The sequence below is a fragment of the Polypterus senegalus genome, chromosome 10, assembly GCF_016835505.1.
Source record: "Polypterus senegalus isolate Bchr_013 chromosome 10, ASM1683550v1, whole genome shotgun sequence".
Taxonomy (NCBI): domain Eukaryota; kingdom Metazoa; phylum Chordata; class Cladistia; order Polypteriformes; family Polypteridae; genus Polypterus; species Polypterus senegalus.
The window spans coordinates 73,395,954-73,468,042 of NC_053163.1; the positions used below are offsets into that span (position 1 = coordinate 73,395,954).

General features: G+C 38.1%; 1 protein-coding gene and 1 long non-coding RNA gene across 3 annotated transcripts; one reads left to right on the forward strand and one right to left on the reverse strand.

Moving 5' to 3' along the window:
* Positions 1-10,547: 10,547 nt before the first annotated feature.
* LOC120537208 lies at positions 10,548-13,266 on the reverse strand. Of its 2 annotated transcripts, none has more exons than XR_005635280.1 (3): positions 13,193-13,266; positions 11,828-11,929; positions 10,548-10,742 (listed from the first exon to the last, which is right to left on the reverse strand). It is a non-coding gene; the product is annotated as an uncharacterized LOC120537208 (long non-coding RNA). The 2 variants fall into 2 exon arrangements; XR_005635281.1 differs by having other exon boundaries at positions 13,134-13,218.
* An 18-nt stretch (positions 13,267-13,284) lies between these two features.
* LOC120537207 (integral membrane protein 2A-like) lies at positions 13,285-54,394 on the forward strand. The gene is made up of 6 exons (XM_039765968.1): positions 13,285-13,527; positions 40,755-40,889; positions 41,062-41,259; positions 41,664-41,774; positions 46,692-46,836; positions 51,728-54,394. Exons 1-6 carry the CDS (start codon positions 13,450-13,452, stop codon positions 51,814-51,816), a joined length of 756 nt encoding a protein of 251 aa, XP_039621902.1. The 5' UTR covers positions 13,285-13,449; the 3' UTR covers positions 51,817-54,394.
* Positions 54,395-72,089: the final 17,695 nt, after the last annotated feature.

Here is a 72,089-nt window from a genome sequence, read left to right on the forward strand (position 1 = left end):
AAGTCACAATGTATGTTTTTGTCCATAATTAAAAAACAAATTTAATATCTGAGAATATTTGTGTATATTATTGTCAGTCATCAACCAATCCACTGTATCCTAACACAAGGTCACAGGGGTCTGCTGGAGCCAATCCAAGCCAACACAGGAACAAATCCCTGAGCAGGGCACCAGCCCACCACAGGGCACACACACCAAGCACAATTTAGAATTGCCAATGCACCTAACCTGCATGTCTTTGGACTGTGGGAAGAAACCAGAGCACCCAGAGGAAACCCATGCAGACACAGGGAGAATATGCAAACTGGGAAGTGAATCCAGGTCTCCTAATTGCGAGGCAGCAGTGCTACCACTGCGCCACCATACCACCCAGTAGCTTCTTGTTCTTTTCATAAATAATAAAGAATTGAAAATTCAAAAATATGCTTTGGTGCTTTTAGAAGATCAGGCTTTTCAGGCAAACGCAGCTCATCATTTACCCAATGTTGAGAAAATCTCATCAAGCTGAGACTTGAAGTTTGATAAAGAACTGCTATCAGTTTCAGAACTTTATAACTTTTTCCCATTTAACATAAAAACACTCTATGCAATGTTTTTGTAAGGCTGCATGTTTTGTTTAACTCGAAGCAGAAACTCTTAAATGTATAATCTAATACTACTGTAATTCAATTGTGGCAATTGAATGTTCAATGACTTCTTCTTATCAGCAGTAATCACCAAGTCCTGCCTCTGACACATACAGTATGTTAATGAATGTGTGCATTTCCAAAGCCATTTAATCTAAATTTTAGAATGCAGGGAAAGAGCAGCTATCTGAGCAGCACAGGACACAAGACAGAACCAAGATATGGAAGAAGCAGCCGTCCACAGCACGGGGCATTCATTCATGGTCAATCTGATTTTATCAGGTTTTTGATCTTGCTGTGATACTTTAGATCAATTATTTCACAAAAGCTGTCTACATTCAACCAATCTGATTTACATTTGGTCTCTGTTGTCATAAAATGGTGTAAAAATTTGCTTGCCTTAGAAATGATTAATTTTCAGTGATTTTAGTCTTCCAAGCTTTTAGTACTTTACATTAATTTTCATTAATAAACAGTTTTTTTCTTTCACTTTCAGTAGGTTTCTACATTCATACCTTGTACGTTAAAATCAGAGGCAAACTTTAAAGCTAATTCAGGTTAGGTTGGGGAGCATGCATTGGTACAGCATGTTGCAATAATGAGGATCCTGTAAACTGGATCACCCTTGGGGAATCGTGCCACATGGCTGTAGAGCTGTAACTGACACTCTCTCGTAATGCAATGGCCCATTCAACACAAAGTCAAACCAACGGTACCCAAGGAGTCTCTGAAGGGACACAGTACTGAAGGAGTCCAGTCTTCATCTCAGGTCACTGGATAGCGTCCAAGTCTCGCAATCATATAGAAAAACAGGAAGCACCAAGACTCTAAAGACTTGGACTGTTGTCCTTTTGCATAGATATCTCGAACACCACACACCCCTTTCCAAAGGCATCATGACCTCCCATGTCTCAATCCGTCTACTGACTTCATAGGAAGAGTCACCAGAGACATGAATGTCACTGCCAAGATAAGTAAGCCTCTCAACAAGGTTGACATTCTCTCTGCAGATAGACACTGCTGATGGCTGTGCCCAAGAGGTCATTAAAGCTGATTGATTGAAATGTCGATGCAATTTCATGAATAACAGGCATGGGATGAAATCACATCCACCATTCATTCAGACCAAGCTAATTCAGAGTTTGCAACTAATCTGTCTTTTGGATAACATAACCTTTACAAACCTGCTTAATCCAGATAAGACAATTAAAGATTATCTGGGCAACCATGGGTGCAAAGTATGGGTGGATGGATGAGGTAGCAGTCCATTTCATGCTACATTCCTTCACATTTTGTCAATTAAAAGTGTCCTATTAATCAATCTTTGGAATATGGGAGGAAAATGAAAGTGCCAGGAGAAAAGCAACACAGACATAGGGGGAACATGCCAGCTCCATGCATGCTGTGAATAAGCCATGATCTAAGCACTGTCTCCTGGAGTTGTAGTATAGCAGCAGTAACCATTGCTCTGTTATGCTGCTTCTCATATATTATACAATAATATGTATTGTGTGGTGTTAGTATGTAGCAAACTCCTACTTGTAAAAAACAACAGCAGGGTAGTAAAATTTCTTGGTAAACTATATTTGCTGCTTCTGCTGTTTTTTCTAGTTTTTTTTTTGGAGCAACGTCTGCAATCTATAAATTGAATGCAGAAGTTTAATGGTAAAAGAAGTGTGATAAAAAAATGCCCCTAATACAGTGGAGGTGGTTTAAGGCCTTTTAGCTTTCCAAGATATAATACAATACACTTCTTGTGTAACTGCCATCTTTTCTAGGATTGGTTCTTGCCATGTGTCTGATGCTTCAAGAACAGGCTCTTGTGATTGTGATGTATTCATACATAGAACTAGGACAGTAAAATGTGCAAGGCAGCATTCAGATTTAAAGAGCAAATAAAGGGATTTTTGGCTAGCAAAAACCACACATAAAATTGGCTTCATCATCTGACTTCTTGGTTAGGAAGTACAAAAGCAAATAAGAAAACAAATGAAAACAAAGAAATCTGCTCATGCTGATGGTGCTGTCTGTTTAACTGCATAAGCTAACTGCCTGAACTAAATGCTGATAAACAAATACAAGTGGATCCTGCATCTCTGCATGATTTATTCCATCCGGTGGGTACACTGAAAGATGTTAATCTGTTTGGCAGTTTGATGGGTCTCAGCTGTCAAAAAAAGAAACGCTTGTGAAGCCTTTGTACTAACTGTGATTGGCTGGTAGTGGAGGTGGGGGTGGGGGGGCAGAGCTACATCAAGTGTTAGTTTTATTTTTGTTTATTATCAACTTTAATAAATGATGCTTCAGAAAGTTGTAAGAGCAAAACCATGAGGACTGTCAGGATGCTGGGGTGTCAAAACAGTGTCTCTGTTAAAATTAAGTATTTTTTGTGAAACAAAAAGTTTAAAACAAACAAAAATGAAATGACTATTAGCCTAGTAATAAGTAGTTGATGTAGCACTTAAAAGCCATAGTTCTATCCTTGTGGAGATAAGTGTCCAAAATAATCACAGACTCTGTTCAAAATGTTTTCTTCCATTCTTGGGTAAAAAAAGTTAATGGCAGCTAAAGACTGTTCTTCATTTTTTTTCCCCATCTATTTTATCTGACCAAAACCAGTATACAGTATAATAAGACTGAATGGAGAAATAATCCATAATTCATGTTGCCTGCCAAAAAACCTGGAGGATAATTTAAGCGATAGACCACAAACAAAGTATGGGGATATTTTGATATTTTTCCTTACCTTGCTCTATTATTTGGCATGGACAGTGTGACACAGGGAAACTGAAAAAGCATTGAAGCATAGTTATACCTCTGCAGCAGAAGTTCTCCCTTAACTTGCATCTTGCCTGAAGAAGGGCCCTGATTTGCCTTGAAAACATGCATATTGTGATCTTTTTAATTAGCCACTAAAAGGTGTCATTTTGCTTGACTTCTCATTACATTCATAATGGCTAACATGGTACAACACCCTAGTACTGTAAAAGTCAAGTTAAGTTAATGTATTTTACGTAGAGCTATTTACCATATACAATTGAAATATTGTGTGTGTCAGAGAGAGTGAGCGAGAGAGAGAAGGATATAATTAAACACTTAATGAGCAGCACTTAGGAGCTCTCAAGTGAATGGTGTGAGGCAGAGAAAGTGGCATGAAAGTATTGGTAGTGGACACAATGGAGAAAAGATCATCCAGGTCTATTTGAAAGAACTATGAAAGACTGGAGCAGTGGCAGTGGTGTTGAAGATCAACTGATGAAGGAGATGACCTCCAGCAAACCTCTTGTGAGTGATGATAAAATGTCAGTCGAATAATGAAGACTTTTCAAAATAATATTTTGTCATACAGTGCAACTGAAATTGTGTTCACTAGGCAAAATGTTAAATTGTATAATACAATAAGTAATCAACATGATTCATGATAATAATGATGACTACTCCAAAATAGCAAGATGAAGTAGTCCAAAGTGATAAGAATATATTTGGGGTCACTGACTTACCTCCTGAGTGGCAAATAAAATTCCAAAATGATCTCATCTAATGGAATATTCATCAGTGGTAAAAGAAGAAGAGGAAGTACTGAAGTCACTGAGGAATCTACATTAACTGGAACTTAGAACAGAAAACACAAAATTCTTTACTTTCTCTTTCAGGACAGTCTAACAAAAAATGAAGGAGAAAAGCTTGTTCATTTCTATTCTTTTTAATGTAGAGAAAAGCCAAGCAAAATGACACCTTTTATTGGCTAACTAAAAAGATTACAATATGCAAGCTTTCGAGGCAACTCAGGCCCCTTCTTCAGGCAAGGGAAACAGAAAGAGCATCGAAGCATAGTTATACCTCTGCAGCAGAAGTTCTCCCTTAACTTGCATCTTGCCTGAAGAAGGGCCCTGATTTGCCTTGAAAACTTGCATATTATGATCTTTTTAATTAGCCAATAAAAGGTGTCATTTTGCTTGACTTCTCATTACATCCATAATGGCTAACATGGTACAACACCTTAGTACTATATTCTTTTTAAGATAGTCACCTATGCAGTGTGCATGCACTAATTGCAACATCTTTTCTAGTACAGGTGAAGCACTGCCAGTTGTGTGCATTACCCAAATCAACATTTTACTACCCTAAAAATAAATTATTTTTACTATCAAAATCTGGGTTTGCAATAGTAATATTTCCTTCTTGCTGTGTTTGTATCAACAATCTCAATAGCTACTTCCTGTGCATACCTGGAGGAGACATCCTTCTATTGTTCTCTTTTCAACAGAATCAATCATCAGTAAATAAAACTTCCAGAGTGTATGAAGGTTGTGTCACAACTCTACACCGGTGAAGTAGAAGCAATTGCTTCTAACTTAAGGTTATCCTATACGAATTTTGACATTCTTTTCCTGGTTTGACAGTGTACCCTCTTGACAGCCACTCCTCACTAAGAACAACACATAGAAAACCAACAATTGACAGAAATTGTAACTTAATTGAATAAAAAATAATCAGGATCATTACAGGCAGAATGCAAACAGCAAAATAATCAGAAAAGGATAAATAAACCACACCTTACTGTTGCTCTTTATCAATCCAAGCCTCTAAGGCAGATCTATAGTCACATGCTCAATATATGGGACATCATGGTCTCATTTACACTCACCAGCCACTTTATTAGGTAGACTTTGCTATTACCAGGTTGGATCCCCTTTTGCTTTCAGAACTGACATAATTCTTTGTGGCATAGATTCAATAAGGTGCTGGAAACATTCCTCAGTGATTTTTGTCTATATTGATACGATAGCATCACACAGTTTCTGCAGATTTTTTGGCAGCACATCCATGATACAAATCTACCATTCCCCCACATTCCAAAGGTGCACTATTGGACTGAGATCTGTTCAATGTGGAGGTCATTTGAGTAGAGTGAACTCATTGTCATGTTCAAGAAACCAGTTTGTGATGATGTGAGCTTTGTGACAGGGTGCATCATCCTGCTGGAAGTAGCCATTAGAAGCTGGGTACACTGTGGTCATAAAGGGATGGAAATGGTAAGCAACAATACTCAGGTAGCATTTAAATGTTTCTCAGCTGGCACTAAGGGGTCCAAAGTGTGCCAAGAAAATATCCCTACACCATTACAACACCACCACCAGCCTGAACGATTGATACAAGGCAGGATGGATCCATTCTTTCATGTTGTTGACACCAAGTCCTGACCCTTCCATTTGAATGTTGCAGCAGAAATCAAGACTCATCAGACCAGGTAACATTTTTCCAATCTTCTGTTGTTCAATTTTGGTGAGCTCATTTAAATTGTAGCCTCAATTGCCTCTTCTTAGATGACAGGAGTTGTATCCGTGTCTCTCCTGCTTCTGTAGCCCATCTGCTTCAAGGTTTGACGTGTTGTGCATTCAGAAATGCTTTTCTGCATACCACAGTTGTAACGAGTTGATTCTTGAGTTACTATTGCCTTTCAACCAGCCTGAACCAGTCTGGTTGTTCTCCTCTGACCTCTGGAATCAACAAGGCATTTTTGCCCAGACAACTGCTGCTTACTAGATATTTTCCCTGTTTTTTGGACCATCCTTTCCAAATCCTAAAGATGTTTGTGTGCAAAAATCCCAAAAGATCAGCAGTTTCTGAAATACTCAGACCAGCCAGTCTGGCACCAACCACCATACCACGTTCAAAATCATTTAAAATCACCTTTCTGCCCCATTGTGATGCTCAGTTTGAACTTCAGCAGGTCGTCTTGACAATGTCTACATGCCTAAATGAATAGAGTTGCTGACATCTGATTGGTTGATTAAATATTTGCATTAACAAGCAGTTCAACAGGAGTACCTAATAAAGTGGTCAGTGAGTGTATACATACCCTCTGTTGGGTTGGATGTGTTGCCAACTATAATTTCTCTTCCCCAGTGTCATTCATTAGCATCAGGTATTTATGAGAATAGCATGGTTGCCTGCTGCATTGTTTGATTCCACCTAGGCAACAGTTATCTTACTTTATTCTGGTGCATCTACGTTCCTGGGCATAGGGCATTAAGATCACATAAATTATGGGGACTTTTGTCTCCTGCAGGCCCCTGTGCTTCTACATTGACATCCGTAAGATATTTTCTGATGATGCCAATGTTATTCTATCCCTATTATGTGGGCTGCTTCTTTGACATACTCCTGCCCTGTGCCATGCTGGTGGTAATCTTTAAAAACACCCTGACAGCTGTACACTCCTCACACAAGTTAGACAAGTTAGTCAAGTACAGTGTGCACAGCTCATTACAATCAGCACTAGGAGTGAAGGGGTACACCCTTCTTTGCAGGCCTGATGACTCAATTATTTCTGATTCTCTGGGTATATCTTGGGTAATGCAATGGACACTCACTGGGTTGTTTGTGTCTGAAGTGATTTAATGAGGCTTGCAACTGGATCTTCTTTCTCTCTCTGAGGTATTCTGAACCAGTAGATGTCTAACATCTCTTTTTAGAGCTTCATTTGCTACTTGTATTGTTGTTCCTATAAATGATTACTTTTTCTGTTTTCTTTGGTCATTTTATAGATTGAGTTACACTCTCCTTACTCAGGGTGTCAAAGGGCAGGCCACTCACCAACAGAAGGAGGTTCCAATGCAGAATGCATGACATTCCTTGCCCATTTTCATTTTATACAGAGCACTACTGTTTTGCTGTTCCTTTATAATATATACATGCTTTTACCAGTATATGCAAATATTTGGTGGTCCACCTCTTGCATTCATGTCCTGGACAAGAACTCTATCACCAGGTTGAACAATAATATCCTTGATATGGCAGTCATAGTATCTTTATCCTCAGCCAATAGTCTGTTTGCTACAGTCACAAGCAATTGAGTAGGTTTCTCTCATTCATGCAACCCATCTCTTAGCATTGGTGGAATGTGACTCAGGCAGTCGTGGATGGTGTCCAAACATTAAAAAAAATGTCGAGAAGACGGTTGCTTCATGTCTGATACAATTGTATGTATGGACAACATGTTCTATATGTTCTTTTCAATTTTCTTTGTCCTCCAGAGTTTGGAGCATCTAAAGAAGCATTCTGTTGAATTATTTAGCTGGGTTACCCTGAGTGTGGTAAGGAGTTCTCTGGGAATGTTTTTACTTTGGACATATTCTTTAAGGCACTGTATAACTCATCTTCAAACTCTCAACCTTGGTCATGGTGTAATTCGGATGGGTATTCAAATCGAGTGATAAAATCAATGAATATTCTTTTGGCTGTTCTGCCTGACTTGTTTTTTGTAGCATAAACTAGAGCATATCTTGTAAAGTGATCACCAACCACAAAGATACTGTATATTCACAAGCTCCCTTGCTTTGTTGTAAATGGAGGTAGCAGATTGAGAGATGTTCAAGGAATAAACTTGTAGTTATGGTCCCCATTGGGGCTCTTCTTTTGTTATTTGCATTGACATTTATTTGTCATTCTTCAATATCTCTCTTCATGAATGAACAGTAGAAACTATCTCTGACAAGGCTGATAACTCTTTCTCTGCCAATGTGATCCATATTGTCATGAAGACACTTCATTACCATACTTTTGTATAGTAGGGGTAAGTTGTACCCTTTTTAAATATTTAGTTGTTCTAATTCTTTATTGCCTTCATGTGGTTCAAGCAACACAACTGTGTCAGCTGAGACACAAAAAACTTTAATTCTGCACCTAATATGTGTTACTTGGCCAGAACAAATCATAATAACATTGAACCCCAGTTTTACCCAAAGCTGCTCATCACCCTGGGCTTAATGTTTGAATGCAACTTACAATGGTAGTGGCTTGCTCACTGTTTATTTCCATTGCTCCAAAATAGATTCATCAAAGTAATAAGGACACTAGATTCACTTTTCTGTCTCCTGATAAGCTCCTGAATTACAATGAATGTTCTTTCAATGGTCATCTGGCTCACTAGAAAAGGAATCTGAATGGAGAGATCTGGGTCATCATTCCCTGGAAGGTTCACAAAATTACTTCTATCCAACCTACAAATGAAATGATATCTCCATTTACAGCCTGAATATTTATAGCTTTGCTTCCTGTCAGTTCAGCAAGGGGACGTAGCCCAACATGTGACAAGTACTTAGCTTTCCATGAAGGATCAAGTATATTAACTTGTGCCTCTGTGTCAAGTAAAGCTGTAATAGCTAAACCATTCATATAGCACTTAAGTAAGCATTTACTCACAATTTGGGCAACCCTGTCATGAGTAGTTTGACATTTTGCAGTGTACACTGCCTTGGAGTTTATAGGAGCTGAGGTACACTCCTTTATGTCATTTTGGGACCCCTTGTGCTGGCCAGTCACTGCATGTCTCTCAACTGTGTGTTTCCCTGTTGCTCTGACCTCTTTAAACAACCTATAGCTGTATGTCCTTTTTCACCATAAATAAAATAGTGAGCACAATTTAAGCTGCCTTGCTGCAAACATTTAGGACATCCATATTTTTATCTTGTACAGACAGTGGTGTTTTCTTGAGATTGTACAGACAGGCATGTTCAGCTGTTTTGGTCTGCCTCAAGGAGTCAACAACTCTAGCAAGAGCTACTACTTGTGCAAGCAGCTGTTGTATTTTATTTTCACTCTTACATTTTCTTGGTAGGCTGTCTTGGTTTTCCTGTTCAGGTGTTATTTGTGCATTCTGATGAGAATAGCTTCCAAATCTGCGCTCTCATACACTTATAATCACTGGTAGTTTTGATGACTTGTTTGAAAAGGGTTTCATCTGTAAAAGTATTATCAGTTAGCTCCCTCCTCATATCATTGTATTTGATACCTAAGCTCTAACAGATAGAATGAAGAAAAACACTCTGAACTGTTTGTGTCTCATATCTGATCTCTGTGCCAGCCTTCTCAGAGGCAAAAAACACTTTCTGCTTGAGTCCAATCGTCCAATAAAGAAACTGTTGTAAAGTTTCCCTATCATATTGTTTGGCACACATTAAGTCTTGAAAGAGCTCAGTACTGTTTTTTTCACCCAAACGATATCCTTAAACTGCCCAGGTTTAATAATTCCTAAGATACCTTGAATAATTTCAGTTTCACTATAGCTTTCTTTCACTCCTTCCTCAATCTGTTTCTATTAAACTATTGTCCATATATTACTGTATCATATAATTACTAAAATCAGAGATGTGATCCCCTACCAGGTCTCCATGAATCCTGAACTCTCTTTGATGGAGTAAAGGAAGGTCTTTCAGTAGGAGCAGGCTATTAGCCTTTAACACTGGTGTATGTGTATTATGTGGGGTAGGTAAGGCCTTTAAGCTAGTTCAAAAATGTCATCATCAGTTAACTTGTATAGGCCTTTTTTGATTGTCCATACCAGTCTTTTTCTGTGAATGGCCATGATGTATGTTTCAGATGTCTTTTTCTTCAGTGATAAACACTGTCAACTAGGACATGCTTACTCTCTGATGTTTGCCCACTGTCCACTGGAAGTACCTTGCTCTGATCAAATGTTATACTGGCCCCATAATTCAGTAATCACTGAATTAGCACTGTCAGTAGTGTATATGCCAATCCCATGCAAGAACCAAAAATATGTTACAGCTCCAAGTATGAGACACTGCAATCAGAGAGTATATGTCTATAATAAACTGACATGAACAGAAACAATAAACAACAGGAAAACAGTTTATGAACTCACTTCAGGAACAGTTTGAAGAGAAAGTGCCAGAACAACAGTGTAATACGTCCTGAGATGACAAGCTTGCCCTCTAGTGGCAAAAAGCTTTGTGGCTTTTTTTTTGTTTGTTTCTTATATATTAAATAAATATATTTCTTAATATTTTATATATATATATATATATATATATATATATATATATATATATATATATATATATATATATATATATATATTATAAAAGACAAGACAAAGAGAGTGAATTGGTGCATCTTGCGGCTAACCCCCTATAATTATACAACTTTGAGATGAAAAAAAAAGTGTTAAAGATAAAATAAGTTGTGCCAACTTCTGTAACAGGCAGACTGACTAGGATGGTGGCTCTTCCAGTTGTTCTGCATTCTCGAGGGACGAGACAGGTCCAGGTGGCCTAAGATTGACACTAGAGGTGGTGTCAATCTTATTTTCTGCAGAGGAAGGAGAAGAAAGGGTCGTTATTATGTAGAAGCACCTCATGTTATGGCAGAGAATTACCTTCAACCAGCCCTTAAATTGTTTCCCATATATATATATATATATATATATATATATATATATATATATATATATATATATATATATATATATATATATATATATATATATATATATATATATATATATATATATATATATATATATATAAAATTTGGAAGAGAAGGAGAATACTGATCCTAGCAAACTATATACAATATTTATTTATTTCTGTGACCACACTTTTGTCACATGTAGTTTGTCGTTTGATGGGGGTTTTGAGTAGCTTTTTGAGGAACAGAAATTTGTCATAAAAATTACATTTGGTAATTTCTGAGCATTTGTGGGCTAGATGTTAGTCATCATACATATTATGAGATAACATATTATAAATAATATGCACTAAAAAGACTGACCAAATTAAGTTAAAAGCAGAATGTTATTTAGAGACAACAGTAGAAGCTTTTTCCTGCCATTCAAATAAAGTTATTTTGCAATAATTATTATATTATTTCACAATTGTATTATGCTTTTAGAATTGCATTTTAAGAATCTACTGAAAAATACACTTTCAGGGTTTGAAAATGGGTGGATAGGGATAGATTAAATTGTCAGTGTTAGCAGATGACAAGAATAAACACAACACATGAGATATTATTTTACACGAGCATTAAAATGCACATTTAGTGCTACACCCCTTTTCAAGTTCAAATTTATTGTCACATATGTGTAAACAAAGAATAAAAAGACCATTAATTGATTGATGACTACAGCATGACTGATGCTGGTTAGTGATATTGCCTCTCACTTCCATCCCACATTTGTAGGTTCGAATCCTAGCTACATCATTTTTTATTAGAATATTTGCATTTTCTCCCCATATATACTTTTGGTTTTAACAGATTACCGACGGCCAATCTCATGAACCCCACAAACAGACATTTAGGGAATTATAACCAAACTCCATTAAATTTGGTTGCATAATTTTGTTAAAAGGTGAGATTTCTTTACATCATTGGAAATACATAAAAAGGATTACCTGTACCATTGTTGCTATAATGCATTGCGTATATACCATTTATTTTTTCCATGTGCTTCAGTGACGCTTTGGTCTGTGAAACTAAATTCATATTTCAACATACTGAAAAAACAGAAAAAAAAGGCCCAAATTTTAAAAGGCGTAAACTAGTACATTTACATTTTCAAGAGAAAGCTTTGACTGATATTTTTTTCTTTATCATTTAAACGATGAAAAAAAGACTTGGTAGGAAATACAGCAATTAGCTAGCCTAAGGAAAGCACATATTCGACTTGCAAAAGCTTCTTTTCATTATTCTCTGAGGTAAATCATTAGCCTGAAGAGCTGATGCTTGTTCTGTAGCAGTGGGCCAGTGGTATGCAGGGAAAGGCTGGCCACTGACGTGGGCCAATGGCCTGTGATGGGGCTGGATGTGGGGGTGAGGGCACTGGTCCGTGGGAGTCAAACGTAACAATACAGTACTGTACAATTGAAATGTTGAACCCTTGTTGCTGCTCTGTGACTCCACCACTTTGCTAAATGTGAAGACAACTACATTTTCTGTGGTCTGCTCACCTTTACTCAAAAACAAAGTGAAGTCAAGCAAAGTGACACCTTTTACTGGTTAACTAAAACAAAATACAAACTTTCAAGGCAGTTCAGACCCCTTCTTCAGGCAAGATGCAATCAGATTACTTCTTGCCTGAAGAAGGGGCCTGGGCTGCCTCAAAAACTTGCATATCGTAATCATTTTAGCTAGCCAGTAAAAAGTGTAATTTTGCCTGACTTCTCATTGCATCATCAGGCAAAGAAAACGACAGTGTGTCAGCTCGTCAGCAAGCAATCCAGCAATTTTCAACCCTCTTTATTTTTCTTTGGTTGTGTCTTGCGTCCGGTTTAATTGCAAACGTTACGTATTTGGTGTAATGCTGTTGGAATACAAGAGAAAAAAAAGACTCTTATAATGGCATCCGCACTTGCGTATATGACCCCTGGCTATTGTAATGAGCGTGTTTTGCCGTTTGGGTCTCCATAATGCCCCCAAACTTGGGTGTCTTGCGGAGTGTGTGAAGACAGCCTCAGTAGCCTGTAATGCAAGGCAAGCCATTAGCCAGTGGAGCGAGACAATGGTCTGTATGGAGTCGAATGTGAAGGACAAGTTGTTAGACTGAACTCTGTGCCCTGGGGAATTCCTGCACACGCTTCAAAAAATGACAGGTTCTGATGATGCTCCCTTGTAATGAACGGTAGCAGACAATGGATCGATTTTACCAAGATGCCCCTCAATTCAAGATCTCACATAACAACTCTGAGCATCACTTCTTACTTAACGTCAGTTTAATTTTCGAAAGATACAACTATTGTTCATTTGTGAGTAACACCAACCGGGCGCCTATTTGACGTCACTTCCGTGTTTGAAGCCGTACTCTGCAGAGCTTCACTTCCGCCTGAAACTTCGGAGACAGAAGCCGGAAATGAATGAGGAACTTTTCCGGTTTGAAAAAGCGAATACAGTGGCAGGGAAGAGAGAGTGCGTCACTGCAGAGGAAATTCTATTTGAATTAGTAGAATAAAGAGTCACTGTATTTGTTTCTTCCAGAAAATAATATAGTTTCACACAAGGGCGAAAAGATCGAGAAAACATGGTGAAGATTGTTTGCAACACGGCGTTAATGCAGAAGGGCCTCGCGAAAGAAGCGGAAGGCTTGGTGCCTGAAAAGGTTCGTGTTTTTGTTTTGGTTTGTTCTTGTCTGGTAATGGATACCGGTTGCATATTTTAAGCTTTGAAAATTGATTTTAAAGCGATAGGAGTTTACAGTAGTGAGAAGATCGTTGGTGAATCTATAAGCCGATGCCCTAATATTAATGTGTATTGTCACATAGGTCATCGTGAAATTTTTTATTTGCCGTGTACACCGATCTGTAAGTTGTCGCAGGCTTACAATCAGGAAATACCGGAGACGTTTAAAGTTGGGAGCCGCTGTGTTTTACCAGTAGGAGTCTGATCACAATTTGTGACCGCATGAGATCTCTTCTTCTTGTTCTTATTATTATTACTGTATTATGAAGGTGGCGATATGTACCGTCGAAAAGAAGCACTGACCGACTCTTTAAAATACATAGTTTTGCATGAGGTCCAGAGTAATATGAGTTGACATTACACATTCCAGATCACTCCAATAGGCATCTACTTAATGCGAATAAGTACTGAAGAATTAGTGGAATATGCACTAATTGCTAACTCGATGATTGTTTTCCAGGGTTTTTAGGACGGATTCTTTTTCTTTCAACTGGTAAGAAGCATAATAAAAGCTTGCATCTGCATTTTACGATGTACTTAATTGAACAAATAAATAATAAAGCATTTTCACCAGGCGCCTGTTTATTATTCATTCGCTAGGTGACCCCTTTAACTGCAAACGTAAATATTTAACTGCCTTAATGAAAAATGTCCTATATTTAAAAGCTGACTTTGGGCGGCTTTATATCTCTTGAATCACACCGAACCAGTTGCTTCGCCCAGTAATTTATAAGTTATTTATAAGCAATCTGTTTTGATCAGTCTTTAAGATACGATATAAAGAAATTCATTCTAAAAATTCCATTGTGAACAGCATCAAATAGCACTCTTAAGTGAAACGAACAGTAACGTGATAAAATACATCAGTCAATACTTGATAAATTACACTGAAACAAAGGTTTTACAATCTAAATATGTAGACCTGAGAAAGTAGTATTGATTTCTATTATATTGACAATATACAGGAATTTGCCTCAGAACAGTTTTAATGCAGTTTTCAATAAGATAATAGATGGCGAATGTAGAAGATTTAAAATACAGCTAAAAAGGTGCATTTTTTAAGCAATTCCATTGGGGGAGAGTGACAAAACTAATAATTTATCACTCATTGGGTATTTTTAATGGCATTTTCAAAGTTGTCCCATTTCAGCTTGTTTATGTAGTAAGATACAGTTTTGGATCAAAATACAAAGAGTAAAGTATGGCTTGTAGAGTAATTCTGAAGTACAGGAGCTGTATTTTTTTCAGTTTGCCTTATCATGAAATAATAAAAAGACTACTTGAAATTTGTAATTTGTGTTGATGGCAAGCTAAAAAAAAAACTCTACAATATGTACTGTGCATCCGGAAAGTATTCACAGCACATCACTTTTTCCACATTTTGTTATGTTACAGCCTTACTCCAAAATGGATTAAATACATTTTTTCCCTCAGAATTCTACACACAACACCCCATAATGACAACATGAAAAAAGTTTACTTGAGATGTTTGTAAATTTATTATAAGTATTCACAGCCTTTGCCATGAAGCTCAAAATTGAGCTCAGGTGCCTCCTGTTTCCCCTGATCATCCTTGAGATGTTTCTGCAGCTTAATTGGAGTCCACCTGTGGTAAATTCAGTTGATTGGACATGATTTGGAAAGGCACACACCTGTCTATATGAGGTCCCACAGTTGACAGTTCATGTCAGAGCACAAACCAAGCATGAAGTCAAAGGAATTGTCTGTATACCTCCGAGACAAAATTGTCTCGAGGCACAAATCTGGGGAAGGTTACGGAAAAATTTCTGCTGCTTTGAAGGTCCCAATGAGCACAGTGGCCTCCATCATCCGTAAGTGGAAGAAGTTCGAAACCACCAGGACTCTTCCTAGAGCTGGCCAGCCATCTAAACTGAGTGATCAGGGAAGAAGGGCCTTAGTCAGGGAGGTGACCAAGAACCCGATGGTCACTATGTCAGAACTCTAGAGGTCCTCTGTGGAGAGAGGAGAACCTTCCAGAAGGACAACCATCTCTGCAGCAATCCACCAATCAGGCCTGTGTGATAGAGTGGCCAGACGGAAGCCTCTCTTTACTAAAAGGCACATGGCAGCCCATCTAGTGTTTGCCAAAAGGCACCTGAAGGACTCTCAGACCATGAGAAACAAAATTCTCTGGTCTGATGAGACAAAGATTGAACTCTTTGGTGTGAATGCCAGGCGTCATGTTTGGAGGAAACCAGGCACCGCTCATCACCAGGCCAATATCATCCCTACAGTGAAGCATGGTGGTGGCAGCATCATGCTGTGTGGATGTTTTTCAGTGGCAGGAACTGGGAGACTAGTCAGGATAAAGGGAAAGATGACTGCAGCAATGTACAGAGACATCCTGGATGAAAACCTGCTCCAGAGCGCTCTTGACCTCAGACGGGGGCAACGGTTCATCTTTCAGCAGGACAACGACCCTAAGCACACAGCCAAGATATCAAAGGAGTGGCTTCAGGACAACTCTGTGAATGTCCTTGAGTGGCCCAGACTTGAATCCGATTGAACATCTCTGGAGAGATCTTAAAATAGTTGTGCACTGACGCTTCCCATCCAACCTGATGGAGCTTGAGAGGTGCTGCAAAGAGGAATGGGCGAAACTGGCCAAAGATAGGTGTGCCAAGCTTGTGGCATCATATTCAAAAAGACTTGAGGCTGTAATTGCTGCCAAAGGTACATCGACAAAGTATTGAGCAAAGGCTGTTAATACTTATGTACATGTGATTTCTCAGTTTTTTTATTTTTAATAAATTTGCAAAAACCTTAAGTAAACTTTTTTCATGTTATTATGGGGTGTTGTGTGTAGAATTCTGAGGAAAGAAATGAATTTAATCCATTTTGGAGTAAGGCTGTAGCATAACAAAGTGTTGAAAAAGTGATGCGCTGTGAATACTTTCCGGATGCACTGTAGGTAGGTGTCATTAGTAATATATAACGTAAACTGCTAGTAATGTATTAATCTATTATGGAACAGAACATACTGTATTTTAAAAAACTCAACATTTGTTGTAATTAATGTAGAACAGATTATATATAGCCCTCCATATTTCTGGCAGCCCCATCCGGAGTTGGCTCATATCTTAAACTTAAAGCTCTCTGCGTGTGCTCTGACTTTGTAGCACCTTAAAATTGCTTTTTAGAGGAATTAGTGTTTTTATAGGTTATAATTTGGATGTATTGATTTTAAAACCATTAACTTAAATAATATGTGGATATATGTTTTAATATTCTGTACAAGAAGAAAATGTTCATTATTAGTACAAACTGTGCAGTGATTGGTGCGACTGCCAAATCTTAAACAGTCTTGCAATAGAATAACAGTGTTAAAACTTTTAAAAATGTATTGCAGACAGGTCTGATCTTGTCTGTAGACTATTAATATTGTGGATATTATAAGAAAACAAACCACTATAAATGGTTAGAAAGTTTGAATATAGAATATTGCTTAAGCCACTTTTCAAATTGCAGTTTATTTACTGTACGCACATTTTCCTCTTGTAGTTAACATTTTTTTATCCCAATGTAATGTTGATGAGTTCCCTTTACATTACCTATTAAGCTGTATGTAAGAGAGGGTGGTAAGAAAAATAGGTAAACATTGGATAATTTATTGAATGATAAGTACTAATATATTTCTGATGAAACAGTAATGTAGTTGTTGAAACACATTCTTCTTCTAGTCTATTTCAATTACCTTCAGTCTTAGTAACACGCAGGTTAGCTTCACAGCCTGATGGTCTCCATTCTGTTCTCTGCCCGAATGCTGATAATATTTTTTTTGTTGTTGTTGTTGTCGTATGTGACTTTTTTTCGCTTCTCCAGGGTAGTCTGGTTTCCTCCAATATTACAAACATGGATTTTTTTTAGGTTAAGTGTTCACACTAAACTATCATAGTATGAGTAAAGGGGAATGAGGATCAATTTACTTCTGTTGGCTTTATTTTGAAGTTTTGGTTCCTACTTTCATACTACAGTAAAGCATTCAGACCTTCAGTCACTCTGTAGTGAAAGGAAGCATTTGTATGATCGAAAATCTTTGCATCAATATCAACAAATATAACACACACAACAATTGGCACTATAGGGATTTCTGTCCAAAAACTGGATTTTACAGTAAATAACCAAGACATTTTATAATACACAACCTTGGAATCAATTTTCTTTTGTCCCCCAATCTGTCAGCTATCATTGTACCAAGTTTAGATTTCATATCCCATAGCATTGCAAAGTTATACTGTTTAGCACAAGGTGCCCCCCTTATTGGAAACATTTAATCTCTTGCACCTAAACAGTCTCTCAAAACCAGAACTGCAGTGGAAGTTATATATTACAAAAAAAAAAGTACAAACACACACAAGCAAAGTAAGCATTTCGTGACTAAGCATGTATAATTATGTACTCATCCAAACCTTTACATTCAAAATTATTTTTCTTACCAGACCTTGACAGTTTCTGTTTACCGCTGGACTCACAGAAACCTTACATTTTGTGCTGCGATTTACATATCATCTCCTGCCTTTGGTTGCAGTTACTCCACAACAGTTTAGTGTATTTTTATTCATTTATTTTTCTTGCTGTTTTTGCTTTCTTCTTGTATTTCATGCCTGGAATAAACTAAATACATACATACCTTTTCATATCCGCTTCTTCCAGTGCTTAGTTACAGGGGCATGGACATTGACTTTCCTGGCAGTTCTTTGTGAAAATCACATATTTTACTAACGAAAGACCGTAGACAATGTCAGATCTTATGATGTACAAAAAAGAAGACAACCTTGGTTATGTAAAAATACCATTATTGTTTTTGATTGGCTTTTGTATTTACTGCAAGTACACAGATAACTTTAAAATATGATGGTGTCCCACCCTTGTTCATAAGTGGCTACCTATTACTATTTTCTGACCTAGAACATAACACAGATCTGTTCATTATTCTGGAAGTAACCATTCAGTGAGCCTATTTGTACATCAACAGTTACCCATTTACTAATATAGATTTAACTCAATAATTCATTAATTTCCCTCTGTCTTATTTAATACGACGGAAAGATTTGTTGTGTCCCTTAACTATTTAGTTACATTTTTGGTACTCAGGAGAATTAAGCTGCCTGTTTTTGTCCATGTGGAGTTTGCATGTTCTTACCTTCTCTTTGTAGTTTTTTTTTCCCACAAGTCAAAAGTTATGTGGGTTAGGTTAATTGATGACTCTAAATTTTCTCCTGTTAGCATGGGTATGTGTGCATGAATGGGTCTCTAATGAACTATTTCCTGCCTTGCCCCAATTTCTTCCAGGATACACATTGGTCATCTGTGACCCCAACTAGATTTATGCAGGTTTGTGAATATTGAATTACTTTATGTAAATACCTTCCTGCAAAAGAACTGCTTAGATTGAAGTTAAAGCAACGGTTCATACTCCTCTACTGTGCCAAACATTGAACCTATAACATTAGAACATTACATATTAACCATGGTGTCATCTTAAGTTATTTCTCAAGGTCATTTATGGTATTAGTATTCACACAGAACGTGCTCTTTCCTGTTAACTAGTGTGGTTGTTTTGTTGATAAAAGCAGAAGTCATCCAATCCGAAATACAAATTGGCTGAAAAATCCTGTAATGTTGCAGAAGGACACTTGGAATAAGATAATGCGCACTGAAGACATTCACAATTTCCAGTTTAATTACACTTGAATATATTCAATATTTGGGTATAAATGTGATAATCATAAAAGTTGATGCTTACTGCTAATTTCAGATGTATGTAAAACACACTACAGGTCAAAAGTATTAGAACACCTCGGTTTTTCGGGTATTTCTTCATATTTAATCAGTTGAAATGCAATGAATGACCTAAAATAGTGAAAAAGTAAGCAGTAAACTACCAGAGATTTAAATTTAAAGTTAGCAAAAATAGAAAAAGAAAGGAAATTTCAGGATACTGTAAATCAGACTTGTTCAGAGAACAGCTAATAGGTTACAACCTACAAATGTTCTTAGGCAATTAAAGTAAAGTAAGCCCTGAAAGTTGAATCAAACAATTTGCACAGGTGTTCCAACTTCTTGATTACTTAAAACTCTGTCTTTCATAAAGCACAGTTGAAAAAGCCTGTGTTACTACACCCTCTGAAGTACTACTTGGGAAATATTACACTGTCAAAAGTTGTAAATTCCAGTGATTATGGCAAGAAATTACAATTACGTGAAATGAGACAGAGCATTATTACCTTTAGAAGTTTAGGACTTCCATTTAGAGAAACTGCAAAAAAAAATCTAGTTGTCCATGAGTACGATTTCTATACAGTCCCATCGCAATTAGAAACTGGAAAAAACTGAAAGGAAGAGATCTGGCATACACAACATCACAACCCAATCAGAAAACAAGTTTCTTTTTACATGATTGTCACCTTGCAGCACAACAGCTTCAAGCACAGCTTAACAGTGTTTGGAGGGGGAAAAAAAAAAACAAGTCTCAGTTTCTACTGTGAAGAGAAGACTTAGTGCTGCAAGTTTGACAGGGCGAGTGGCACTGAGAAAGCCATTCCTTAAAGGACAATGTGGGGCCTTGAAATATGGCTGTGGACTACCGCATACTGTAAGAAAGTCTTATGGACTGATGAATCAAAATTTGGAATCTTCAGGTCATCACGCAGGGTGTTTGTATGCCTTTAGAGTTGGAGAAAGGGCGGGTCCTCAGTGTGTGACACCATCTGTCAAACATGGATGTGGATGTGTGATCTCTGGTTCTTTTGCTGGAGGAAGAGTTGGTGACTTGAACAGAGGGACTAGTATTCTGAGTGAAAAGGGTTACCACAGTATGGCTGTTACCAGCAACATGTGGCTTCATTCTTCTTCTTCTTCTTCTTTTGGCTGCTTCTGTTAGGGGTTGCCACAGTGGATCATCTTTTCCATATCTTTCTGTCCTCTGCATCTTTGATGAATCAAAAATTTTAATAAAAGTTTGTAGAATTAATGATTCTTTGACTTTTTTTATTTGCCATTGTTTGTTTATTCTATACTTTGATTTTTATGAAACATTAAGATAATAAACTGCATGAATTTCCATTAAAAGTGAAAAAATGAAGTTTTCTAAAACTTTTCACTGGTAGTGTATATAAATTAAAAAAAAAAAAAAAAGTTAATTAGTGGCACAGCTGAAAGTATCACACCACAGGGCACTGAAGAACAATGTTGTTTTATACATGTTGGGTCAGTAGGATTTTATGAGCTGTGTTGCCCTTAATGACATGTTTGCTCAATAAGGGGAATTTAAAAAAAAAAATAAATAAATAAAATACAGTCAACCCTCGTTTATCGTGGTTAATCCGTTCCAGACTCTGCCGCGATAAATTAATTTCCGCGAAGTAGGATTCTTTATTTATAAATCGAATATTTTTGCAGTTAGAGCATAGAAATCCTGTTTACGACCTCCAAAATAAATTTTCTAACATTATTAGAGCCTTCTAGACATGAAATAACACCCTTTAGTCAAATGTTTAAACTGTGCTCCATGACAAGACAGAGATGACAGTTCCGTCTCACAATTAAAAGAATGCACAGTGAACCCTCGTTTATCGCGGTTAATCCGTTCCAGACTCTACCGCGATAAATTAATTTTCGCGAAGTAGGATTCTTTATTTATAAATCGAACATTTTCGCAGTTAGAGTATAGAAAACCTGTTTACGACCTTTTAAATACGTTTTTTAACATTATTAGAGCCCTCTAGACATGAAAAAACACCCATTAGTCACCATTACACGCATATTACCCAATATATTACACAAAATAAGAGAAAATAAGACATATTAGATGTTACAAATATAATATTATTATTGCACTGTACAATTAATTACACACACACCGTTCTTACACACAACCACTAACCTATGAAGGCACGACCTCAGTAGGAGAGTCTTAGGCCGGAGTTATACTTCACGCGATGCATGCTGCAGCGGACGCTCCTGCTACGCAAGCGTTGTAGTGTTTATACTTGCGCGCGTTCTTTACGTAAATCTGGAGGAATCCACCAGGTGGCAGTGCGAGATATTATCGTGGTGAGAACATGTTCGGCTTCTCTGTGTTGTGAATTGCCTAGAACACCTATTAAATTCCGATAACACCTTACCGCAATATCTCTGAAAAGGATGTTTATTGATTAAATCCATAAATCCAGGGATGTATGTGTCCGTTCCAGGAAGCATTGGGCACGAGTGAGAAACAGTCCCTTGACGATGCCTCAGCTCATCGCAAGGTGAATACAAGCACACACATACACTAGCGTCATTTTAGCGGCACCCAATCCCCAAATCTGCATATCTTTGGAAGGAAACCGGAGCACAGTGTGGAATACCAGCAACATAACTCCCTGCGAGACAGCAGTGCTATCGCTCCGCCACCGTGACACCCCCATGTGTGTAATTATTCCCCCATGTGTGTATTTATTAACAGTATTCATTATTTAAACGAAATTATATGTAAAATGTAACATACACATTTTAATGCATTTCATCATGAAAGTGATATCAAGTATAAATCTAAAGATTCTAAATGTGCAGAGAGTTGGAATATCATACATTTAATTTGTTCTGTTTGGCGATCTATTGCTGCTTTCCGCTGCTGAAGCAAAATGCCGACATACAGATGCATTCGTGGTGCTTTTATATTCAAGTGTCGCATATTCCCGATCGTAATGACACGATACATTTTAAAAGTCTCAAATACCATCTTTTGTGCCATCTATTTTTTATTGTTTTACTTTACCTGCTGTCAGGTCCAAGAAGCTCGTAGCGATTAAAAACTGGGATGACGTTTACGACCATCTGCTTTAATGATAAAGTAAACTACGAGGTTAAAGTGGAAATTTCGAGATTAAAGCCGAAATTTCCACTTTAATCACAAAGTACACGTTTTCACCGTGTCCTTTATTTTTTTCTCAGTGGCTCAAATATAACGCTATACATTATGTTGCTGTTGTTAAGTTGCAAAAATTAAAAAGTAAAAAAGACATATATAAATGACACGATACATTTTAAAAGTCTCACATACCATCTTTTGTGCCGTCTATTTTTTTTTTTTTTGCAACTTCACATCGGCAACATAATGTATAGCGCTGTATTTGAGCCATTCATCAAACAGCAAAGTGCGCACATCGATCCACGAAGGATCGAGGCTTGCTGTCACATGTAGATAGTAAACAGAGACTCTGATGTCACGTTCCGACTTTTAGCACACTGCGCCCCCCGACTTTTTGCTGGTACTGCAACTCGCGCATGCGTCGCGTTAATTTCTGAGGACCTGCTCAGCGGACGCGTGAAATGAACGCTGGGAACGCGTGGCAGCCGTGATGCGGGCACGTACGCGTTCTAAGCGTGAAGTATAAATGAGCCCTTAAGGTGGTTCAGTATCTTCAGCAGGTGCATCGTTGCCTTCTTCCGCTGAAGCAGTACTAGGAGTAGGCAGTGGGTGTCTGGGTGCGCGGCTGAAAAACATTGTGATAGGCAGTTGCTGGCGCTGTCTTTTCATCGCTCCATCAAGCGCATTCTGGAACTGCAATGCACGCATCATTTGTGGGTCCCATTCACCAATCATGTCCTGTACAGTAATCCCTCCTCGATCACGGGGGTTGCGTTCCAGACCCCCCCGCAATAGGTAAAAATCCGCGAAGTAGAAACCATATGTTTGTATGGTTATTTTTATATATTTTAAGCCCTTATAAACTCTCCCACCCTGTTAACGTTACTAGAGCCCTCTAGACATGAAATAACACCCTTTAGCCAAACGTTTAAACTGTGCTCCATGACAAGACAGAGATGACAGTTCTTTCTCACAATTAAAAGAATTCAAACATATCTTATCTTCAAAAGAGCGCCGTCAGGAGCAGAGAATGTCAGAGAGAGCGCTCGCTAAGAAAAGCAAACAATCAAAAAATCAATACGTGCTTTTAAGTATACAGAAGCACTGCGATAAAGCGGCATTTTGTAGAGGAGCCTCCGTGTCCGCTGTGCAAACAGCCCCTCTGCTCACACCCCCTCCGTCAGGCAGAGAGAGTGAGAAAGATAGAGCGAAGCAAACAAGCACGGCGTGGGAAGCATATCTTATATCATTGAGGAGTTTTAGTTAATATGTAATACATGCTCTGATTGGGTAGCTTCTAAGCCATCCGCCAATAGCGTCCCTTGTATGAAATCAACTGGGCAATCAAACTGAGGAAGCATGTAACCTAAATTAAAAGACCCATTGTCCGCAGAAAGCGATCCAGCTTAAAAATCCATGATATATATTTAGATGTGCTTACATTTAAAATCCGCGATAGAGTGAAGCCGCGAAAGTCGAAGCGCGATATAGTGAGGGATTACTGCAAACATATTTTCCTCTTCAAAAGAGTGCACGTCAGGAGCAGAGAATGTCAGAGAGAGAGAGAGAGCGCACGAGAAAAGCAAACAAATCAAAAATCAATAGGGCTGTTTGGGCTTTTAAGTATGCGAGGCACCGCTGGACAAATGATTGTTTGTATGGCTTTTCCATTTTTGGTTTATGTCAATTCTTTTTATTAATCATTTCCTATTTATAGGTTCTATTGTTAAATATAAGAAACTGTGTTTATATTAGCAACAACAACAACATGTATTTCTATAGCACATTTTCATACAAACAGTGTAGCTCAAAGTGCTTTACATGATGAAGAAAGGAAAAAAGACTAAATAAATAATTTAAATTAGGGAACACTAACATAGAATAAAAGTAAGGTCCCATGGCCAGGGAGGACAAAAAAAAAAAAAAACACTCCACATGGCTGGAGAAAAAAAGTGAAATCTGTAGGGGTTCCAAGCCACGAGACCACCCAGCCCCCTCTAGGCATTCTATCTAACTTAAATGACCTCAATCAGTCCTCATTGTATTCATTGTATATATTAGGAAAACCCTATTAAAGTGTAATTAGTTGGTTCTAGACAGGGATGCAAAGTGTGATCACTTTTCATAATCAATAGTTGACCTCCTTAGATTGGTAACTGTATATTATTAGAAAGAGTTGCTCTTTATAATAACACAGTAGACAGAACAGAGATGCTTTTCTCTGATTTTATTTATGCACTCTAAATGTAAAAGTCCCAGTTTCTAATGAACAGCATTTAGGTTCTCTGGAAAGACATCATTTGTTTGTCTCAGTGGAAAATTTTGTGTTTTTAATATCACTGATTCCATCTGTTTTGTGGTATGTTATTATGATATAATTTTGGTTGTAGCACTAGGGCTGTGAGATGTATTAAATGTTCACATCACCGTTTCAAAATATCATCCATGTATAATGAGAGTATTGGGCAATATCATCCATGAGAGTATTGGGCAATGAAGTGATGGTTATGGATTATAAATAATTAGCTGCACTACCCATGTACTGATGAAAGTTTGGGATGCATTATGGAAAAAATTGTATATTATTTTGTTTCAGTGTGGCTTGTTAGCACTTAGCAAAAGTTAAAAATTCATGCAGAAACCACATGCTCCAAAAAAAGTGTAATGTTACTGAGAAGTTGTATCAACCTGGGGATCAGTGACCCACAATATCCATTATCCAACCCGCTATATCTTAATTACAGGGTCACGAGGGTCTGCTGGAGCCAATCCCAGCCAACACAGGGCACAAGGCAGGAAACAAACCCCGGGTAGGGCGCCAGCCTACCGCAGGGCATACATACACACACACACACGGGACAATTTAGAATCGCCAGTGCACCTAACCTGCATGTCTTTGGACTGTGGGAGGAAACTAGAGTACCCGGAGGAAAACCACACAGACACGGGGAGAACATGCAAACTCCACGCAGGGCGAACCTGGGTCTCCTAACTGCAAGGCAGCAGTGCTGCTCACTGTGCTACCGTGCCGCCCGACCCATAATATGAGCTGGCATTTCATAACGCAAATGACAGACTATGAAGCAACAACAGTGAGCAGTCATTTTAAGGATAGTGAACTACCTAAAAAAAAACATGGGCACTCAGAATCAGTTTGGCTCAAATTTCTGATTCATTATTAATACTAGGTTAAAAGTAGTGCAGGCCCAGGTGAATCCTGAAACCCTGTTCTGCTGTCTATGTTGTGAGCTCTGTTACATATGCCTACAAATAATAATGACTCTTTAATAAAGAGAAAAGTCACCTTGACTCGCTGAGCTATGCCGCAAACTAACAACTCGCAGTAACCTTATAGATTGGACATCTGTGTAAGGGATAAAACTTGGCCAATCCCCTGTCACTTATTAGTCTTTATCTACTCTGGCCCTTGGCCCATTGGGGTGGGGGAAAGTCATTGATGCATATAGTGCAGGACCCACACAAGCCTAGCACTAAGACTGCTTTTAATCTCGTGTGACATAAAAAAAAAAATCAACCAACATAACTGCCACAGTTTGGTCCTGTGAAGGAGCCATTAGTCAGCCATTTGGTAAAGGACTAAATCATTCACCCTCGCCTCAGCCTTATTTGGTACATTGTAAAAGTCAGCCCTTCAGGTGGACTTGTTAGCAGTGGCTAGCTTAGATTTTAGCTGTTACATATTCTTGGAACAATGTTTTCTTTATGGGTGTTGAGAGTGCCACTAGCTTGTTGTAGTAGTCTGGCTCAAAATACTAATTCATCCACCAAACATTTTCTGTCAGCCACAGTAATTGGCAGCATATTGTGTTCTATAATTGTACATACGATCACTGTAATTAGTTTTTTTTCCCCCCTTTCTAATCTTGCCATTATGTTAGGTGCAGCAATGTGAGCTTGCAAGCAATATACTTGTTTTGTTTATAATATACTGTAAATATGCTGCTTTTGTTTTTGAGCATGTTACACTGTACACAGCACTTTTTCAATTTACATGGCCTAAACTAAGGTATTTCACATGCTTCATTTTAGCTGAAGACTTTTCTAATACATCTGGCTGTAAAACAACTTGCCCTTTAGCTTACACAATACCCCATATTTCTGTTTAAATGAATAATGAGTCTCAGAGTAAGTTGGCAATTAAGGGTTGGTATTTAGCAAGGAGATTAGATTTTCCAAAGCAAGTTTTAATTATTCATATAATTGATAGCATGAATCAGTTTTAAACAGTACATATAAGTTAATAGTCAATTAACATTCATTAATATCCCTACTTCCGGGTGTCATATGATGAACTGGTAGAGTGCTATTTCTTCATATCTTGACAACATACCAGATTACATAAACATTAGTTTTTCTTACTTTATTGTGTCCTGTTATTTGAACCTCACTATTAAGCACTGTAAAAATGCAAAAGAACATAAGTAAATCGAATCTCAAGTTATGGTCTGATGGCTCACAATAAATTTTCTGTCTACTTTCTCATTTCAGTTTGCACAGCTACAATTTTTAACTCCTTTATAGTTTTGAAATGTGGTAAAGATGAACAGAAGTACTGGTTTAGTTATATAGCCATTTGTTTAATGTCCTGTATTGCCCCATAAAGCCTAAGGGCATTCCTTCCATACAGTTTGACAGAAGTGTCAAGAATGTGCATACCTGTTGGATCAACATTGAACTTTAGAAGATACAATTTTAAGTAGGTTAAGTCACATTCTCTTTGTATAAACAGTACAAAAGTATTTTCATCCCCTTGTTTTGCCCAATAACTAACATTGCTATACAAAAAATTAATTGTTAAAAAGTACCAGATTTTTCATCACTGTTACGCAAGCAAGCATGATGGTTCAATATGAAACTCAACTTTTAAAAAAGAAAATGAATGTGAAAGGACTCGGCAAGCTGAAGGGAAAATTTGTAAAAATCCAAGCGTGCCAGTACTGCGTTGTTTTGTAGGTTGGCATGACTAACACATCCATGTCCCTTCGTGTCTTTTAACTGCAGCTGTTACTTTAGAAAGAGCTACAGTTTAGACTGTGTGGCTGTGAAAGCAGTCTCTGGGGTTAACACCTAAAATTAAAAGTTGAGCTCCTCTAATGATAAAGATGATATTTAAATAAATATAATAATATTAATATGATGGTGACACTGCCAGTTACGTCCTACAACACACAGGACACTCTTTTTTTTTTTTGTAGACCAAATAGGCTATAGACTAAGGCAGTTTACCTTAGGTGAAGACTGCTGTAGTGAGAGAACATATTGGTTAATTGTAAAATGCTCAGGATAAATTAACACTTACATGTACATTTCTGAATTTAATTAATACATGTACAGCATTATACTGTTTAATGCATTCATTGTGGTATCACATGAAATTTTAAAAACAGAAGCTAAAAATATGGTGAATATTTAGATTTAAAGAGTTAATATTTAAAAATGTTTCCACAATTTTTGATGCAGAAAATCATTGCATATCTTTTGTAAAACACCTGCCGTGGGAAAAGGAAGATGACTTATGTATGGTTATTTTAGAGTTAAACCAAAAAGATGCAGTGCCACATTATCAGATAAGAGAAAATAAATTTAGAAAACATCTGGGCATCTACTGATAGTAGAGTCTTTGAAACGTACTTTATTACATAAAAGTTGTTTGAGTATTATTTTACCACATCCTTGTTATGGTGATGCAAAATAAAACAGGTGCAGGTGGGAATTTTTTTTAAACTGTCGTTTGTGTATATGTTACCTATAACTGAAATTGTGCTGCATTGTTTGATATTTGCATCTGTTTTACTTTTAAAAAGAAATTAATCTAAAAACCACTTTTATCAGATTATGGAGTTTAGTTTAGGAAATTAACAAATGATTAATTAATACTTTGAGATTGCAACAGTGTGCTGCAGTTGTTTTATTTACAGTGCCTCTAATGTCAATGAGAAAATTAGAAATGATTGAGAAATTCAATGCTTACTAATTTCGCCTTGTCCATAACCCCAATAAAGGAACAGAATTTTTCTCATTCATCTTCTGAATGTCACAGACATGGCTGGAGTTGTCCTTACAACCATTATTCCAGCAGACTTATCCAGTTCAAGTTCATGGGGAGCAGGTACATATCCGGTCAACATTGCATGCTAGAGACAAATCACCCTTGGACAGGGTGCCATGCCTGCATGCATCCACACTTACGCATATGAGCCCATTTTAGAATTTCGAGAGTATCTCACCTGAATGTATTTGAGACATGGGCCAAAAGATCTTCGACACTGCTAATGCCAGTGACATTTGTAGCAGCTATGTTTCAAATGTAGTGCCTATTTTTGTACTGTGCCTCTGGTTTGTTTATGACATTATGCCACCACAATGGATTTGAAATGAAGAAATCATTACATGATTGAAGTGTAGGCTTTCAGCATTAATTCAAAGGGTTTACCATAAAATATAGTATGAGCTATTTACATTTATTTGCTTGGCAGATGCCTTTATCCAAAGTGACTTACAAAAGAGGTAAACATAATCAAGTAACAGGCTAGGGCCTGTTTGTTCAGCATGTGTAGTAGGACAGATAACAAAAGGTTGATTGCCATAAGTGAAAAAGACAATAATAAATATACAATGGTGGATTACATTCAATAAATCAATTAAACTTAGTCTAACAACAAATTAACCAACAACATAATATCACAGTTAACCATAAATATAAAATAGCAAATTGTGCTGCCATTTCAGATATTCGCCAAACAGGTGAGTTTTCATTATATTTTGAGGGAGTCAGAAGTATGATTGAAGGTGGGTAGCTCATTCCACCAACTACGAACTACACAGGAAAGTAGTCTGGATTGAAACTTGATACTATGCAGAGTCAGCATCACCAGACACTGTTCCCCGGCACACCGTAGTGGGTGAGAAGGAGTATAGGACTTCACCAGTGTCTCTATATACTCGGGGGCTGACCAGTTGGAATATTCTGTAGGCAAGCATAAGAGAATTGAACTTAATGCATGCTGCTACAGGGAACCAATGTAGCAGCCTGAAGAATAGAGTAACATGTGCCCATTTTATTTGATAAAATACAAGATGTCTGCTGCATTCTAAACTATTCGCAGCGGCTTGATAACACATGTGGGTACTCCTTCCAGAAGCAAGTTGCAGTAGTCCAGACTCAACAAGATCAATGCCTGGGTCAGAAGTTGTACTCTGTAAAATAAGGTCTGATCTTGCAGATGTTGTACAGCGAGAAACAGTAGAAATGTGGTCAGAAAAAGATAGCTGCTTATCCATCACCACCCCAAGATTGCATTCTTACTTGACAGGTGTAAGTGACAATGAGCCAAGCTGTAAAGAGATGGGGAGTTGAACAGACTGGCTGGCTGGGATCACTAGAAGCTTGTTTGTTTGTTTTTTTTTTGCCAGGTTCAGCTGTTGATGGTGGTCCTTCATCCATATATCAATAAGACATGCAGAGACTCTAGCTGATACCATATTATCCTCCAGTGGGAATGACAGGTACAGCTGTACATCATCCGCCTAGCACTGATAAGTGAAACCATGGGATTGGATGATGAAGCTCAGCTAGGTGATTTACAGAAAGTACACCAGAGAGAAAAGCAGAGGACTCAGCATTGATCCTTGGGGTAGGAGGAGGGTTTGGGGAGGAGGGTTAAGATGGGAGGTGAAAGCGGAGAACAAAAATTGTGTGTCGGTGGTACTGTTAATTCTAGTCTGATAGAGCCTTACCTGGCATTGCTGGTGGCAGAAGAAAATGATACAAGAAGGGATTGATACTTAGCCAGGTTTACCTGAGCCTTTGTCTTCCTCCATTTCCTTTTGGCTCCCCGAGCTCATTCTGTTGATTGTAGAATGCTTTGGAAAGTCGGGGACAGCAGATTCTTTCACGCACAGGCTTGGAAGAGAGAGGACAAACATTGTCAAGACAGGAAAACAGAATTGAACACAGTGTCTGTGGCTGTGTTGGTGCCGAGTGAAAAGTGGCCAGGAGAAGGGATAAGGATACATTGGGGGGTCGGGGTGAAGGAGTAGAAGAGTGGGATTAGGGGAGCAATAGAGAAACCTGAATGGAAAAAGTGGACAGACTTGTGTAGAAAGAGACAGTTGCTTTTGTGGGAGTGTAGTTGCATGAGAGAATGAGGTCATGTAGATTGCCAGCCTTGTGAGTGGGTAGAGTGTGGATCTGTGCGATATTGAAGGAAGAAAGAAGAGCAAGAAAGTATGGAGTGCTGTCCAAGTGGATGTTCAGGTCCCCGAGAATTAGAAGTGGGCTGACATGATCTGGGATGAAAGACAGAAGTCCATCCAGCTTGCCAAGAAAGATCCCAAGCAAATCTGGAGCCTACAAGCAACAATGGTCATGTTAATTTGAAAAGAGCCAGTAATAGTATGATATTCAAAAGTAGTGAAGTTGCATACATTACCCAGAGGGTTGTGGTTCCAGCTCTTAGATGTAAAAATACCTTCCCCCATCCCTTCATTAGGAAGAGAAAACAAAATAAACCCATCTTAGAGATAACAGAAATACCAATAGTTGTAAAACCAACCACCTGGTACATACTTAAAATGAAGGAAAGCATTGGTGAGCTCAGCAACACCAGAGGAGTATGGAAGATAACTGTGCCAGATAAGTGTAGAATTCTTTTCTTAATGAAGATAGACCAATTCATGACATTTAGGCAAACCAGAAACACCAGGGGTGTGGAAATCAAATTTTTTTCTACGTGTCCACAGACAAGTAAACTTAGAAAATCCACTTGTCCGCCAGTTAAATTCACTTGCTGATAAACAAATAACAAAAGTGAAAAATAGTTTTTTTTTTTTTCCTGATCTCTTTTATTGATCCCAAAACTGCCTTCCATTTTAAAACTGAAGAATGTTCTTTCAGGGAGTAGTATTTTGCCGCCTTGCTCTAGAACATTATATTAAAGATTCCCTTATCATTTTAACTCATTAATAAACAATGCCTTCATCATAGCTACACTAGTTCTGTTTCACATATTACTATTACATAACAGAACACTGTCCTGATTCATTTTCTGCCATGTTCTTCAGCTTTTCTCTTGCAACATCTTCTCCCCCAAGAATCTTTACCATCTCAGACAGCATGGGCTGAATGCTGTTCATTTCTACTTGAGCAAAAAACGAAGTCAGTGTCATCTGCATTACCCACGGAAACTCTTTGAGCCATTGCGATTGAAAAGACCGTTTTCTTATTTTATCATACTCACGGTCCCTTTCAGCTTTAGTTTTTCTTTTCTTGCCCTCATTGTCAGGTTTTTCAGGGCCTGTTGTGCAGTTTTAATCAAGAAACGATCCATTTCTCATCTGCAATGCTACTTGCTTCAGTTTCAGCAATACGTATATAGCGAGAAAAACGTGCTTACCGCAGTGCATTATGGGTTACGCAGGTAATTCCTAATGGCTTATTCAAAATTCCGCAAGATGGTACATTTCCAAAGAAGTAGCGATGTTGTCGGGGAAAGAATAATCACATCTAAGTGAAGATTTTTATACAGGGTGGGCCATTTATATGGATACACCTTAATAAAATGGGAATGGTTGGTGATATTAACTTCCTGTTTGTGGCACATTAGTATATGTGAGAGGGAAAAATTTTCAAGATGGGTGGTGACCATGGTGGCCATTTTGGGTCCAACTTTTGTTTTTTCAATAGGAAGAGGGTCATGTGACACATCAAACTTATTGGGAATTTCACAAGAAAAACAATGGTGTGCTTGGTTTTAACGTAACTTTATTCTTTCATGAGTTATTTACAAGTTTCTCTTTGTTTACAGCCATTGACATGTCGCAGAGGTTAACACGTGAGGAGCAGATAGAAATTGTGTTGATGTCTGGTGAACGCAGTAACCGGGTCATTGCAGCAGATTTCAATGCAAGACACCCTACGAGACCACCCATCTCCCATGCTACAGTTAGCAAACTGCTTGCTAAGTTTCGTGAAACTGGTTCAGTGTTGGATTTGCCAAAATGTGGACGCATGAAAACTGTCACTAATGAAGAAACATCAGTGGCTGTCCTAGCTTCATTCAGCAAGAGCCCACAGCGTAGCACTCGCCGCATGTCACTGGAGAGTGGCATTAGTCGAACATCCCTTCGGCGGATATTAGCTACTCACAAATGGCACCCTTACAAACTCCAGCTACTGCAGCATCTCAATGAGGATGACCCAGATCGGCGCACTGAATTTGCAGAATGGGCAAAACAAAAATTGGAACAGGACCCTCAGTTTACTCAGAAGATTTTGTTCAGTGATGAGGCAAACTTTTATGTGAATGGTGAAGTTAACAAACAAAACCACCGCTATTGGTCTGACACTAACACACATTGGATAGATCCCTCCAAGACTGTTGGAACAAAAAAATTGATGGTATGGTGTGGTATATGGGGTACAAAGATAGTGGGGCCATTCTTCATCAATGGAAACCTCAAGGCCACTGGATATGCGAAATTGCTACATGATGATGTGTTTCCCTCTTTATGCACTGAAGCTGGCACGTTCCCTGAGTTTTTCCAGCAAGATGGTGCACCACCACATTATGGGTGTCAGGTCCGAGCATTCCTAGATGAACAGTTTCCTGGAAAGTGGATTGGTCGTGGGCCAGTTGAATGGCCCCAAGGTCTCCGATCTGACCCCCTTAGACCTTTTATCTTTGGGGTCATCTGAAGGCAATTGTCTATGCTGTGAAGATCCCAGATGTGCAGCACCTGAAAGTACGAATACTGGAAGCCTGAGCTAGCATGTCTCCTGCGGTGTTGCTATCAGTGTGTGAAGAGTGGGAGAAGAGGGTTGCATTGACAATCCAACACAATGGGCAGTACATTGAACACATTTTATAAGTGGTCAGAAACTTGTAAATAACTCATGAAAGAATAAAGTTACGTTAAAACCAAGCACACCATTGTTTTTCTTGTGAAATTCCCAATAAGTTTGATGTGTCACATGACCCTCTTCCTATTGAAAAAACAAAAGTTGGATCCAAAATGGCCACCATGGTCACCACCCATCACATATACTAATGTGCCATAAACAGGAAATTAATATTACCAGCCATTCCCATTTTATTAAGGTGTATCCATATAAATGGCCCACCCTGTAGATATTTCATAACATTTGGAAACTGTTTGAATGTTTTCTTCTTTATTTTTAATAAACTGACAGCGCGAAACCAACTTGTTTTGTATGAAAAATTCTCTAATCAAAAACTGATCTATAGACAGGTCATCAAAATTGATATTGTCACGCAATAAATTTCTTAACTCCTCAATATATCACAACCTACGCGAAATCGCAAAATTCAGGAAAAATTACTGCCTAACAAGCTTTATGTGGTGAAAACATTTGCATTGTAAGTAAAATGACTGCGTTTTTATGTAGAAACAATGAATTTTATCAATAATATATAAAAGTTATCGATTATAGTGAAAAATCATCAGATTACATCGTAATGTCGGCATGAAAAAAAATGCCCAAGCGTGTAAAAAGTAGGGTAAAATACTTACGTAAGAACGTAAGAGTGCTTCCCCTTTGAAAAATCAGCCGTCATTTTGTAAACAATATTGAAGTCCAATTTAAGACATGAAAAACATGCCTAAGTAGACTGTTTCTGCACGAAGTACGTACCTAATTGTTTAAAATTTGAAAGTAGTAGTAAAAATGTGCCCTGCACAGCACATATAATTCTTTTTTCTCCAGAAAATTGCACTTGTCTGCGGACAACTGAAACCAGAAAAACACGCTTGTCTGATGGTCAATTTACCTGTGTCGGGAGTTGGATTTCCGCACCCCTGAACACTCTCTGGTAGGTAGGCTTATCATCGCCAAACTCTACAATCAAGAGTAGACTTCAAGAAAGTAAATATGTAAGGTTTACCACAAGGTACAAACCATTGGTAACCCTTAAGAATAGAAAGGACAAATTAGACTTTGCCAGAAAATATTTTTAACTAGCAAAATACCCTCGCTTCACAGTGGAGAAGTAGTGTGTTAAAGAAGTAATGAAAAAGAAAAGGAAGCATTTTAAAAATAACGTAATGTAATTGTTTTGTGTTATGAGTGTTGCTGTCGTCAAGGATTTGATTATCATTATTTCTTTCAATCAGGTTCGTATTTGGAGGATGCATTGTGTTCAAGTTACATTCCGTGTTTGTCTAGTCTATCCCTGACCATCTCATCTTCGTTGTCAACCGTTGTAAAGATAACAGGTTTCATTCATCAAAGTGATCACCACCCAAATCGGTACTCGTGAATCTAAGATGTTTAACAGGCATTCCTATTATTAAGTTGTGGATTTGCCTACGAATATTTAGCGGCTGCGTGTCTATGAACGTAATTTAAATTTAAGCTTTACACCTTGCTTTCCTATTGATATGTCTACAAAGGCTTGTTCAGCGTCAGAGGGTTGTTCCTGTCCTACTGCATCAATAAACAGCTCATCTTCCTCTTTATCTGTGACATCACACACTGCATGCACGGGTTTACCTTTACAAATCCTGCAAACTTTAGCGAAATGCTTTAATTTACCACATTTTTTACACTGTCTTCCTTTAACTGGACATTGACTTTTTCCACCGTGTGGTTTATTTCCGCAGTAGGTGAACTTATGAATATGCATGTATGCGTCAGTCGCTTCATATTCTATTGCTGCCGTCTCAGTTGTGTAATGCGTTTTTTGTTCAGTGTTCTTTGGAGCTCTTGCTTTTTTGCCCTTGTACTGCATTCACAGTCAGTTCACGTGAGCCGCTCAGAGTACATGCATCAAACTGATGTTAATTATATTTTGTCCGTGAATACTTATTAAATAATTCCAAATAGTATGTCCGTTTCCTTTCATAGCTTTTCCGATGGTTGTGCTGCTTCCAGGCATGTATTTTTGTATTAAAACATTTAACCAATCACATTTCAGCCATCATTTGTTGCCAGGCAGAGAGGCCTTCACAATCCGTTGTGCAGGCACTCTTAACACAGAATAAATGTTGATTAACCTGTTGCTTCAACCAATCAGATTTTGAGTTGCTGTCAGCTGTGCTTGTGCTATCTTGTGCAATCTTTCGATGTCCACGGCTTTATTTAATGTTAGCTCAGACCCGGCACCTAAAAGTTTCTCTCGCACTTTTGCTGAGTTTGTGCCAAACACTAGCCTATCCCTAACCATCTCAACTTCGTTTGCATAAACACAGTCCTTCACCAGCACTTTTAATTCCATTACAAAGTGATCAAAAGTCTCGTTTATACCCTGCATCTTCTCATTAAACTTGTATCTCGCGAATATCGTATTCGTCTTAGGCATGACAAACGCCAGCGTGTCTATGAACTTAATTTAAACTTAAGCTTTACACCTTGCTTTCCTATTCGTTTGCGTAAGCACCGTCCTTCACCAGCAGTTTTAACTCCGTTACAGCAATTTTAACTCGGTTATATCCTGCGTGTAGCCCGTCTACTCCAACTGTGTGTAGAAAGGGGCCCTGAGTTCTTCACTCTAATGTCTAATTTAAGATTCTACTTACTTTAATATTTTACGTCTCGGGTTACATTGAACAAAACATTATTAAGTATAGCAATATACTGAACAGGTAATAACAAATAAATAAAGGTAGATTAAGGTACCTGTTACCTTTGTTTCCAAACCAATTGTTTATACTAAACAAACTTATAAAAAAACACCAAGAAACTGGGTTATAAAATAATGATAAACTCCCCGTTTAATTATAAACCAACAAAACACAAGTAATAAACTGGAAATAAATGAGAACTATATTACACTATTAATAATAAAAACACATTCACTCTTGTCACTCTATTTAAAACAAAACATTGCAGGCCTGATTCGTGGCTTGGGAGCGTTGCGACCAAAAACTTATCTGTCCCTTCACTCCACCAGGAGCAACAAAATAAAAAAAAATACCGTACTTGGCAATGTGGTTATCAGTCCAACAAATCCTTCCGACCTCTCCGCCTCTGTCCGCGAAAGGGAACCGCTGTTGTGCTAATCCAAAATCATCTCCAGTTAAGCGAACGTCCGCTAGAAGCGTGTTGAGCTGCGTTAGCTACTGCCTCTTCACCTTGCTACTTCCCCTCGCTGAGTTAACGAGTGGTTTATTCACCGGATAGACACTGTGAACATCTAATCGAAATTCTCCGTCTAAATCAGCCGTTCATATTCCAGTAAATTATTGTGCTGATAGTTTGTCTCCCAAACTTTCTGCTACACCACCTCAATGGCACGCTCTCTCCTCCTCGCTCTTCCTTCTTCTCCCTCTCGCGGTTCTTCTACCCCCTTCCGTTTTTTCTACCCATCCAGTTATCAATATAAAAGTCTGCATAACCAGGTAAATGAACTACTATACTAAAATGAACAGTTTAAAACACAAACATTTACATTTTTTTACATCAGTAACTTATTTACATAAATCAGTTAGTTAAGCACATGTTTATCTGGGCTACATGCGTCTTCTCATTAAACTTGTATCTCGCGAATATCGTATTCGTCATAGGCATGACAAATGCCAGTGGTAGCGTGTCTATGAACTTAATTTAAACTTAAGGTTTACACTGTGCTTTGTTTCCGCAGTAGCTGCACTTATGAATATGCTTGTATGCGTCACTCGCTTCATATTCTTTTGCTGCCTTCTCAATTGTGTAATGCGTTTTTTGTTCAGCGCTCTTTGGAGCTCTCGCTTGTTCTCTGCATACTGCGTTCTCAGTCAATTCACGTGAGCCACTCGGAGTATATGCATCGAAGGTTCTCAGTTGTGCTTGTGCTATCTCTTGCGATGTCCACGGCTTTATTTAATGTTGGCTAAGACCCGACACTTAAAATTTTCTCTCGCACTTTCGCTGAGTTTGTGCCAAACACTAGTCTATCCCAGATCATCTCATCTTCATTTGCATAAGCACAGTCCTTCACCCGCGAATATTTAGCGGCAGTGTGTCTATTGGATTGCCGCTGACGGACGGCCTTATATGGGCAGGCAGTCAATTACGTGGGAGGCGCGCTGATGGAGGACGCAACTCCGCCTCACACGGTGACTGAGCTGCAGGCTATGGCCGTTCACATGTATGTAAGTAGGTTCCAGTTATGACCGTTACACGTAGAATTGAAACCTGCCTAACTTTTGTAAGTAAGCTGTAAGGAATGAGCCTGCCAAATTTCAGCCTTCTACCTACACGGGAAGTTGGAGAATTAGTGATGAGTCAGTGAGTCAGTCAGTGAAGGCTTTGCCTTTTATTAGTATAGATATACCAGTCCGGACAGGTTTGAAACAGTTTTCTTTCGACAAATGAATTTAAGATAAATATGTATCAGAATGATGGATATAGAAGAATATGTAGAAGAGAAGGAATGGCTCCTGATCTGCAGCAATGCACATCATGGTAGAGGCAGTGTTATGGCATGGGCATACATGACTGCCAATGGAAGTGAAGGTTATGACGACTGACAAAAGTTGCAAGGTGATTTCTGAAGGCTACAGGGCTGTACCCTCTACTCAGATTCAGGCAAATGCTGCAAAAATGATAGGACGATGCTTCACAGTACAGATGGACAATGAGCCGAAACATACTGTCACAGCAACCAAAACATACTGTCACAGCAACCAAATTCTTCAGGCAGTAATTTACTGCAGAGGATTTTCAATAGAGTATTGAAAATGATAGTTATATTTATGATTATGTTCGTTTGTCCAAGTACCTTTTGAATTCCTGAAAGGGGGTGGGGGGCATGTATAAAATATCATAGTTTTTTTGTTAAACACCTTAAATTAAAACTGCAGGTCTACACTTCAATCACGTCTTGATTGCTACATTTCAAATCTACTATGGTGGTGCACAGTGTCAAAATTATGAAAACTGTATCACTATCCAAATACTTATGGACATAACTGTATATGAAAATAATATGCTACTGCATAAATGGAAGACTGAAAGGTGTAATCAATAGTACTAAAGACACAAAATATTCCAGTAAGACCTACATGCTGACAGACTTTTTTTTTTTATTAGAAGTTAGACAAACTAGTTGTCTAATTTCACAATATTGCATCAAAATATTGAGGTCTTTGTAGAATGTTTCACTTGTATACTGCAAGTGGTAGTCTGTAATGGTTTTAATATTTGTCTTAACATTGGTTGGGACTATTGTGGCATACCTGGAGAATAGATGCCCTTGGAATGGGTGTGTTCATCTGTGAGCCTGACAGTTAACAGTTTGTGCATTTGACTAAGCACTTCAGAATGCTCTTCATCCCAATGAAAAAATCATGAAGCATTTTCAGTAATGTAAATGCCTCACTTATAGTGACACCTATCCACAATTATTGGCACCCCTAGTAGGGAGAGGTTAAAAAAAGGTTGTTTTAAAATAAATAAAAAATAAATTGCCTTCTGGTGACTTACCTGAATCTCACACTGAAAAAGTGAGAGGAATCCATCCTTTAATTAAGAAAAAATAGTCCCTCACAAGCCACATGTCCCACAGTTACTAGCACCCCTGGAAGTTCTAATGAACAAAGTGAAACTGAAGCATTTTTCCATTTATATCTGAATTTTTAAGTTGATCAGAGTGTGCTGAAACTTGCAAACAGTAATCCACAACTTCCTGTGAGGAAGATAAACATGAGGATAAATATGAGGTAGCACACAGGCCAAATTCCCTTATTAAATCATCAACATGGGAAAGATAAGAGAATACAATTTAAATGAGAGAAAAGTGTGACCTTCACAAGCCAGGCAATGGCTAAAAAATGCTACCCAGAACATGGCCATATCTACAGTTAAGGCAATAATTAAAAAGTTCAAATCAACTACTGGAACTGTTACTTTGCCTGGAAAAGGACACAAGAATATTTTGCCTCAGTAACATCATGGTGTCACCAAAACAAACATCAGACACTACCTCCATGCTAACGGGTTATTTGGAAGGCATGCCATAGTAACATCATACCTGTCATTTAATCACAAACTTGCCTCAATTTGCTAAACTTTGATTGGAACCATGCTATATGGTCAGACAAAACGAAACTTGAGTTTTTGGGCAAGAAACCCTCCTGTGGAACCTTCTAGGATCCTTGATGATCTGGACAAATTCTGGAGAGAGGAATGGTCTTGGATTCCCTGATCTTTATTCTTCAAGTTAGTCAGATGTTACAGGAGAAGATACAGTGCTGTTTTATTGGCAATGGGAGGTTGTACAAGGCGTTAAATTCAGGGGCCCCAATAATCGTGGCATTTGTGGTTTTCTTCAGAATAATTAATTCTTGATGAGGAATTATTATTCCTCAGAATATGTTTACTTCAGTTAAAGGTTCAATTTCTTTCATTTTATTCAGTGTGAGATTAAGGTAATTCAACAAAAGGTGTTTTTTTTATGATCTTTTTTTACTCCTTTTTACCAGGGTGCCAATAGTTTTGAAGGGGAGTGTACATTCTCAAACTTGCAATGCAGTTGGAGTTCCATATTTTGGAACTTGTGGTGTTGGTGTAAGGCAGAAAGCATTTAGTTAAATATTTTTATTTCAACTTATGTTACTCCTTAGAGGTAGTACAGTATTAACAATTATTTTAAATACTTGGCTTTCTTTAAAAAAATATTAAACAAATTTTTAGAAGTTGGAGGTGAATCAGTAAATTTAAATTATAACCAGCACTTTTGTAAAATGATCTAGATAAATAATGGCCGTTATAATCGGAATGCCCATTTCTAGGTAAGAATTGTTAAATTACCATCTAGATCATATCTACCATCTGAATTCATTTAAGGCCATCTGCCTTTAAGAGTAATATTGTTTTAAGTAAGCTAACTGAACAGTATCTTTTAATGCTTTGTTTATGTGCATACACACACCCTTATAATTTTTTTTTTTTGTTTTTTTTTAACACAATCCATCTGATTAGTCTGGATTTCATTTTTGTTTAGGTTGTCATTACACAGCATTCTTAATCTTTAATTCAATAGTTTTTTTGTTTTTTGATAATAGAATTAAATTGTTAAAATGTAAGCATGCTCTTCAATGAAGTAAGGTAATGACAAATAAGGTATCAAAAAGATACTTTTCCCACAAATATATCGCATATTATTGTAATAAAGTTAGAATGGTCGCACTTTTGCAAGTTCAATACCTTAAAGAAACAATGGTAGAAACTGTAATCTTCACAACAAAATAAAATTTGCCTAAGGAAAAATATCATGACAGTAATTTGTTTTTCTACGTCAATTTATTTTCAGGATCCTGAAACTGCAGCTGTTTACACCAATGAAAACTCCACTGGAAGATGCTTGTTGACTCTTTTGGGCCTTGCATTTATTCTGACTGGGCTCATTGTTGGTGGTGCCTGTGTATATCGATATTTTATTCCTAAAGTAAGTAAAGCCTTGTGTTTAGTGTTCAGAAAAAGAAGGCCTTATGCACTTAAGTTTAGTAATTTGAAATACTTTGATTTTTTTCATTTCTTTGTATTGAGTTAACAACGAATTCATCAAATAATGAAATTGTTTTCCTGACATTTATTATATTGTATTTAATTTGTTCTAGCATAAAGTTTATCATGGAGGAATGCACTATGCTGAACAGGGCAACATTAAACCACTGAATCTGGAAACAAGAGAGCCCTATTATTTGCCCGTGATTGATGAAGAGATGGAAATCAGAGACAATGTTGCAATTATCAAAGTTCCTGTACCCCGTTTTGCTGATACTGACCCAGCGGCCATTCTGCATGATTTTGGCAGGGTATTGTATAACTAATATTTTCTTCCAGTGTATTTAAAAAAAAAAAGCCTCTGCTTAGAAATCTATTAGTTTAAGCAGTTTTTTGCTAATTTTCGAGGACCTTATGAATGATTTGTTTTCTTACACAAATTAAAAGAGAGTTAAGTGCCCCTTAAATAGCTGGTCTCAACTTCTTAATAATACAAATAAAAGCATCATAGTTTGGTTTTCTGCTCCCTTCTCTTTGAACAGTTGTTTCATAAAAAAAAAACTGGAAAATTAAATTCAAGGAACTATTTATTTATTTTTGTGCCATGCTTTCCTAAGATGCATTGTTGGCTGGACTATTGTAAACACAATTATTATTAATATTATTGTACTTTTTCAAACTATGTAATTTGGTCTTTATTTCGTTTATTTTTCAGAAACTGACTGCCTATCTGGATTTAAAGCTGAGTAATTGCTATGTTATCCCACTGAATACTTCTGTGGTTATGCCTCCTCGGGATTTACTGGATCTCTTTATTGAATTAATGGTTTGTATATCTTTGTTATTAATATGTACGTATCTGCATTTTTATTGAAAATTAGAATATCAATAATTCCATCCTCAGCTTTGTTTTTACATCCTGTACTTTATAAGATAAATTCCCTGGAATTAGTAATTTGTTTATATATATATATATATATACATATATATACTGACAACAGCAGTTGTCAAATCAATAATCATTTCTTTATCTTGCGCTGACAAAATTAGACATTTCTTATGTTTTCAGGTAAGATTACCCTGCCACTTTGTCCTATCCTGCACATTCGAATGCCACATTTCTACCTTTTTTAGTTCTTGTAATATCAAGCACAGTACTTTTACTAGATTCATATTTGACTGAAATCCCAGAGTTGAATTTGCTTTTTTTCTGTCAGGTTGTGTGTAGGGTGACTTTTTGATGTGTGTTTGCTTGTCATGTACAGTCATTGTGAGCTATTTTAGGTATAGTGTTCCTAAGTATTAGAGATGGCTACTCTCATTTGTCTAAATATCTAGAGTCAGTCATTTAATATCAGTATTAAAGTATCTGTTTTTGAGAGGAATTAGCAAAAATTCTATATACAGTATTCCATTATTTATTTATTAAGCCCGTTACAATAACGGGCGCTAGAACAGTATTGCATAAACATTATTAGGAACAGTTTATATTAAATGGCAAGGGACCTTGACCTCATTCTGTTTGTTGTCTTAATTTTTTTGTTAAAAATATTTTTGCAAGAAGCCTAAAGTAAAATTAATATTAAAAATAAAATAGAGTATTGTCATATATCTATCTATCTATCTATCTATCTATCTATCTATCTATCTATCTATCTATCTATCTATCTATCTATCTATCTATCTATCTATCTATCTATCTATCTATCTATCTATCTATCTATCTATCTATCTATCTATCTATCTATCTATCTATCTATCTATCTATCTATCTATCTATCTATCTATCTATCTATCTATCAGCAGGACTCTGCCACTTGCTTCTGGGTCTCTGTCTTTAAAAACCGAGTTTCCGGTTACAGCGCGTGACCATATCAAACTGTTTTACACGCTACATACAGCAATTCGCATCCACGACAAACATGCGTCTTCTTAGATGCTCCTGCACTTTGTACACACCCCCCTCCCACCTTGCTACTACTATGATCGGGTGTCTTTGTGGATTATATATAGAAAGGCAGCCAAAACCGCAAAGAGCAATGAAAAGTCTACGTGAGTCACAGGTGCATCTGGACTGTGCAAAGACAATGAGCGGGCAGTGCATACTGGACGAGAAATCAGCAGACTAGCATGATGGATGGAGTGGGGTGGATGTCCTTCTCCTCTCTTCCCGTTCTACCCTCCGCGCCTGAGCGCCGCACGGACGATTGTGTGTTGGTTTGTTCCGTGCATTGTTACAATGTTGATTTTCTTGCTGATTTATTACATTACCAATTTTTCAAATGTTAATTTTCTCCCTGTGCTTAAAAATCATTTAAAAACGGCCTGATTATGCGGCGTATGGTACGCTGCGGGTTGGCTAGTAATTAATATTGCCATAGTGTAAAACTTTATAACCATCTGTAATACACAATATCTGAAGAAGATATTTAGGAAAATGTTTTTATTTTTTTACCTCAGGAAGTTTTTCAATAAAATTTCATTATAGACAACATTTTTTGTAAACACTCTTGTTCAGGACCATCTACAACGTTGACAGCAACATCTGTAAAATTTCTAACTCTTGATAATGCAACATATAACTGACCGTGGCTGAATAATGGTTCTGGCAAGTAAATGGCAACTTTTTCTAAAATTTGCCCTTGAGCTTTATTAATTGTTATGGCAAATGCTAATGTAACTGGAAATTGTCGCCTTCTTATGGTAAAGGGTAAATTAGTAGAGGATAGAGCCAAATCAATACGGGGAATATTCTGACGCTCATTTTCTTTTTTACAATCGATCTATTTGCTTGTATTTTTCTTTGTCTTTCAGCCTTTCTTTTGTTGATGTTTATTTGCTGAACTGACCGTTCTTCCAGGAGATGTAGCTTATATACGATTTGAGTGTCTGTGTCTTTTGTCCTACTTGACATGTCCTTTTTTTGAGTGGCATGTTGTTAGCAGATAGTTAGTAAACATGCACGGGGCAGTATGCGTGGCGCCTCCCCAGCAATGGATTTTATGTGCGCGGCCGCGACTACCCAATCAGCACTTTCCCCTACAATGCTGTCCTTTATTTGCTTATCATGCGCGGCCGCGGCTACGCCATTCACTGTGTGCTCAGCTTCCAGTGTGTGTGCGTCCACGATGCTGGTTGTGCGTGTCGCACCGAGCCTCGCGCATGCACACTTCACCAAAAGACACGCACACAGGGGTTTTATTAAAGAGGATGGGCAAAAAAGTTTGGTTGATTTATACTATTCTCTAAGATTGATTTTATAAAGAAGTGGTGTTGTACCAGAGAGTCTTGGGGATGGGAACGCAATGTGAAGCCTATATAGAATTGCAGCAAACTTGATTATATATTGATAACCCATGTGGCACTATTACCATCTGCTAAGTTTGATGTTGTTGACCTGGGATTTGTTTGACTTTGTATGTTTAGAAAATATTTTTGTTGCAGGTACAGTTAATTTTGTTTAAATTAAGGAAGATTTCTTTAAACTTTATAATGCCTATAGTTTCTTATGGACTGGGAGTGTTTAAGGTTTTCCAGTAGTGCAGTAGATTTGTTGCATATGGACAATTTGAATTCATAAAATATTTCCTGGTTATTATGCCATTTTATTAAAACAAAAACAATCTGTGTTTTTTGTTTTGGAAACATTTCAACTTGTTGTTAAATTGTATTGTTGTAAATTACCAATGGTATGCATGCAGGGTACTCTGCTAATCATTCGACTTCAAGTTGTTCTTTTTGAGTTGATGTGAGCATACTGTGAGAACAGTTCTCAGTTTTTGTTCAGTAATCAGTGTTTTTTAAGATTGGGAAAGACACAAGTGCTGTATAACAAGAGGTTAAAATATAAATTCTTGGGTTTCGTTTGAGGAAAAGGGTGTGAATGACAATTCCTTGGGACTTGGCATCAGAAATTAAGCAAAATGCTTGTTTCTGCATTATGTGCAACTTCATTGCATCCACGTCATTGGTCTTTTGGAGAATTGCTTTTGATTGGCTACTTGGACAACATAACAATTATTTAAAGATAATCAATGTATTTTGTAAAAAATAAAAGGCAAAAAAAACATGTTCAGTATGTATGGAATAGATTCAAATACAATTTGACTGCAAAAAATTTAATTTCTTGACCTGGTTTTAATTTTGTATTTCATAATACTACTGAAATTAATTAAATGTCAACATTACCTCACAACTCTAACGGGGAGCTCCTTCTTCATAGGGTGTTAAGGAGAAATGTCCCAGTGGGAAGTGTATTTCCCATCTGTCTAATAGCACGTAAATACAGCTTTTGCAGCTGTAGTGCAGTACCAGTGGAGAAAAGATGCTGTTAATGAGATGTCTTCAGACAAATGCAAAGGGCAGCTGTTTGTGCTGTCCAGTAGATATGAACATTTCCAGGAATGACAGCCTCCGCGTTTGCCACTGCCTCTATGCCAGACAGTTTATGCAACAAAAAAATCTTTAAATCCACATTTATTGTGAAACATGACCTGTCTTTCACCATACCTCAGCCACTCAATGACATGTTTAAAAAGCTGCCAAAGACTGAAAAGCACGTTCAATATTTACTGTTTAAATCAACTACAGAATTTTTTTTGTATACAGTAATCCTAAGTGAGGCAGTAGCAAACAGGATGCTTAATTTGTTTAAGAGCATAAATGCTACTTAATTTATTTATTTTCTACCTCTCAGTAAATCTGTCCTGCAGTTCTTTCCTCCATTTATTTTGCTGTGAAGAGTTAAGGAAGAACTATAAAATTGTTCATTGTTTACAAACTTGATTAACATTTTTTTATTTCATGTATAGTTAAAATGTTTATTTCCTGTAGTAAAATTAAGAACTTGAAATGCATTAATTTGATGTGTTCATTAAAATGTATTTTACTCATGAAATGTGTGACAGAAAGAAGCACTCCATATGTCTTTGTCATTTACTGTATTTATAGTATAATATCAAAATTTTGGTTGTTAACATTTTTTGTTAAACCTTCTGCTAGAAAGACTGTCATGTTTTGTAAATTACAAGTTCTGATTCTAGTAGAAATTGTAGATAACTTTATTTGGTCCTTGAGCCATTTGGAATTTGATGTTCATATAGGTTGTCTCCTCTTTAGTAAAATTTGGCAACAATATAGTAATAAAGGCATTGAAAATAGAATGCTAACTGAAAATGGGCATTCCATCAGAAGTAACTCATGTAAGAGGAAGATTAGGTTATTTTCAAGGCTCAAACAGCAATGTAAAGATACTGGAGATTTCAGATTAAATCTGTGTTAAGTCCAAAACAGAAAGTGTGGCCTTAAGAGGCTAATTGTGTTTGGTAGCACCTCATGCAAATGGAATTTATTCCTTAGCTGGTTTGTAAATAGGTGAGTTGTGTTCAATTTTAAATTGTTTTAATTGTAGCTTCTAAAGTGTCCATGGCAATATTTAACATTAGGGCTTTGTAAAGATTGGCATATACCTATGTGTAATATGTTTTGCAGGGTGATTTATTTTTTTTTTTGTTATAATCCCTTACTCTGACCTTTGCTAAATTAACTTATTTTATTTGTTATATTTTATTTCAAGATACCAGTTGCTGAGTGTGGTTACTATTATTTCGCATCAGATGTAAAGTAACATTTCTCAACAAAGTAGTATGTAGACATCATTAATATATAAAACTAAATGTCAAGTGGAATAGATTTGTGCTCTGCAACAATTGCTGACTTTTTGTTTCTCTCAAATTCTTCCCAGACTGCATCCTATAACACCTATTTGATTCATGAGGATCTGGTGGTAACTGAAAGAATTGATGATATCACAGAGCTGGGCTTCTATATTTATGAGCTCTGTGAAGGTAAAGACACATACAAAATGCAACGCAGAAGTGAGATTATAGGTAAGCGTTATTTTTTTCTCTGTTGTTTTCCTCTCCCCTGTATGCTTAATAGTCGTATATTGACTTAATTTTGTTTCTGCATTAATGTTTATGGTTGCAAAACCCCAAACTTATTTTACAGATTGTATTTATATAAATAGATGAAAACTGTAATCTCTATTAGGACTGGATACTGGCTCTACTATTACAGTTCGATTCCAATTCACGCCCTGATTCAATTCAATATTGGTTTTATCTTGACTGAATTAGTGTGCACTGTTATATTTGATGTGCTTTTTTTTAAGAAATCCCTTAACCCATGGAAAGCTAACCTAAATATGACAAATTTCAGTGACTCTTTATTTGAAGAGTGTCTACATGGTTACATTTAAGAAGAAATACTTTCAATGAATAGTTGACATCAGTATTTGGCTGATGTGGATCAAAATACTATTGATATTTAAAAAAGAAAAAATCTTTAACAGCACAATACTCCTTCATAATTCACCATCATTTAACTAACATATGTATCGCCACATCCGAGCCCATAAATTCAGTTGTGCTTGAAAGTTTGTGAACCCTTTAGAATTTTCTGTATTTCTGCATAAATATGACCTTAAACATCATCAGATTTTCATTCAAGTCCTAAAAGTAGATAAAAAGAAACCAGATTCTTTAATAAATGTTATTCAATAACCTATTCGTGTGTCATGAATCTCCTGGTATACAATCTTCAACCAAACTGTTTCCCAAATGTATTTGCTTATAGGACATTTTAAATAATCTTGAATTAGTCAAAATTAAAGGTCCAGTGGGAACACTTGTCTTTTTTGCAATTCTGCAAGCTACACAAATCCACAGTTGCTCACATGTAGCATTCACATTAATCTGGCTCAAAAATATGTCCTTGCAATTCCTCCTCAGACAAAGTGAGGATCTAGTTTTGTTGCTTGTTTACAGCGGTGTTGGATAAATGGAACATTAAAGAAGAACCACCAGACATCTTGACTGACAGCTCCACAAATATGATCTGTGCAGTACAGCTTATGGAGATGCTTCACGCTGGCTGTTTTTTGCACACTCTAATGCAGGCTGCCTTGAAAATTCCAGCAATTGCCCACTTGTTTGTCTAAGGGGGTGCACTGCAAACTTTTTCCACACTGTTGATATTGTTAGCCACCTGCTTAAAGTGAAGCAACGTTGATTGGTCTTGTCATTGATGCAGTCACACGATGGAAATAGACCATTGGAAATTCTTACTAGGTGCCTAGGTGCAACAACTTCACTTATTGGCTTTCTATTCATTATAGCATACTGCAGTTGGTTTGGACAGCAAATTCAAAGATAAGTAAAATCTACATATAGTAATTGAGCAGGGTAGAGATCTTGAGACTTTAAGATCAATATTTAATCATTTAATTGAAAAAGATCAACATTTTTACCCAGGACTAATCTCTATAAAGAGTCAAATTAAAATTTTGGGGCACAGAGATGTTTGGCAGTATAACTTTCAACTCTTCAGCATATATACCTGTATGTGTTTTTTTTTGTTTGTTTTTTTTTTTTTAAGGAGGGGTGTCCATCATTCAGTTTATATGTGAAGCCCACCACATCCTATATTTTGTCTATAAGACAAAGCAAATAATAACAGTTCAAATTTTTAAAAATAAATAAATAATAAACTGTTGCAAGTTTTTCACATTTAATGGGATTTTTAGTTTGCTAAAATTCAAAACTCCACTTTTTTACATTGTGTTAGCGAGTTGATCAAAACTGCTGAATTCTGTTAATGATACATTTCATTATTTGTTTGTATGAATGTTCATTTATTAGGATTAATTAGAAATGACAAGGGGTAATTTGAATAAATTTGCAGTTCAGAGATTCATAAGGGTAAAGAGAGAGTCATTAAGCCGTCCTAGGAATCTCCTTTGTACTGCATGAAATGCATCTTATTCTCTCATCCAATTAAATGGAGTAACTATTAAAAACACCTCTGTATTTTTGTGATGCAAGATAAATTGACATACACTCACCTAAAAGATTATTAGGAACACCTGTTCAATTTCTCATTAATGCTATTATCTAATCAACCAATCACATGGCAGTTGCTTCAATGCATTTAGCGGTGTGGTCCTGGTCAAGACAATCTCCTGAACTCCAAACTGAATGTCAGAATGGGAAAGAAAGGTAATTTAAGCAATTTTGAGTGTGGCATGGTTGTTGGTGCCAGACGGGCCGGTCTGAGTATTTCACAATCTCCTCAGTTACTGGGATTTTCACGCACAACCATTTCTAGGGTTTACAAAGAATGGTGTGAAAAGGGAAAAACATCCAGTATGCGGCAGTCCTGTGGGCGAAAATGCCTTGTTGATGCTAGAGGTCAGAGGAGAATGGGCCGACTGATTCAAGCTAAATCGCCTAAACAGTCCTAAGAATATAGCTGTCAACATACATCTAGTTTCTTCCAGCTAGAACAGCTTTATTTATCTTCCACATCTACATTTAACAAAACGACATAATATGTAGACATAACTCGATATTCAAATATAGAGCCCCTATGGCACAAAGCAGCAGCCCTTGACCTTCATACTCTTGAAGCCTCCAGCACAAGATATTCTGGGGTGAGTTATCAAAGGTTTTTCCCAATCTACAAAGTACATGTAGATTGGATTGGTAGATTCCCATTACTTCTCAAATATCTGTCGAAGGACAAAGTTTTGTCTATACCATTTGATGACAAGTCTGGAATTCATATTGCTCCTTTTAGTTCTTAGGTCCACATGTTGTCAGAATCCATCTAACCCAGAATAGTTTTTTTCAGGAGGGGTAGAGTGTGATCCTTTAACACCTGGGAAATACCCTCTTGTTACACTATTTAAAAATGGGAGTTGCCATTTTAATTTGCCAGTCCTTAGGCAAAGTTCTTGACTTCCTTCCATTTAGGTCTGAAAAGACTTTAGTCAGAATACCCACACAATGTTTAGTCCTTTCAGCATTTCTGGTTGGATCTCATCCATCCTTGCTGGTACGAAGCTTTTTAATCTCTGCAGCATCCATGGTCACAAAGGTAGAACCAAACATGTTCATTTGCTCTGGCAGCGTCAGCTCCAACAGGTTTTGGGGTTCCTCAGAGTTCTTGTTTGCGGTTCTCAAGAAGAACTCAGTTGAGGTATCTTGCCTGAAGAAGGGCCCTGAGTTGCCTCGAAAGCATGTGTATTGTAATCTTTTTAGTTAGTCAATAAAGGGTATCATTTTGCTTGACTTCTCACTACATTCATAATGGCTAACATGGTACTCCACCCTAGTCCCACCCTTACTGAAACCAGCCTGGTTGAAATCCCACCTCCACGTTGTATAATGGTTTTCCAGAAACTCTTCAAGCTCATCCAAAAATATAGAATGTAGTAGTGAAGAGTGAGGAAAGTCCTCAGAAGTAGCTTTTGATTTACTAATAAGTTTATAGTCTTATTCATAGCTATGGATACAATCTTTAAATAGTGACTGAATGACTGGGGATCTTTTGCAAGCTTGCCAAACTAATCTGTGTCCATGTGCTCTCAGAGTGATATTTTTCATTTTACACAATTGGGTAAGGTGAAGGGTCAGCGTTATGTCACATATTGGAGAAAGCTGGTGGTGTTGTTTTCTGCACATTGTCAGATTTGGAGCTCCAACTTCATAGGGCATTAACGTGGGATTTCTGACTTGGAAACTCATATTTCCTGTCTCTCAGATAATAACCCAGCATCATTTTCTGATTCTCTAATTAGGATCCCCATGGTAACTTGCTCGAGCTATCCAAGTCACAACGACACTGGAAGCTGACTGATGGGTAGACCCTAAGCATCCTAGTGGGATTATCTGATCACTAATATGAAACATCTGAGAATATCATTCCACAGGTGAAGTTGTAAAAGGGCCTGAAGATAGTGTGGCCTGGTCTCTTCAGCTCCTCATGTTGCTTTTACGACCATCATCAGGATAATTGAAGTGGAGTAAACTGTTTTGGTTTAGGCATATTGTACAGTTGCTGTTTTAATCAGTATTTCACAAACACAAATGTGAATTGTCTGCTGATCTAGTCCCAGTCTTACTTGGAAATAGTTTAGTTAAGTGATACAAAAGCAAAGGTCATCATATTCTGGTTTTACGTTAACTATTTTTTAAGAAATTGTTTCAATAAATTGAGAGGCAGCTAAACAAAACAAAATTATTGCAATAAACTGAGGAAGGGTGTACCTATCACTTATACTTGCGGATAAGTCGGGGCTTGATTTTTACAGCGAAATATCTGGTATTTTATAATGTCGGTTGTATAAGTCGAATGCAGAAAACTGAGAGAGTAACCAAGGAGCACACTGCCTTTTTTTCCCCTATGTATTGTGCCTTTGTGACCACACTGTAATACCAAAACTATTCTGAAGCAAAGTTTGCGCTGATTTGTGTTTTTTGTACCTTTTTTGTGTTTCACACCCTCATACACCTTTATCTACGGTGGAGCATTCGATCAGAAGAATATATGAAGCTGGTTTTAAATTAAACATCGTTGAAGTAGCGAAAGAAATTGGTAACTGCGCTGTTGCAACAAAATTCGATGTGTCTGAGAAACTGATGCGAGATTGGAGGAGGCAAGAAGATGTAAAAAAAAAAAAAATCACATTTTTGAACGGGCGTATAAGTTGGGGTCTGATTTTTATGATCTTATTTCAAGATATACACTTAAACAATTATTTTATAAAATCACATTTAGACAAACAGATTTATGAATAAGTGGGACATTTTTGTAATTGTTTTGCAGTTCCATGAATTAGATTTGCAATTGTGATCTTCAGTAGTCTTTAGTGTAGTCTTTTATTTTGAGTTGTATTAATTGTTTCAGTAAATAAAATGCAACCTTGTTTTTCAACAGGCCTTCAGAAGCGATCTGCTCCAAACTGCTTAAAGATCAGACACTTTGAAAATATCTTTGTGACAGAAACGAATATCTGCATGGCTTAAACTGAAAAAGGATGAAGTAACACATTCTTAATTTGTTCTCGAGAAGGGAAAGTGATATTTGATGTGGTAAATAAAATGTTAGCTATGTTTAGCTGTTAAAATCAGAGCTTTTTATTTTTAATTGTGCATTCAAGTACCAGCAGAAATTCACTCTTTAAGCTTCTGTGTTCACTAATACAGTCAGTAGAAAATATATCTATATTATGTATTAATGTGGTTATATCATCACCTCAGAGTTAAACATTGGTCAACCAGTCCATCTAATCTGTAACCACTTTAGTTCTCATGCTTAGACAAAACTTTTTACTGTTAAACAGTAATATTTGTGTTGTAATCTAATGTGTTTCTTAGTACTGTTTTAATGTGTGTATCACAGCTCTAATGCGTTCCTGGACCGTAGCAGCTTAAAGTGATATATAACTGTTGGTGAAGGAGCCTTTTATATTTTGTTTTTGGTTTGTTTAGTTTCGGGTTAGCATTGTGAAGGTTTCTGTTTTATATTTTATCCAGACACTTGCTTTAAACTAGAATATTTCTGTGTATTAGTATGTTAAATCTGGAAGATGGTATTATCATCTTTTTTCCTAAGCATGTTGAATGTCAATGTGCCTTGTCAGGTTAACAGTCCTTTCTCCCTTCAATTTATCTGTGATGATAAAAAAAATTAATCTTAACGTTGATATTTGTTTATAATAAAATGCATTTTTGAGTATATTTTCCAATGCAGTTTTCATCCACTTTGTTTCTAAGAATGCAAAATTGTTGGAGCAACGGTATGCTATACAGATTGTTTTAGTACCCGGGACAAAAGAAAAAGAATGCACATGTTTCCATGCACTTTGTAATCAAAATATTCATTCTTAATGTCATTAAGTAGGACAAACCAAAACAAGTAACTGGAATTAGTTATAATCTGTATAATTAAGATTTAACACATTGTTAGGGACCTCATTAGCAAATTCTGAAAAGTACACATCACTTTTGAAGTTTATCGTGTACAGTATATGTGATCTATTCCTCACAGTTCTAACAAAAGTAACATTCACTTGAGTAGTAACAATGAGGTTATCTTTTTTTGTTACAATTACTAAACTACTGATTGTGAAGTAGACTTCATTAGAATGGTTGCATTAATGTAGGTAAGAATAATTGGGTTGAAGCAGTAAGTCAGCATCAGTCTGGCATTCTGTTTAACTTTTTATAGTCGGTTAGATGCGGTTTTCAAGGGGATCCAATGAATGGTTTATTGTTTATTCAGAATGTTGTGCTGATTTTGGATGAAAAAGATATTTTCACTTAATCTGTTAAAATATCTGTTCTGGGCATTAAATCAGAGACTGCCTGTGCTGAATGTGGAGCTGTCAGTTCAGATGTTCTGATTCAGACTCCCTGCATGGCGCTTCAATGAATTTACCTAAATTACTTGGGGTTGGGATCAGAATTATTTTTACAAAGTTTTAGCTAGAAGCCAGGGATTACTGCTAAAGTATTTTTGTACCTGTCAATTCTGTTTAAAAGTATTCTGAGACTTGTGCTTACTAGGGTATATTGTAATTTTATATACTCTAATATAAAAAATTATTTTTGAGTTTGTAGATATAATAAATGGTTTTAGCTCCTTACTCTTGAATCCTCACAAAAAGAACTTGTTTTTAAAACAGTAAAATAAGAGTAATATTTGTTCAATTGTTTATGTAGTTACTTTGCTAAATTTTAATTCTTAATGACTGTATAAGCATTAAACATATTTTGGCTATGATTACACCAAAAATTTTTAAACTGATAGGTGGAAGTATGTTTTCATCATTGATTCAGCAGCTGTAAAAGAAATGCACATTCACTTTGTTATATTTTAAATAGAATTTTACTTACTGGAGTGTTTTTTTTTTTTGTTTTTTTTTATATATATATAAATGTTATTTTTAGTTTTTGGCATAGTGAGTACTATAGCTTTACAGTGCAGCAGTTGTGGGTGTTCATTATATTTGCTTAAAGGTTAATTATGGCCAAGTGTTAAATGTCAAATGTGGTAAGGCTTCTTGACAATAGATGTAGGCCTTACTTGTTTTAAAGAGCACCTTGGTGTTTTGAATTCTGCATTCAAATATATGTCCTAATTCCTGAACGTTGTGATGTTTAAAGCGGTTATCTAGTGCTGCATCAATACCCACTTCACTTAAAATAAGATTATAATAAAATTCTAAAGCTTTAATAATCTGCTGCATTTTAGAGTTAGCAGCTTTTTTTATCCTAGACATTTGCCAGCATAATTCCATTGTGTAGGTGAAGAACTGGATCAGGGTAGCGTTGTCATGTGCTTTTGGTTATTAGACTCCTCGTTTTAGAGCCAAATGTAATGCGCTAAAAATCATAACCTGTGGTTGAACAAGCTTTGAGAAGATCAATCAATTTGGAGTTGCAGGGTTGAAACTGTGAATGTTTTAATCATATTTGAAAAACTAATCCATAAATGATGTACATCTTTTGAGTAACTGAAAAGAATACTGCTTTGTAAACCACTCGATTAATTAAATTGTATTTCATTTATTTCCAATTAAATGCATTTCTTTAAAGACAATTCATTGTGTTGGTTTATTCTTCATTTTCAATTCACTGTTAAAAATGTCATGTGGAGCCTTAGCTGAAGAGTAATGACTGCTTGCAGAACTTTGTGTGTGTGTGTGTGCATGCAAACACACTACTGTACAAAGTCTTCTACTACATTAGTGTGTTACTAGACAAAGAAAACATCAGGTTTACAAGCATTCATTTTCCACAACATTAAGTATTACAATGAATTTTTTGTATTAACACAAGTAATAGACCACTTTTCATATACAGTCCTTGAAGACTTTGTCTATTTATGGCCCAAGTGCAGGATTACCCAAAGGTGCTGATCCGTGACATGATTACAATACAATACAATACAGTTTATTTTTATATAGCCCAAAATCACACAGGAAGTGCCGCAATGGGCTTTAACAGGCCCTACCTTTTGACAGCCCCCCAGCCTTGACTCTCTGAGAAGACAAGGAAAAACTCCCAATAAAAACCTTGTAGGGGAAAAATGGAAGAAACCTCGGGAAAGGCAGTTCAAAGAGAGACCCCTTTCCAGGTAGGTTGGGCGTGCAGAGGGTGTCAAAAGTAGGGGGTCAATACAATACAATACACAGAACAGAACAATTCCTTAATACAGCATAATAATAAAAATTTTAGAAGTACGGCTTAACAGTAGATGATATGACATAATTAGGTTTTGATATTTTTAGAGTCCTGGAGACCTCATCCATCTAGCTGCCTCCCCATTTGGCCATGCCACGGCTGAAACGCGTTGCTCGATGAAAGGACCCTCTTTCCCATGATTCCTGTGATCCTCCATCAGGGATGACTTTACCATAGGCAGGCAAACAACTTGGCAGGTGGGCCGTGGCACCAATTGCCACATTTGAGTACAGAGAACAGAAACAGAATAGGTGAGGGTTAGTATTCAATTATAACTATCATGTTACTTATGTTTTAGTGCTAATGACTAACAACAGGGATGCAGTCTGTACAGTTAATCAGCAGCTCTAGTCAGGATATGCTAAACTGAAGTAGTGAGTCTTCAGCCGAGATTTAAAGACTGAGACTGAAGGGGCATCTCTTATGGAAGCAGGAAGACCATTCCACAGTTTAGGGGCCCTGTAACTAAAAGCTCGACCTCCCACTGTTATTTTATTAATCCTTGGAATCCTAAGCAGACCGGCATCTTGAGATCTTAATGTGCTCAGGTTTGTAAGTCATGATAAGTTCAGACAAGTAAGCGGACCTTGGCCATTTAATGCTTTATATGTTAAAAGGAGGATTTTGAAATCTGCCCTAAACTTAACTGGGAGCCAGTGTAAAGATTTAAGAACTGGAGTTATGTGTTCATATTTTCTTGTTCTTGTAATAATTCTTGCAGCCGCATTTTGGATTAACTGGAGGCTGTATAGAGAACAGTTTGAACAGCCAGTGAACACCGCATTGCAGTAGTCAATCCTACTAGAGATAAATGCATGAATTAATTTCTCACAATCCTGTTTATTTAGAAAGCGCCTTAATTTCCTAACATTTTTAAGATGGAAAAAAACATGTTTTGGACGACTTTGTAATATGTGCTTTAAATGACATGCTAGAGTCAAAGATAACTCCTAGATTGCTGGCTGATTCAATAAAATTAATTGGGATTCCAACTGAGTTAAATGACGACAAAATATTGCTGTGATCAGCGTCATTCCCTCCAACAATTAACATCTCTGTTTTATCTGTATTTAAAGACAAGTAGTTCTCATTCATCCATTCCTTTAATTCACTAACACAACTAATTAAAGACAACATCGGAGAAACTTCATTTGATTTAAATGAAAGGTATAACTGGGTGTCATCTGCATACGAGTGAAAATTAACATTATGTTTCCTAATGAGAGATCCCAGTGGAAGCATGTAAAGTGAAAACAGTAAAGGTCCCAGTACTGAGCCCTGCGGGACACCATATTGAACTTCTGTGTATAATGATGGAGTACTATCGGCACATTTCTGTTCATATTGGAGTCGATTTGATAAATAACTGAACCAAGCGAGCACGGGGCCTGTAAGCCCAACATCATTTTCTAGCCTGTGCAGTAAAATAGAATGGTCAATGGTGTCAAATGCTGCACTTAAGCTGATTGAATCAAACTGATTCACTGAAACAGAAGCTGGTGCAGAATGAATCCATAATGAATCAAATTGGGTGAAGGACAATCACAACTAAAATGTAGTTCTACCTTCATGTCATCAAGAGGGAACATTGCCGAAATTGAGCAGCAGATTGGAATTTGAAGTCCTGTCTAAGCTCTTGCAAAAAATAAAAATCGCAATGAAATGGGCAAGGTTGAGGAGCAAAAACATATGGTGGTCTTCAACAGAAATGCGTCCAGCAGATGTAAGATGTGTCAAACTGACGTCCATTTTGAATCTGAAGCTATCCAGCACTGCTCATCAGCTCTGAATTTGAAGAAACCAATGGAACTTAAATACACCCCTCTACAGTCCAGGGATGTCTTAACTAAATGTGGACTTCATGGAAGAGTTGCTGTCAAAAAGGCATTCTTCTAAAGTGGAAACTTGGCCAGGAGACTCAGAAAAACACATGGAATGGAGTGCTGATGGATACTCAGCTATGAGGCAGTTTGTCTGTAGAAGAGCTGGAGAGCATCACGTGGGTGAGAGTCTTCAACCGGCAGTGAAGCATGGTGGAGGTTCCTCGCAGGTTTGTTTCTGAATTCCTGCAAGTACAGTTGGTGATGCAGTCAGAACAAATGGAACCTTTTAATGCATAAGTAATAGCAGGTCCTGATCCATTACAAAATACCATCAGGGAGATGTCTGCAGTGAGACAATGACCCTAAAAATGTGGCTGTTATTCCCTGGGTACCCTCCGCTATAGGCCTTTTCCTTTTCCCAGGACATTGATAGTCATAACCAAGATGGACTTGGGTGCATGAGGGCAAAAAGTGCATAGTGCTTTTTATAAAGGAGTTCAGGTCAAAGTGTGTAAGAAAAAAGTCTTCAGTTGGTAATCGCTGAAAAGAGTGCCATTGTGAGGAAATAAAAAATCAACAAATCCCTAAATAAATGAATAAAACCAGTGTCAGACCTGTCTCCTTCCACTTCGTTTTCCCAGTGTGTCATCCCCACTCTCCTTTTTCAAACTGCTAAGGCTTGCTCTGCAGGACTGAGACATGGACAGATGTGCTCCATAATCAACTCCCGTCCCAGCCACTTCAGTTGGTACCTGCAGGGACCCTTTTGGTCCTACTCCTTCATACTTCCACCATCCCTCGGTCTCTAACAGGAGTGGGCAAAGTCATTCCTGGAGGGCCGCAGTGACTGCGGGTTTTTGCTCCAACCCAGTTGCTTAATTAGAAAACAATCCTTGCCAATAATTACATTTCATGTCTTGTTAGTTCTTTAACTCTGTCATGTCAAGTCATTCTCATATCCTAGATTTTTTTTTCCATTCTAAGGATATCATCCAAATACTTTGAGTGTAAAACGGATGGGTAATTCTCAATCCTTCACTTTTTTCTCTTCTCTTTCCTTCCAAATATTTAATTGAACCAAATAGTGCACGATAAATACACACAGGTGTAAAGGGTAACAAGCAAAATGGATAACTGCTGGTTTCTTTTGTCATTTGAATCTTACTGTTAATAAGGAGCAATTAAAAACCGAGAATGCAGATGTTTAAGACTTGAATAAGCAATAAGGGTTCAAAATCTTAATGAGGGCGATAACTAAAATGAAGCAGAAGTGTTTCTAGAGAAATAAGTGATACTTGTTAAGCAATTGGGTTGGAACAAAAACCTGCAGCCACTGCGGCCCTCCAGGAATGACTTTGCCCACCCCTGCTACAGGACGACCCTTGGAATACTCTGGCCACTTCAGCTCCTATGCTCAGCAGGAGAAACCTGTCCCTGAAATGCTGCTGCACTGTGGGGCACCCCAACTGCTTCGCCTCCTTCACCTTGCACTGGTTCCTTCCCAGTTCTGCACCCTTCTTGTCTTTCTTTTGATTTTCTTCCTCGTCTTCTCTTATTCCTTTTTTCCTTTCCCTTTTTTATGTTTTGGGAGTGCAGGTGCACTAAGCGATCCATGGATTATCAATGAGGGACAGCAGAGCCAGCCAGCCTCCTGCACTTACTGTAAATACCTAATTGGCCCATTGAGCCCCACGGCCGCACAAACACACTCATGACCCCTGAGACGCCCTGTTTTTAAAATATCTAGCACACAATCCAGTCCGGCAAACAGCCAAAGTCTACAGAAGGACTCGAGCAGGACGCTTGGAACACGCTAATAGACAATTTCCTTATAAACCTTCACAACATCTGACCTGAGAGAAGTAATGCAGTTTTAAAGGCAAAGGGCGATCGCAATAAATATTGATTTGATTCACTTTTGTACTGTTTACTTCTCTTTATAGATTATGTTTTTGTATATTTAAATGCTTTCTGTTATTTTTAAAAGCTAAACTTTGCAGTTTTTTTCCCCTCACATATACCAAAAAAAAACTTTGTACTGTATAAAATTTATCTTCTCAACTTTTCTGAAGAACTTTTAAACCTCTCAATCATTTTTTGCAGCAGAGTGACCTCTTGTGAGCAAATATGAAGGTTACAGGCATAAATATTCATGTCAAGTCTTTTTACTTTTAAGTGGTTTATGCCACTAGGTGGCACCCTTTCATTTTTTATTTACTTGTGAAACGAATTGATCATCGTTCACAATTTAATGTAACATACTGTATATACAACAGGGGTCCTGGTGGATCGCAATGGCTACAGGTTTTCATTCTAACCCTTTTTCTTAATTAGTGACTTGTTTTTGCTGCTTATTAACTTTTTTGGAATTAATTTTAATTGACTTAAAAGACTGAGACCCCTTAATTGTTTCTTTTTCCTTAATTAACAGCCAAACAATAACAAGATACAAAATGAAGCAAAACATGATCAGCAAACCATGTCCATCATACAATATCTGAAAATAAAGAAAGGTGAAGGTCTTAAGAATGCTGATCTGCTCAGGTCCTCAAAACATTTTAACAGTGCTCTTGGAAAAGAGAACATCAATAATTCTGAAAATGTCTGTCATTGCACAATGAGAGCAGCAACAAGCCACTGAATTAAAGTATGGGTTTAATTAACAAGAAGAATAGGAGTTTGAGGCCCTGATTTAGGTGGTCTTCTATTGGCTCAATCACGTCACATTTCATTTCTGTCTGGAAAGAAATTAGGCAATTCAGGCGAACAAATCTTAAAAAACAAATCCATAAAATGAATTCAAAAGAACTCAATTATCCACAAAAACAGGTCAATAATTTAAAAAAAACCTACAGCCTGGCGCGGATTAATGCACAGACTCGTTTAGGCTGCAGCCTAGGGACCCTACGTGTGCAGGGGCCTAGGAAAGGCCTAGGGGCCTATTTTTAATTATTTTTTGTTTATAATTTACATAAAAGAAAACCGCCTCCTTGACGCCCATTGGCCAATAAGAAACATTTTAAAATTTAAACAGCTGATTGGGTAGACGTGACCAGGTTAAAGTTCATTTTGTTTTGATTTCAAACCACACCACTGTGTTATTCTGGGTATCTGGACAGCATATCGGCAAAATGCCCGAAAAAAATATGATGGGGAGCACAAAAACGTAAAGCACAATGACTGAAAGAACAGTGTAACCAAGAACCACTAAAGAAGATCCCTAAGTTGACTGGATATTTCAAGGCTGCCGAATATTCATCCAAAATGCTGATGCACAGCAGGACTGCCAGCTATCGGTTATTGCTGACGTTGAAGCAACTGCCACTGGACTCTTAGCTGTAGCCGCAGTTAGCTGTAACTTTGACAAAGATATCGGCCGAGATTACTGCCTCACAACCATCTCACTCAGATAAAGAGCCTGAAACAGAGGGACTAACATTTCCAACACCAGAAACACAACTAGATTGTACCACCAAGACCCTGGGAATTAGTTCAGCCATGACAGCTTCACCTGTTGCTGCTAAGATGGCTCAAGAGGCCGACTCTGCAGCAACGGAAAGTCCCGTTAGCTATAGCTCAGATCCTGCATGCTGGGACAAAATTGATGAACCCATGAGGAGATACCGGGTTAATATTTGACTTGAAAAATGTCAGAACAAAGACGCAGATGTTGCTGCCTCAGAAAGTCGACACAAACACCAAAAGGGGTACTTTTCCAAAAATTGGCAAATGGTGAAACTCTGCCAAGGCAATGGCTGCTTTATTCCCCTATAAAAGGCTCTGTTGCTTTGTTTCATGTGTACATTTTTTGGAGACCGTGCGTCTGCACTGACAGCAGACTCTAGTGACTGGAAAAATAAGGCAGCGCACTTGGTTGAACATGTAGGATCGGAGAGCCACAGGAATGCTATGGTTGCTTATGTTACACGCATAGACGCTTAGATTCAAAACTAAAAAAAAAAAACAATTTGACAATGATTGTGAATATTGGACTGAGCTTTTCAAAAGGGCAGTTGCAGAGGTCACGTATTTATCAGAGCGAGGACTATCTCTCAGAGGACACAGTGACATTTTTGGACATCATAATAAAGGAAACTTCATGGGTGTGCTGGATGTCATCAGTGAGTTTGGTCCATTCTCAAAAGTGCACATTGAAAAATATGGCAATGCTGGGAAGAGAACGCCATGGGTATGGCCATTCTCGCAGTCAGTCCGAAGAAAAAATAAAAATAAACAGGCTGCTGCAGTGCACTTGACTTTCTAATATCGCTAACTTATTGGCGCCTCTGAGTAGAACAGCAGCTACAAGCACCTGTTGGGCTCACATGCGCCCCCTTCGGTGCATCACGGTACTGTCTGCCTTACCTTGTGTCTTTTCACTGCGGTTTTATGTCCGATCAGCAAGACTAAATATGTCACACACATCCATTAAAGATATTACGTGTCTGCAAACATTACATTGGCGACATACAAAGAGACAGCAATAGGCACGTGCCAATTGCATGCATCAATCCAGTGTGTGAGGGAGAGCGCAGTCCGAGGTGAGGTGAGGCTCGTCACTGCCGTACCTCACGTTTCTCCCCTGTATTTGAACAGGAAATGCGCAAAGTCACCGATTTTGAGTATAAAAATTATCAAAATTATTGGAATCATACAGAAAACAAATATATAGCACATACCAGTGGACAAATTTATTTTATGTTATCATTGTTAGTTTTGTTTTCCTTTTCATGATGACCTCACCTGCCTCCCCTGACTGCACGTCGCTCTACAGCTCAGGATCAAGCCAGGACATTACGCAAAGATGGAAAAATCAGAGATTTCCTTTCTGTGTAAAATGTGGCACCGCATACTACAACGCTTTCATAAGACTAGCTGCTCTGCAGGCAGTTGATTTGGATTTATGTAACGCTGTTAATCTCATCAGCTCATTGAGGAACTCTGTAGCCGGCCTGCGAGATGATTTTGACAACTTTGAGAGTGGTGCAAAAAACATGTCACCAACTGTGTCCCAACATTACAAAGTGGACACACAGAGGCACAGAAGAAGGAAAAAACAAGGAGATGATTCCACCAAATCTGACTGTGAGCTGTCAGGCCAAGCCAAGTTCAAAACAACAGTTTTTATCGCCGTCATAGACCGACTCATTGCCGAACTGGATCGGAGGTATCACTCCTTAAAGCATGTATTAATCATGTGGTGGCATGGCGGCGTGGAGGCTGCACTGCTGCCTCACAGCAAGGGGGACTTGGGTGTACCTTGCCTTGAATTTGCATGTTTTTCTGGTGGGTTTACTCGGCGTGCTTCAGTTTTTTTCAAAGTCATGTAGGATGTGGGGTTTTGTTATACTATATTGACCCTGCTAGTGTATGTTTTGCTCGCATTCACCCTGCGATGTGCTGGCATTCAGGATTTGCTCCTGCCTCGCACATAATGCTTGCTGGGATGGGTGCAACCCTGAATGGATGGCATAATTAAACATGTATAACAAAGATTTTTTTAAAGTTCTGAACACTCTGTGGTCTAAGTTTATAACCAGTTTTAATTTCACAAAGACTTTTATCGTGTGGTAATTGGTTAGGTGGAGAAAGAAAAAGGAAGGATAGGAGCTGAGGGTTTGGTACGTCAGGCAGAGACAGCACGCATGCAATAAAGAAAGCCTTCTCAGAAAAACATCCATTGAATTCTGTGTTTGTCTCTGACCACCAGATCACGAACCCAACATGTACACAATATTTTAGTTAAACCAGTGTGATATCCATTCATACATCCAGTTTTTTGGAGCCTCATCACACCTGCCATAAAGTTCTCTATACTGAACGTACACCTGGGGACCCCTTACTGCGAGGGAGCAGCACTACCGCCTCACTACCATGCATGTTTAATACCTACTTTAATGCATTTCATCCTGAAAATGATATCAAGTATTTATCTTAGCATTCTGAATGTTCAGGGAGCAGGAAAATCATGAAATTAATGTATTCTATGTGGTGATCACTGCCGGCGCCTCCTCTTAGTGTGGAGGAAGTCAGTTTAACAAGCGCGTAGTGATTAACAACTGGGTCGGGGAACACTTAACACAAAGCATTTAATGTGCTACATTAACTTATGACGGGGTTTGAGAAAAATCTAGTAAATTAAACATTGATTTTAGGATGAAGTTTAGTTTACGACATTCTACTTTTATTATTAAATAATAAACTATAAGAATAAAGTGGAAATGTCGACTTTAATCTCAAAATAAACGGCGAGAATAAACTGGAAATGTCGACTTTAATCTCGACATAAGCATCAAGATTAAAGTGTAAATGTTGACTTTATTCTCGACATACAGTATAGTTGTTTTTTTCTTCACATTCAACTGATGATCGGTTGACATTAACAGGCCCAAAGTGTGTCATGAAAACATTCTTCACAACATTACACTACCACAACCACCTGCCTGGACTGTTGTCACAAGGCAGGTTGGGTGCATGGATTCATGCTGTTGGCACCAAAGTCTGACCCTACCATATGTGTGCCTCAGCAGAAATTGAGATTAATAAAACCAGACTCCTTTTTTCTAGTCTTCAACTGTCCAGTTTTGGTGATGCTGTGCCCACTACAGACTCGGCTTTCCATTCTTGGCTGGCATAAGTATTGTTGTAGCCCATCCACCACAAGTTTTGATGTGTTAAGTTTTCTGAGATGCTGTTCTGCTCACCACAGTTGCACAGAGTGGTTATCTGAGTTACTGTGGCCTTTTGGTCAGCTTGAACCAAAGAAACCATTTCCTCAACAAGTGTTACAAGACAAGGGTATAAAATTGATCATCACAAGTGAAGAACTTAAAATAAAATACAAACAAGTTACAATTCCCAGGTTACAAAACCTAACAACTAATTTCAGTAAGATAGAAATTCACCAAACAAGGGAGCCTTCAGACACTCCTTGAAGAAACTGGGGGAGTCAGAGTTTCAAATAGAGATGGGCAGCTCATTCCATTAACTAGGAGCCACACATACGAAGAGAATCTGGACTGAGAGATTTTAGACCACAGAGGTGGCATCACCAGACCATGTTCATCAGCCGATATAACTGGTCAAAAAGCAGCCTAGGACCTCAAAAGTGTCTCCATATACTGTATGTATGAATGTACCCTCTGACTACTCTGTAAGCAAGCATGAAGGATTTGAACTTTATACGTGCCACTACATGGAGCCGGTTTAATGTTCTGAAAGGAGGAGTGGCAACATACCCGCCTTGGCTGATTGAGCACCAGATGTTCCACAGCATTTTGAATCATCTGCTGCTCCTGCCAGCAGAAAGCTGCAGTTATCCAGGCGTGACAAGACCAGAGACTGAACCAGGAGCTGTGCTGCACACTCTACCAGATGCAGTCTGATCTTGCAGATATTATACAGAATGAATCTACAAGACTGAGAAACCAGAGCCACATGGTTCATGAAGGACAGTGATGGGCAGCTGAAAAGATGGACAAATTGGCATAACAAGAAGGTACATCTTTGCCAGGTTAGTTGGAGATGGTGTGCCTTCATCCTGGTTCCAATATCAGTGAGGCATAATGATACCATGTGGTCCTATGGATGGAACAAAAGGTATAGATGTGCATCATCATCATAACACTGGTAAGAGAAACCATTGGACTGGATCATATGGCCTAGAGAAGAGGAGAGGGCCCAGCACTGACCCTTGGGGTAACCCCCTGCTCGCCTGTTGCACCCTTGACATCTCTCCATGCCTCGACACACTGTTGGATGTGCCCAACAGCTACGACTCAAACCACCTCAGGATAGTCCCCATGAGGCCATGGTCAGAGAGGTGGTTAACCTAAACGCTAAGTAACTCGAGAGCCTTGCAAGTCCTGGCTTCCCAGGAAAATCTATTGGCTATGAACTGTCTAAACTGAAACAGTAACACTTAAAGCTTAGACCTGAACTGCTCTGATGTGAAAAAGAACAAGCCAAAATAACACTTTTTATTTGTTTCACAGCTCTCAAATGCATCTGTCCAGTCTTTCCCTTTTCTTTCCCTGTAGCTTTCCTCTTATGTGATGGTGCCACAGTGGAGGTTTATCTCTCTGTTCCATCACCTTGTATTTCCATCCATCTCCTTATTAATCTCCTGCATCTCCTTCACTACCACAGCCTTCCATCTATTTTTTGTTCTCTCTTTCCTCCTTTCTATGCAGTGCTGTGATGAAACTCCAAAAATAGGGAGGGTTATTAGCCTATTGTAAAAAAACTGATATACTGTATCAGGATCAGACATACTTCAATCTTTAAGATCCTCCCAGGAACATTTTGATCCTGATCACAACACTCTAGATCAGGGATCTGCAAAATTGGTTCTAGACAGGTGTAGTGGCCGTTGGTTTTTGTTACTTGTTTTAGCTTTAAACAGCTGCATTCACTGCTTTTAATGGCTCCTTATTAGCAATAAGATGTAAATGACAAAGAAACCTGCAGTTCTCTATCTATCCAACCTGTGTCAATATTTATCATGAAGTATCTGGTTTATTAAATATTTTGTCGGAAACTGAAAAGAAACAAGTGAAGGACCGAGGACTACTCATCCACTTCAGACTACAGATCATTTGGATGACCATGATACAAGAATAACTTGACATGGCGGAATGAAAACAATCAATTTTATATGATCTGTTCTAATAAAGGAAAAGGTTTTGGAACAAAAACCTGCCACCAGTACGTCCCTCCAGGGCCAACTTTGCAGTCCTCTGGTCTAGATCAAAATTTATTAGTAATGTCTGTGATGTGGTTGATTTTTTTTTTTTTGGTGTTCTTCTTGATTTCCTGGTGTTACCTCTAATTCTATTCCTGCTGTTTTCTTTCTTTATATCTTTGCTAGTAGTCTTAGGCACTGTGTCAGACGGCCAGGGCTCTTATCCAGCCAGGGCACTGTAGTGATGGAAGGACCAGAGAAAAGCTTGCACGGGGTATTATATCCCCAGTAAAGGGCAGCCCTTCTGGCTTGCTACAGCGCCCTTTTGGGTCTGTGGTCACTACAAGGGGCCGTATGGAGAACTGCTGAGCCCTTTATTGCAGGGCTTATGCCACACAGAGAAGAGCTGACTGAAAGAGACTACAGGACACAGGTGCTCTATAAAAGGAGCCGCCTCACTCCATTTGGGCAGCCAGATTCGGGAGAAGGTGACGAAGCTTGCCAAATTGGGAATAAAGGCAGAAGGAGCAACAGAGACAAAGAAGGGAAAGAAGAAAAAAAAGTGTTATGCTTATTGTACTTTGTTTAGTGCTGGTGGGAAACAAAGGAAAAGCATTTCCCACTTAAATAAAGCCTTGTGTGTTGTTGGACTTGTGCCTGTGTCTGTTCTGTTGGGTGTTTGGGGAGCTGGAGCGCCCCATGGTGGCCACAACATTTGTAGAGGGGCTGGAATGTACTGAGTCTACTGCAAAGAAGGGGCAACCTTGCAGTCAGAAGCCCAATTGTTGACTTGAGATGCAGGTGTTCTTCTTTGGCTTTGTGGGCTAACTTGGTGGTTTTCCACATTTCTGATGGGGTGCAGGCTCAAGTTTGTGTCCTGGAAATAATCTGTGTGGGTAGCACTGGCCGAGGGAAGAGAGGCAGTGTCAGAAGCTCTTTAAACGCCATGCCACGTGAGTTTTCCAGGTATTTTCAGTCATAGCCTTCATTTACGTAATCATAGCGAGTCGGAGGCAGTTTGCGGTGTGTGCCTGTGAAGTTTAGCATGGAATGTGACAATGATTCTGTCCAACTAGTCTGGGGCACACTCTAACAGAATCAAACCGGTTTGAGTTTATCTTTCGTCGTAGTGACAGGCTCTATGTGCATGAGAGATGACAAATCAATGAATGCTCATCTGGAAGTATAATGCATTTAATGTAGGAATAAGAAACATAGATGTCACAAACAGAAGAGAAGCTCATCTGTCTGTTGTCTCATATTTTATATACCACGGCAGAATGGAAAAAAGAAAAAAAAAGGCCAAAGCCAATATTGCAGCTTAGTGTACCTTTTATCTCATCGAACAGCACAAGCTCCATCCGGCAGCATGCTATTGGCTGTCACAAAAAGGAGTGAACACGACTGTGAAGGACAGTCAGCACACAGTCTGCAAATGTGACATGGTCAGCAATTTTCACTTGTTTAAATTGACACAGTCCAGAGACTTTGGTCAGCATGTCTGACATACCCTAAATTGACAACTGGCTTCTGGGGAGAGTGCAGTGCCCCTCAAATAGAAGAAAAGTCAGAAGACCAGTTAGTCAATTGAACCTTGAACATTCAGGCTAAGATGGTTGCTTTCTGCGTTCTGTGCGGGTTGCGGATCAGAGTTCATATCCCGGAGAGCCCAAGAGGATAACCTGTCTGAGGACCATCACTTAAGTAAAGTTTTTATAAATCTTAAATTTAAGTGAGAGTGTTGACATACCCGCCTGTACACCTTTCAAAATTAGCTTCAGGTAGTTTTCTATTCATCCATTTTCTTTGTGCACTTTCCTTAGAACTTGGTCATGAAGAACTACAGCTTATGCTTGCAGGAGTTACTCCAAAATGGAATGTCAACCTGTCGAAGGAGTTTCTTATGCACATGATGACATCTTAGAACTAATCTAATGCTGCCTTTTAAAGACTGTGGTAGGAAAGCACATTGGAGTCCTGAGAAGAGGTAGTGCTATCAGTGGTTTCTCGTGATGTAATGAAATTAATGGATTTTTTCGTTGTCTGCTCATATTCCTCTTGTTCCATGAATTTCCTGTTACCTTCAACCCCTTCACAATTCACCCATATGTTTTTTTTGGGACTGACTGCTGACCCACAATGCATAGGTATACTGCAGGTTTGGTGTACAAAAAATTGAATATAAGCCCATCATGCAATTTCATAATGTTCACCCTCCACATTACTTGTTTATACAGTTTACTCTGGAAAACTCATTTTGAGGATATTTAATTGTGATTTTTCCAGCAATATAAATAAGAATAAGTACAAAAGTAGCAGAAAGTCACTTGGTAATAACCATCACCTAAAATGTGTCATTACATTTATCAGGTCTGTAGTGCCACAGTGCCATTCATTGCAAATTCATTCATATGCAGATATGAGTTAAAAAAGTAACTTTTTTCTTAAATTAGCTGATCCGCTCTTTATACCTTTCCGTGGTTTCACTTGTATGTCTTTTCCTTTGCAAAGTTCAGTAGTTAAATGCAAATTTGAAGAAAAACACACAGCAGTAATTTCCTCTGCAGCTGCGACGGCTGACTTTGTTACAGGAAGCGCTATCAAGCTCATCGTTACTGTTAGCACAGTGTGATTTTTGTGGGTAGCTTTATTTGAAAGATTACACTTAATGGTGTAAAATCTTTCTGAGCAGCTTCTGTTCTCCATCATTCTGCAATGCAGACTTCTCCCACAAGTTAATTTCTGTGAGAACGGAAGCTTTCAGTGCAACTTGTTCAACCTGCAAATGACCACGAGTCTTGTCATTATAGTGTTGTGATCTTCAACACTAAAATGACTTTACGTTCATACACATAGCAGGTGGAGTACAAATGGGGATTACATGGTGAGCCTCCAGAAATCAGATTCTGATACCTTTATCAGGAATGTTTTTGTATCAATCTGCTGAACGTATGACTGGATCATCAATATATATCCCATGCAGAAAAACACTTAACACACATGACCGGGTGGGCAGACCACTAAAAGCCAAGAAAGTCATTGAGGCAACAGCCTGGCAACACTGACAAAGCTGAAATTAACAGACCAATTCAATGCCACAAAATGAAGTTTTCTTTTATCAAGTTGGTAATGCTTCTAATGAAAAGGTTCCATCAATGCTAGCTCTGTTCTTGTTGAGGGTACGGTCAAAATAAATTGCCCACTTCCTCGGACTGCCAGGTTTAATGGCATCTGAACGGAAGGAGGAGAGTCTGCTAAGGTACTGTTGGCAGGGCTGAGCATCCTCCTGTTTTGTTTGGAACTACAGGTGAAAGAGAAGATACAGTTAGTGACAATGCCCCGTCTTGTCCTGGAGTGGTGTCACTTACCACAGAAAAACCAGGAAGATGATCATTGGGTACACATGCATGACACACATTAGGAAAATATTCAATGTACTGCAATATTGGGAAACACTAACATACTCACTGGTATGATGATGAAAATTGCACCATATATACTTTATCACCTTCCTAGTACCGGGTTTGACCTCCTTTTGCCGTCAGAACTGCCGTAATGCCGTGGCATTGATTCAATAAGGTGCTGGAAACATTCCTCAAGGATTTTGTTCCATATTGAAATGATAGCGTCACGCAGTTGCTGCAGATTTGTCGGCTGCACATCCATGATATGAATCTCCTATTCCACCACATCACAAAGGTGCTATATTGGATTGAGATCTGGTGACTGTCGAGGTGTTGCCCAATTCTGGTGAGCCTGTGTGAATTGCAGCCTCAGTTACTTGTTCTTAGATGATAGGAGTGGCACCCAGTGTGGCCTTCTTTGCTGTAGCCCATCTACTTCAAGGTTTAACATGTTGTATGTTCAGAGATGTTCTTCTGCATACCTTGGTTGTAACAAGGGGATATTTGAATTACTTATTAGCTTGAACCAGTTTGGCTATTTTCCTCTGACCTCTGGCATCAACAAGGTATTTTCACCCAGACAACTGCCACTCATTAGGATATTTTCCTTGTTTCTGACCATTTTATGTAAACCCTTGAGATGGTTGTGTAGGAAAATCCCAGTTTCTGAAATACTTAGACCAGCCCATCTGGCACCAACAACCATGCCATGTTGAAAGTAACTTAATAATAATAATAATAATTCTTTGCATTTATATAGCGCTTTTCTCACTAATCCCCTTTCTTCCCCATCCTAATGCTAAATTTGAACTTCAGCAGGTTGTCTCGATAATATATACATGCCTACATGCACTGAATTGCTGCAATGTGATTGGCAAATGAGATATTTGTTTTAATAAGCAGTTAGACAGGTGTACAACTACAGTGAGTGTATGTATGATAAGCCTATTTATTTATATTTTAGACTGACATTACACAGTTCTTTAATTCAATGACTATGTGAAAAATAAACTTTTCTCAAGAATACAACACAGACCTGTTTTAGTTCCTCCTTATGACAGCCATGTTACACAATAACTTGTAAAGCTAGCTGATAAGGGCACTTTCCGGCGTCTAAGCAACATGGATGTGTGGTTTAGAACAGGAAAACATTATAGTATCCTAGATTGTATGTCAAAGAGAAATCTGACATACCACTTGGTTTGTACACTTCCTGAGAAAAAAAATTATATGTAATTTTATATATACAGTGCATCCAGAAAGTATTCACAGCGCATCACTTTTTCCACATTTTGTTATGTTACAGTCTTATGCCAAAATGGATTACATTCATTTTTTTCCTCAGAATTCTACACACAACATCCCATAATGACAACGTGAAAAAAGTTTACTTGAGGTTTTTGCAAATTTATTAAAAATAAAAAAATTGACAAAGCACATGTACATAAGTATTCACAGCCTTTGCCATGAAGCTCAAAATTGAGCTCAGGTGCCTCCTGTTTCCCCTGATCATCCTTGAGATGTTTCTGCAGCTTAATTGGAGTCCACCTGTGGTAAATTCAGTTGATTGGACATGATTTGGAAAGGCACACACCTGTCTATATAAGGTCCTACAGTTGACAGTTCATGTCAGAGCACAAACCAAGCATGAAATCAAAGGAATTGTCTGTAGACCTCCGAGACAGGATTGTCTCAAGGCACAAATCTGGGGAAGGTTACAGAAATATTTCTGCTGCTTTGAAGGTCCCAATGACCACAGTGGCCTCCATCATCCGTAAGTGGAAGAAGTTCAAAACCACCAGGACTCTTCCTAGAGCTGGCCGGCCATTTAAACTGAGCGATCAGGGGAGAAGGGCCTTAGTCAGGGAGGTGACCAAGAACCCGATGGTCAATCTGTCAAAGCTTCAGAGGTCCTCTGTGGAGAGAGAACCTTCCAGAAGGACAATCATCTCTGCAGAAATCTACCAATCAGGCCTGTATGGTAGAGTGGCCAGACAGAAGCCACTCCTTAGTAAAGGGCACATTGCAGCCCGCCTGGAGTTTGCCAAAAGCCACCTGAAGGACTCTCAGACCATGAGAAACAAAATTCTCTGTTCTGATGAGACAAAGATTGAACTCTTTGGTGTGAATGCCAGGCGTCCGTTTGGAGGAAACCAGGCACCGCTCATCACCAGGCCAATACCATCCCTACAGTGAAGCATAGTGGTGGCAGCATCATGCTGTGTGGATGTTTTTCAGCGGCAGGAACTGGGAGACTAGTCAGGATAAAGGGAAAGATGTCTGCAGCAATGTACAGTGACATCCTGGATGAAAACCTGCTCCAGAGCGCTCTTGACCTCAGACTGGGGTGAAGGTTCATCTTTCAGCAGGACAACGACCCTAAGCACACAGCCAAGATATCAAAAGAGTGGCTTCAGGAGAACTCGGTGAATGTCCTTGAGTGGACCAGCCAGAGCCCAGACTTGAATCCGATTGAACACCTCTGGAGAGATCTTAAAATGGCTGTGTCCAACCTGATGGAGCTTGAGAGGTGCTGCAAAGAGGAATGGGCGAAACTGGCCAAGGATAGGTGTGCCAAGCTTGTGGCATCATATTCAAAAAGACTTGAAACTGTAATTGCTGCCAAAGGTGCAGCGACAAAATATTGAGCAAAGGCTGTGAATACTTATGTACATGTGATTTCTCAGTTTTTTTATTTTTAATAAATTTGCAAGAACCTCAAGTAAACTTTTTCACGTTGTCATTATGGGGCGTTGTGTGTAGAATTCTGAGGAAAAAAATAAATTCTCCGGTTTCCTCCCATAGTCCAAAGACATGCAGGTTGGGTGGATTGGCGACTCCAAATTGGCCCTAGTGTGTGCTTGGTGTGTGGGTGTGTTTGTGTGTGTCCTGCGGTGGGTTGGCACCCTGCCCAGGATTAGTTCCTGCCTTGTGCCCTGTGTTGGCTGGGATTGGCTCCAGCAGACCCCCGTGACCCTGTGTTCGGATTCAGCGGGTTGGATAATGGATGGATGGATGTATGGGTACTCACCAATGATGAATGATATTGATGATGAAGATGAAGTAGCTGTGCAGTACGATACACAGGATTTAAAACTCTTTGGGTGGCTCCTCTTGTTCAGGTGCTTCAGAAGGAGTCGT

Bases quoted from the DNA above. Each gene is read 5' to 3' on its own strand.
- LOC120537207 (XM_039765968.1), top strand. From the start codon at position 13,450: ATGGTGAAGATTGTTTGCAACACGGCGTTAATGCAGAAGGGCCTCGCG. The intron at 13,528-40,754 runs GTTCGTGTTTTT...ATTTATTTTCAG, and splicing joins AAGGCTTGGTGCCTGAAAAG to GATCCTGAAACTGCAGCTGT. The intron at 46,837-51,727 runs GTAAGCGTTATT...GTTTTTCAACAG, and splicing joins ACGCAGAAGTGAGATTATAG to GCCTTCAGAAGCGATCTGCT.